General features: G+C 35.3%; 6 protein-coding genes and 1 long non-coding RNA gene across 22 annotated transcripts in view; 2 read left to right on the top strand and 5 right to left on the bottom strand.

Moving 5' to 3' along the window:
• Positions 1 to 825: 825 nt before the first annotated feature.
• On the bottom strand, positions 826 to 5,829 carry LOC137711194 (uncharacterized). Its single transcript, XM_068450402.2, has 7 exons — positions 5,672 to 5,829; positions 5,404 to 5,474; positions 5,042 to 5,163; positions 3,767 to 3,915; positions 2,744 to 2,891; positions 2,509 to 2,668; positions 826 to 1,274 (listed from the first exon to the last, which is right to left on the bottom strand). Exons 2-7 carry the CDS (start codon positions 5,414 to 5,416, stop codon positions 1,183 to 1,185), a joined length of 684 nt encoding a protein of 227 aa, XP_068306503.1. The 5' UTR covers positions 5,417 to 5,474; positions 5,672 to 5,829; the 3' UTR covers positions 826 to 1,182.
• Positions 5,830 to 7,309: 1,480 nt separating this feature from the next.
• On the top strand, positions 7,310 to 13,037 carry SKL2 (shikimate kinase like 2). Its single transcript, XM_068450354.2, has 8 exons — positions 7,310 to 7,602; positions 7,688 to 7,878; positions 8,561 to 8,755; positions 8,964 to 9,025; positions 9,721 to 9,787; positions 9,902 to 10,020; positions 11,663 to 11,839; positions 12,468 to 13,037. Exons 1-8 carry the CDS (start codon positions 7,375 to 7,377, stop codon positions 12,575 to 12,577), a joined length of 1,149 nt encoding a protein of 382 aa, XP_068306455.1. The 5' UTR covers positions 7,310 to 7,374; the 3' UTR covers positions 12,578 to 13,037.
• Positions 13,038 to 13,767: 730 nt separating this feature from the next.
• LOC137711177 (uncharacterized) lies at positions 13,768 to 18,451 on the top strand. Of its 2 annotated transcripts, none has more exons than XM_068450386.2 (6): positions 13,768 to 13,921; positions 14,209 to 14,310; positions 14,617 to 14,726; positions 16,059 to 16,672; positions 17,443 to 17,551; positions 18,019 to 18,451. In XM_068450386.2, exons 2-6 carry the CDS (start codon positions 14,233 to 14,235, stop codon positions 18,059 to 18,061), a joined length of 954 nt encoding a protein of 317 aa, XP_068306487.2. In that variant the 5' UTR covers positions 13,768 to 13,921; positions 14,209 to 14,232; the 3' UTR covers positions 18,062 to 18,451. The 2 variants fall into 2 exon arrangements, with proteins under 2 accessions (XP_068306487.2, XP_088552153.1); XM_088696027.1 differs by having other exon boundaries at positions 13,781 to 13,921; positions 16,056 to 16,672.
• Positions 18,452 to 23,495: 5,044 nt separating this feature from the next.
• Positions 23,496 to 28,871, bottom strand: LOC137710907 (putative transcription factor KAN2). 2 transcript variants are annotated; one of them, XM_068450066.2, is made up of 6 exons: positions 27,812 to 28,871; positions 27,603 to 27,679; positions 26,270 to 26,315; positions 25,989 to 26,163; positions 24,901 to 24,976; positions 23,496 to 24,013 (listed from the first exon to the last, which is right to left on the bottom strand). In XM_068450066.2, the coding sequence occupies exons 1-6, from the start codon at positions 28,491 to 28,493 to the stop codon at positions 23,864 to 23,866; spliced, it is 1,206 nt and encodes a 401-aa protein (XP_068306167.2). In that variant the 5' UTR covers positions 28,494 to 28,871; the 3' UTR covers positions 23,496 to 23,863. The 2 variants fall into 2 exon arrangements, with proteins under 2 accessions (XP_068306167.2, XP_068306166.2); XM_068450065.2 differs by having other exon boundaries at positions 24,901 to 24,973; positions 27,812 to 28,860.
• Positions 28,872 to 43,477: 14,606 nt separating this feature from the next.
• Positions 43,478 to 50,382, bottom strand: LOC137709722 (lysine-specific demethylase JMJ13). The gene is made up of 11 exons (XM_068448702.2): positions 49,897 to 50,382; positions 48,363 to 48,747; positions 47,656 to 47,812; positions 47,357 to 47,576; positions 46,816 to 46,869; positions 46,657 to 46,736; positions 46,260 to 46,537; positions 45,752 to 46,147; positions 45,149 to 45,567; positions 44,710 to 44,985; positions 43,478 to 44,352 (listed from the first exon to the last, which is right to left on the bottom strand). The coding sequence occupies exons 1-11, from the start codon at positions 49,897 to 49,899 to the stop codon at positions 43,903 to 43,905; spliced, it is 2,718 nt and encodes a 905-aa protein (XP_068304803.2). The 5' UTR covers positions 49,900 to 50,382; the 3' UTR covers positions 43,478 to 43,902.
• Positions 50,383 to 64,847: 14,465 nt separating this feature from the next.
• Positions 64,848 to 65,395, bottom strand: LOC148696460 (uncharacterized). The gene is made up of 3 exons (XR_015963713.1): positions 65,260 to 65,395; positions 65,080 to 65,191; positions 64,848 to 64,977 (listed from the first exon to the last, which is right to left on the bottom strand). It is a non-coding gene; the product is annotated as an uncharacterized LOC148696460 (long non-coding RNA).
• A 2,757-nt stretch (positions 65,396 to 68,152) lies between these two features.
• HB-7 (homeobox-7) overlaps positions 68,153 to 70,966 on the bottom strand; it is a 5,931-nt gene continuing 3,117 nt past the window's right edge. For 6 of the 14 annotated variants that reach the window (XM_088696028.1, XM_088696033.1, XM_088696030.1 and 3 more), the window contains exons 7-12: positions 70,775 to 70,876; positions 70,473 to 70,685; positions 70,066 to 70,234; positions 69,655 to 69,923; positions 69,448 to 69,564; positions 68,153 to 69,282 (exon numbers count right to left, since the gene is read on the bottom strand). In XM_088696028.1, coding sequence (XP_088552154.1) covers positions 68,797 to 69,282; positions 69,448 to 69,564; positions 69,655 to 69,923; positions 70,066 to 70,234; positions 70,473 to 70,685; positions 70,775 to 70,876 — 1,356 coding nt within the window. In that variant the 3' untranslated portion in view covers positions 68,153 to 68,796. The remainder of the gene's footprint in view (positions 69,283 to 69,447; positions 69,565 to 69,654; positions 69,924 to 70,065; positions 70,235 to 70,472; positions 70,686 to 70,774; positions 70,877 to 70,966) is intronic. The other 8 variants (XM_068450634.2, XM_088696037.1, XM_088696038.1 and 5 more) reach the window with 2 other exon arrangements.

Here is a 70,966-nt window from a genome sequence, read left to right on the forward strand (position 1 = left end):
GAGAGATTATTCCCCTCTTTGTCATAAGAGGGATTAGTCCTCTCTTTCCACAACGAAGACAGGTGTAGCTTTAGCATAATCACGCAAGGCCAACCGTCTGACAGAGAACAACTCTTAGGGAACAAATACACATTGCCACATGACGTTCTGCGCTAATGAAACAATGAAATTTAAAAAAAAAACGTCTTTATTTTGTTGGCACCTGACACCACCTTGGAAGTGTACTCGTTAGACAAGTTAATGGGTTGGATTCGAATCGAACCTGATCTATTGACAGGTACTCGTGCCGTACAAGTCTTTCTCTATAACAGAGTCACCATAAATGCATGATAGCTTAGTAGATCACGGCGACAAACAACTGTCTCAAGTGGGCAAGATATTATGATGGATCACCATCTGAACTTGAAAGGGCAATGTTTCCCTTGTCGAATAAGCAGCAGCTCATAGTGTAAATGGGCATTATTTGGGTGCTGGGGATGTAGGGTTTCAAAATGGCATCCAACCAGTAACTATAACGACCCATTTGCAAGAGCAGAGCTCAACCGAGCGGAACGTGCATAAAGGAGTCAAATGCTTATATTATTTTCCTTGGTGCAGCTGAGCCATCATGGACTTGAACCAGAGGCCTCGCCCGTGAAGTAAATCATAGCACCTACACTCCAACCAATTGGGAGAATCAATAAATTCCTTTTCGGGAGCGATTCATTCTTCCAGCTGGCCTAAAATTTCTTCACCGATAGCCCTATTTGGAACTCGGACATAGTTTAGGGTTTCATTTGAACCACAAGGTTAGAGGAGGGGTCATTGAATTTGGAATTTTACACGAGAAACAAAAATCCAGCATTTTATATAGAGAAGTGAATGAAACAAATGGGAGAACAGGATGAATAAAGGGCAAATATTTTGCAACTGTAGCCATAAATTTGACAAGCCAATGACTCCCACGAGCTCAAGTATGCGCAGCAAAATGCAGAGCATGTAGCATCCGTAACCGACAAAATTGACCATCGGATGAAGAAAACAAAAACACGATATCTGAAACTCTTATTCGACAAAATACATAACACTCGTACCAATCAATCTCTGTTGAGGGGGCGCCCGCGGAATCTTTCTCCCTACTTCAATGTTGAAAATACGTGTTCCTTTAGTGCCTTTTGATAAAAACTCGCTACATCAAAACACTCACATAAAATCATAATCATCGAGTGGATCATAGCCCTCAACAGCTATATCATCATCCGCCTTATCAACTATTAGCTGCTTTTTCTTGGCACCTGAAAACAAGGAAAGCAATTAACAAACACCGAGAGAAACCATATCATCAACAAATGTTCGTTCACCTCTCTAACATTAAGTTTTTTAATGTTTATCGATGAAGAGATCATGGTTCGCACTAAAATAATTCTAACAGGGAGTAGTGAACAAGTATTGAGGCTCTACTAAGGAACTTAAGCCTAACACAGATGCAACCCTCGACTACAAGTCTTCAAAATGGGTGAAGTGGTCAATTTTTAACACAGACAATTTTTAACATGAGGTTTTCAGATTGCTTTTAACAGCTGTGGAAAATTTTTGTTCCAAACCCGTGGACAATTTTGATTGGGTGATGTGTGGCATGTGTCTGTTGGGCTTCACAAGCGGACAAACCTGCTCTGAATAACATAAAGGAAGTTGGGGTTCCACCCCAAAGCCAATTGGCAATAGGGGGAGTAATCCAACTTATAAGCCCTCGCAAGGTTCCTTAACTCTCTGATGCAGGATACTTTTCAGACTTAAAACGAATACCACTTGGTAAAGATAAAGGCCATAACTATGTTGCTCTACATAAGCGTCGAAAATAGCACTAACAAAATTCCTCTATTTCTTATTTTCTTTTTTCAGTTGAATATATTTTTTGAGAATAGAATGGGAAAAGAAAGGAATTGATTGGTATGAGACTCAAAGATCCAAAGTGGATTGCATTGTCATACCTTCAACTCTGATTACATAAACCATAGCTATTTGGGCACCTACACCTAAACTGGAAAGCAAAGGGCCTGCTTTGACCAGTAACCTCAACAAGTCTTCTGAACCAAACGTGCAAGGCATTTTTTAACATGTTAGTTTCACTTGGTGATGACACCTACACCTGAAACGGAAAGCACAGGGGCTGCATTGACCAATACCCTAAACAAGTTTTCTGAATCAAACTTGCAAGGCATTTTTAACACATTGCTTTCACTTACAGAAAGCACAGGGGTTGCTTTGACCAATACCATAAACAAGTTTTCTGAATCAGACGCGCAAAGGCATTTTTTTAAACACGTTAGTTTCTCAGTTCCACAATACTAAGAGCTTCCGGCTGATGCTTCTCAACACAAACCCAATATAATTCCTTATTCCTTTTCCTTTCTTCACATATAGGACATTAATTTGGTTTTCAAGTGGATGAAAAATCATAAATAAAACTAAAATGAAGCATGAGACATTCTACTCTTAGCAAAGAATGAAATAAGCAAAGACACGCACCTGTTTTCTTTTTGCCAGCATTTGCTTCCTTCTCTGCTTTTATCTTCTCATTTGCAATTGCCGTAATGGAAGATGCAACTTCTTTCGCATCTGCTCCTTTCAACGAAGTCATTGACAGTCTCATTACTGCCTTGAGTAGACCAATATAATGGAAACTTTTCTGCAAATAAATTTTAAAAAATTATGTACCTGAAATTCTCGACGTTTGTTAAACGGGTAGGAAAAATTAACACACCTCAAATGGACGAAGTTTATGCGAAATAAGTTCTGCATATTCCAGGAAGTCATTTTCGGATTTCGGAATGAAATTGTCAATGTTTTTTTCATTGCCTCCACTGGAAAACAACTCTTTAGTGGACTTATAATCTGCTTCTTCCACCAGCCTGTGGAGTAGAGAAAAGCTTTAGTAAGAACCACTAGCGACCAAAAGCTAACGCATTCAACATGTAATTGTTAGTCAAATGTACCGAACCATGTTCTCAAGGAAAATGATTAACTCTGAATCAACTGGGTCTATCATCCAAAGGATAGGCATAGACAAAAATAAAAAATAAAAACCGAATAAAGGCCAGTCCCCACAGTTGCGCCAATAAACAATATAATTAAAAAAACCCTAAAGTTGTGCTGATTGGGCTGAGAAGCATCATTCAGAATACGGTTACAACAGAACACTAACTATTCACATTATAAACCAAAGTTGAATAAACTATCTGTTTGAGAAATTTTTATCAAGCCATGGTTATTTAATTTTACTTCCAAATTTCAGTATGCAAAACTCGAAGTACTGAAGAGATTACATAGCTGCTACTTCCACCAAAGGATCCCAATAAGTACAATTTTGGGAATAATAGTACCTAAAAAAAAAAATAGAACAAGGGTTTCAGTTAACTGACACAATGAACTACATAGCGAAGATGAAAGTTCCCACAAACTAATTGACTAAGGTACTTATCTTATTGTTTGGTTGGTTAAATTGAATTGGGCTCTTGGAGTAAGTCACCAAAGCATTTTAAAAACTATGAAGTTGAGGTTGGCTTTCAAACTGGATGTTTCTATTGATGATTCATTTTGACTTGTAAAATGTTGTGATCCTTATTTAAATTAACATAAAATTTGGTCCGGCTTCTTAATTGAGGGCAGCACCAAATGCCTGACTAAATTCTTTATAACAGTCAGTACTATAAGACGTAGATCACTACTATCCGACGGAAATTAGTCAGTGCAAAATACCAAATGAGGCCTAAATGTTAACTCTCACCTTTGTTGGCGAAGTTTCTCAGCCACAGGATCCAGTGGCTCTTCCTTTTCTACTTCAACGATCTTTCCTTTCTTTTCTGTAGCTTTTGCAGCAGGTTTTGTTGCAGGTTTCTTAGGTGCCTTCTCAGCAACAGGCTTTGCTGCAGGTTCCTGGCCACCATAAAAATAACAGATTATCAAGATTAATCATTATCATAAAATAAATAATAGATTTTTTCAGTAGAACAAGTGTGAAAACAAAACAGCCATCAATATGGTGCATGCGGTTTGTGGACAAAGCCTCCAAGGTTAATGACTGCAAAACTACTTGCTGTGGTTTGTGGACAAATTGAAAATACACACACAGCAACAACCGTGGCAACCAGATGGAAACCGAACAAAACCAATTCTAACGGATCCCGATTTGTTTGGTTCTGTTACAACGGTTGTATTTTGCTTCATCCAACTTGAACAAACTATCCTGCAGAGGTTTCCTTGGCGACCATAGGGGTAGCACTGCAGGCTGAACTTACCAGTTCGGCTTTAGGGCTCCCACCCCAAAGGCGACACACATAAACAAAAACCCCTTTGTATTGTCTTAACCAGTCACAACTTTTTTTTACCATTTGTATATAACTCATTGGAATACTGAGATTTAAACCCGACCATATAACATGATGATCCAGAACCTATTCATCTAAATGACTACCAGTTAGCAAAATATTGTCATAACAAACCATTTGATATGGCCTAAACTAGTAAATCTCACTTTCAACAGTAAAGCCGAAATCAATCCAATCAATGAAATCAATCAAAGTTGTTGCAAAAAGGAGGTCAAACTTGACAACAATGTGGAACCCTTTTTCTCAAACCTAGTCTCTATTTTACTTTTTTAATTAAGGGCAAGGAAGAGAACTAGCGCTCAATGAACTATTTGTGATATGACTACTATTCTACATAGACAAATGCAGTACAAAGTGACAATATATGGTGTGACCAATCAAAGACATCCCATATAATATTAAAAAGTCGTCTCCTTGGTGTCTTTCACCGTTTATATGCATATATTGCCGCCAGATACAAAATTGGATTTTCACATCAAATGAAAAAACAATGTTGTTCGTGGTCATTTTAAAGATAAATATACATGAAACATTCCCCAGCCAATTAGCTAGTACTCAAGCAAGAACAATCATCCATCAACCTATGACAGGGATTCCGAATGATGAGCCAGGAAAAAAATTGCTTTCAGAAACTCAACAAAATAATAAGATGACAACTGCGTTATTGATCTTACCAGAGGAGCAGGTTCATCTAAATCCTCCCATGACTCCGTAATATCATTTTCATCAACATCTTCGTCATCCCATTTATGCATCGGTTTGTCCTTAGCAAGGAGAGCTGGAACTTTCTCTTCTTCTGAAGCAGAGAAAAAAGCCAGCTTTGTAACCAAAATAACTCCACTTATACTAATTATAGCAAATGAATTGTTATTCAAAGCTTTAGGCAAGAGAGCTTAGGTGGTAAATACTAAACATAACAATTATTAAGAGAATATAACAAGACAAATAAAAATTACCCACAAAAAAAAACCCCGCAAACACATCTCACAAATTTTTACAGGAATACTTAAGATGGAATTAAAGCAAGCAGTATTACCCCAGTCCTCCATCTAATTTGGCGATTCTTGTATCAAATTACCGATTTTTCGACGAAACAAAGAATTAATCCTGCATATCAAGACACACCAACATCCATCATCAGACAAAAAAAAAAAAATTGGTAAATTAAAAACAAAAAGTGAGCTGAAACCGTTGTTGGGATTTTGCAGAAACCGTCAATATTTTTTTTTTTGGGTTAGGAAGAGAAAACCCAGAAACAAAATTAGGGTTTCGATAAAATCGATCTAGAAAATTGGGGGACTTACCTTAGCAATGGAAGACGCGCGATTGATCGATCAGGTGGTGAGAAGAGTCTGCGGCTCTTTCTCTGAAACCCTAATTCTCCCAGTATTCTTCCTTCTCGGCTGGCTGTCACTGTGCCCAACTCGACCACAACTTAGCAGAGGCCGTCTTTCCACCTTCCTTTATATTGTTATCTTTTTGGCTTTTTACTCAAAATGGTACTTCGGATTTGTATAACACATAACTTTAATTCATGAAAATTAAAATTAATATAAGTGGTTTGAAACTGTTCATCATCTATTATGTTGATCATTTTATTAAAAAATTCCGTTAAGCTGATAGTATAACATATAACTTTGGTCCATGAGATTTGCAAAACACATCATTTTGGTCCATGAGATTTGCATAACATATAACCTTAGTCTCTAAAATTTAACGGAGTTTGAATAATCAAAATAATGAATGATGAACAATTTCTTAATCATTTTTATTTATTTTAAATTTCAATGACTAAAATTATTTATTATGAAAATCCCAAAAATCAACTTGACTAAAAACAACCTTTTATTTTTATTTTTATGGTAACTTGGGTTATTTTCCCCAAAGATCAACTTGGCTAAAAACACCTTTTTTTTTTCTTTTTTTTTATGCGTTGATGGCTCACGTGTTAACTTGGGTCATAATCACTTTTATTGATTTAAAATTTCAATGACCAAAATTATTTGTTATGAAAATTTCAAAAATCATCTTGACTAAAAACATCTTTCTTGGATGATTTTTTTTTTTTTTTTTTTTTTTTTACGTTGATGGCTCACGTGTTCGTAACTTGGGTTATTTTCCGTTTGGGTTTTAGGGTGGGCTCTGAGGAGAAATGAGGCGTTGAAAACCCCAAAAGGTAATTTGCCGGTTTTGCCATTTGAACTTGTATGGAGTTAATAATATTTTTTTTTCTTTTTTTTTTTTATGAATCTTAATTTTAACCGATTATTTCTTAACTTTTATAAGTAGTTAATTTTTCTCTAAATTTTAATTTTAACCGATTACTCCATATTAATTTTATGAATAGCCAATTTTTTTTCCAGAGTTAAATTTTAAATTTTTCATTTTTTTTGCCTCATACATTTGTCATGTCTAGTTATCAAAATGAATGAAAATTTGGATAAATTTTTGTAAAATCTAGCATGGAAATTGGCTACTTATAAAGTTCAGAGAAGTATTTAGCTAAAATTAAACTCTAAGGTGAAAATTGGTTAATTATAAATATTCAGGATAATCAGCTACATTGACCAAAACCTCAAAAGGGTATAGTGCCAATTTAGTCTGTGAACTATTACCTTAGTAAAAATTAGGTCCCTACATTATTTTTTCGGTAAAATAAGTTCCTAAATTCATTAAAAATATAATTTCATCCCTACTATTATATTCAAAGCTATTTTATCCAATTTTTTGTCAATTTAAGTCACTTGACACACTTTATAATATAACACCGTCATTTTCTCGCACCCTTAACATTTCATATAAGTTACGATCTAAGGTCTAATTTTGCGCTCTAAAGTAATCCTGGCCGTAAGATGCGAGACGACAAAGATGCAGCACTTCTGCCGAAACGACAGGCCGTTCAGCAGTAGCAGTAGCAGTAGCACGGTGAATCACAGAACAACGGCATCCGAGGCCTTCTTATCCAAGGCTGCAAGGCCCTCCGTTTTCCTTTAACCAAAAAACCCAAATGGTGGCCTCTGCAATTTCCGCCATGAATTCCACCATGGCTTTCAGTTTCTCCCAAAACCCGTTCAACAACTTCCGGAACCTCTGCAAACCACAATGGAGGAGGCCTATCTCACTCACACCCACCCACCTTTCCTTCCCAACTCCGACCAAAACTCGGCGCCCTTTACAGACTTCCACTCTCGTCTCCTCCTCCTCCTCCGTCCCCGCCGCCGTCGAGGACTACGAGGTGCTCTCTCCCTTCCTGTGCTTCTCTTCTCTGTCACTGCCTGTGTGGGTTGGATTTTGTTTTGCCTAATTCGAATTTAATGCAGTTTGTTGATGCTTCTTCTGAGGTGGAGCTGAGATTACAACTCGGGGGCCGAAATTTCGAAAGCTCGAGAGATATATTTGTGGATGCAGACGGCACCTCATTGACAATAAAAGTACAGCATTCTGGGTCTCTTATCACACTTGTGGAAACTAATCGTCTCTTTGATAAAATAAAGCCTTCTGAAACAATATGGTTTGTGAAACTAAAAGCAATGTTAAATTTTTAGGCTTGTTTTTAGCTATGACACATGTACTCTTCACCAAATCTCGCTGCTTTACCCCTTAAACTGTATATGTTGTTTCACTTTACCCCTGTAGACTCTTATACTGTCACACTTAGTCACCTGCACTCTTCTGTATGTCTCACTTTAACCTTTTCCATCAAATAAGTTAAAAGACTCGTTAATTTTGTTGACATGGTATAGGCAATCTAGTCCTTTCAACTAAGTTGGTTGTTTGGCATATAACATGTCCTATTGGTGGAACCCATGGATAAACAGATGTGGGTTAAACTCCAATTAGGTTGTGATTTCTCCATATTAATTGCAAAGCTTTAACCCACCAACATAATTGAAAAGCCTAAATTGTCCATGCCACATCAACAAAACAAACAGTTATTTTATCTCATTTGACAGAAGAGGGTAAAGTGATATATTTAGGACGAGTGCTGGGGTTTAAGTGAGACAGTGTAGAGTGTAAGGGGTAAAGTGAGACACAGAGAAAGAGTGCAAGTAGTAAAGTGAGATAGTATGGAGTGTAGGAGATAAAGTGAGGTTTGGTGAAGAGTACAATTGTCATAGCTAAAAATAAGCCAAATTTATATACACTGTAGTCTTTCGGGTCATGTTTAGATGGGTTGTTCTTGTTACGGGCAGGTATATCGATGATGATCAGCTAGTCGTAAACTTGAAAAAGCACGATCCTGAATTGAAATGGCCTGATATTATGGAGTCCTGGGAGTCTCTGACAGCGGGATCCATGCAACTTTTGAAAGGAGCATCAATTTACATTGTTGGGGATTCAACTGAAATCAACCAAAAGGTGGCTCAAGAACTTGCAGTTGGTCTCGGGTATTTCCTTACTACCATTTTGTAGTTGCTTGTTCATTACGATTAACTAGCTGCTAGTAATGAAAGATAGCTATTTATAAAGGGCACTGAGATTCAGTTGCATGGTTTGACAGCTCTGCCTATGTCTCAAATGCTTTTAAATTTTCAGTGTTTTAATTTTCCGAGTCTTCCTACATTCAGTCGTTATCTTTGGTTGATATGGTTGTAGATATACACCACTCAGTACGAAGGAGTTTATGGAATCATTTGCGAAGCAGACCATTGAATCATGTGAGTACTTCACTCGAACCTTGTAATTGTCCATTGAGTTTGAGCCTCAACTTGCTATGCCTTCTTCCCTTGATCTATAATGTCAGGATGTGCACATTATTGAAACTTGAACTCATTATGATCAATGTCACTATCAACATACTCATCTTTCTTTTTGGAGTGTGCACTAAGTGAATCGATGAAGTTTTAGATTATAGAATTAACTTAGATGGAAATGTGAAACAACGCTATATTGAATGATGACGGAGTGGGCTGACCAAGCATTAACATAGCACAAAATATTTGAAAACTTATACTATTATGATTTAAAATTTTTGTGGTGGGGCCATGCAGCTCTGATGGTTGAGGGCCTTCAACCACCTTACTCCCCCTCACCCCCAAAAAAAGTGCCGACCAAATTTGTTTCCTTATTCCCAAAAGTAAATGATTAATCCTTTTTCTGCTTTATGATTGTTTTCCTTTCCATACTTAAAAATTGACTGTGTGTGTAAGTTAAAATAAAATAATGGATTATGACTGAATCACTTTTAGTGTTTGTTTGCGATATTCTCTAAGTTTTTCATACGTGTTTTTCACATTTGATCGTACTTCTTTCATTTATTTGTGAATCGCTGATTTCCTTACCTAAAAAATCTTCTTAAAAGCCGATCTAGTTGCTATTAGTTACCCTATATTCATAATTTTATCAATTCCAGGGTTGCTTGCTGAAGGATCTGACTCTGTAGCAGAAGCAGAAAGTGCTGTATTACAAAGTTTAAGTAGGTACTATATGTCAATGATTTTTTATTTTGTGTTTTCTTTTGGGGATATGATGGGGGCAGGAGGGTGTTGAAAAGATTGAGTATCTTTTAATGGGCGTTGTTGGTGGTCTTACAGTCATGTTCGGGCAGTAGTTGCAACATTAGGAGGGCAGCACGGAGCAGCAGGAAGGGCTGATAAATGGCGTCATCTTTATGCGGGTTTCACTGTCTGGGTGTCCCAAACTGAAGCTACAGGTAACTTGTCTTTGATCCTTTCTTTCATTACTTTTCTTTGGACTAGATACTCATCTACGATCAGTGTCTATCATGCTTCATACAATTGGTTATAGGTTGTTCTCTAGTATCATTAGGAACCTCTGTAGGCTGATTAGAATTGTTAATAAAGTTGATAGATATTGTTTATTTACCATTGTTCCCAATAGATTCTTACAACCGGAAAATAAAATAAAAAGTATGTGCTGCTGGAACTGAAAACCAAAGCACAAGTGATTGTAACTGATAAAACAAAATTCACAGTTCAACAGAATGTGGATCAACAACTATTTCATATGTAAGCCTTCCCATTGACATGCGAGACTACATAAAATTGGGAGGTTATCGTTGCTTGAATTTGAAGTCAGGATCTGCTATATTATGGTAATAAGTTTTGCAGTTTGCCATTTTTGAAAGAAGTTCAAGTCATGGTTGAGCACAATTGAAGCACCTTTTTGTTGCAGAATTCACTGCAAGTCTTTGGATCTTTATATTTTTATCATTTTGATTTAGATTTAGAAATCTTTCTATCTCGTTGCAAGTTATTTATGTTTACTTGATAATTGTAGTAGCTTGGATCTATGTCATAGGGTTTTTAATCAAGATTGCAGATTGATTGTTAGTCAGGATGTGTGAGCCTAAACTATAGAATTGAATAAGTATTACATTCTAATGTTTAAAATTTAAATTTTTTGGTTGGGTAAAAAATGGTCCTGGGGCAACTCATTACTTCGTCCCTCATGTATTCATAAAGTATAAACCAATGACGTGATTGGGGTGGGGGTGGGGTTGGGGTTTGTTTGTTTTTGTAGGGTTGGGGGTGTGGGGGTCATGGCTGGGGAACAAAGATATGGGGTGAGGTGGGGGTCGGTGGTGACTGGAGGGGATTGGGAGAGGCTGGGTCCATTCAGATAGTTGTAGAAACAGCCACTACTGATCTGATACTGATGTATGAGAAACCTTGGCCTGGGTGTATCAGGATGAGGTTACATATTCATACATGTAGCCACTTCACTATAAATAAGCATTCATTCTCTCCCATGGATAGCTCTAGCCGTTGGTACCATGAAACAATCTTTAACAAGGAATGATAAGATGCTGCAATGAATTTAGGTGCCTATGGATCACACGGGCATTCTGAATGTTGTGAGTGTATAATATGCATCTTTTTTTTTTTTTTTTTTTTTTTTTTTCGTACAAGAAGACCATAGTGTATGTTAGCTCTTCTTATGTCAAATCCTCTTATGCTACCATGTCCATAACCAATCCATCCAGTTATATAGTTTCTGCAAGCTAGTGTTTCTGATTTACTTTGCATTTCTCTAGGACTATTTGATACATTTCCAACTGTTCATAGAGCTGGGTATTCAAGATAGTCATTATTGTGTTTAATTTCTTTTTAACATCCTGTAGCAACGTAATATATGAGAAGTAATTGATTCTGTTTTAGAGTTCTACATATGACATTTGGAGGATGAGCCCTGCCCCCACCATGTAGGTCTGCGTGTTCTAGATTGTAAACTAGTGATGTATTATCATTGGTCATATCTGCATCGTTAGTCCATATCTTCTGAAATCATTATTTTGTGATTATACTTAATTTGCATGTTTCTTCTCTATGCAGATGAAGATTCAGCAAAGGAAGAGGCTAGGAGTCATATTAAAGATGGCAGACTAGCTTACTCAAACGCCGATGTTGTTGTCAAACTACAAGGTTGGGATGCAGTTCATGCTAAAAGTGTGGCTCAGGGATGCTTGAGTGCCCTTAAACAATTAATTCTATCGGACAAGAAACTTCCAAGTAAGTGTGTAATAATGTTTATACTTGTGACTTTAATCTTGTTGTAGATGGCATAGCGAGTGATCCTTCCTCTTCTATTGTTCTGCTTCTTTTCAGATGGTTGGTATATGGTAAAAGTCGATTAAATCGTAAGACTTGGAAAGTAAACACTCCAACTTGAAGCAGTTTACGCAATTGCTGCTAACAAATGCTAAGACTAGTGTTAATTGAACGAAACCAAAAAACCATTGTCATGCTTCATTTCCTCAACGAGAAAACAAACCACAGTTAAATCTATCCCTCTTGTACAACATCTTGAACGGAGATGCTAATGTAACAGAATAACAGTAGCTTGGCACCTCGACCCCTTATGGTAAATAAATTCCGAGACATGGAAAGTACATACTTCAACTTGAACCACCAATTTCTGTTCTAACAAAACCTATTGTTTTGAAGAGCGTGTAACATTGTAGTCTGTAGTAGCGCTGCATCATTTATGTTGACGACCATATAAAAGATTGTGAAAACTCGAAAAGTTGGCTACTTTGAGAGTTGGTATTGCTTACTTTTGCGTTTGAAACAATGCTAAAGAATGTAGAGGTATAATGCCTGTTACTTACAAGCCCTTTGTTCGTGGTTGCTTTTGAAGGTAAGAAGAGCCTCTACATAAGGTTGGGATGCCGAGGTGACTGGCCAAACATCAAGCCTCCTGGATGGGATCCGTCAGCTGGAGATGATGTTTCTCTCAATGGATTGTAACAATAATTGCTGCACTGCATGTAAGATTGGAAGGCAATTCGGCTCCAACCTAGTCCAACACCATGCCAAATAGTCGGCTTGCAAGCAGAGGAACCTCCATCCAGGTCACTTCTGAGATGTCAAACTCGAACCTTTGTAATCAAAGTAAATGATGGTTTTGACAAAATCGTCACTGGAGTTGGCCAAGGTTCGCAGATATCCAATGTCGGTTCTGCTATTTTAAGCACGCAACATGCTAAATTCCCTCTTTCAAAACTGTTGCATGTTCTTAATATTAGTCCATCAGTTTGTTCAAGATAACAATTTGGTGAACATAAGTGGAAGCAGCGGTGAATTTGCCGAAGGCCTCTACTAGAACCCTACTGGTATGACGTGTCCTTGTCGTATCACAACGTCGTTATCAATAGAATGAATTACATGTATTTCAATTTATATAATCAAGTTATCATTCAACTATTAATCTCGTATCCTATTATGATAAGACTCTTCATAATATTCACTACTGAAAGGCGCCTAAATGGAAGGAGTTGTAACAGGTATAATCAATGCAAATGTGACAAACAAGTACATCAAGGGACACTGTCTATCATTTTGCCTTCACCAACTTCTGTGCAAGATTACTAATTCCTTTCAATCTAGAAAATTCACTATGTAAACGCATGTTAAAAATATAAATTTTAAGTTCATCTTCAAGAAGTGTGAGATCTTTAGATTAAAAGTCTCCTTATTCCATGTGCCTTACCTAGTATATAGTACAAGGGTCAAATAAAATTTTAAAAGGGAGATTTTAAACCAATTGAGGTCAGCAGTAGCCAATGCCCCCACTTCAGCTTCATTACTAGTCCCACGCAACATATTTAACAGTTTATTTTTACTAAAAGACAAAAACATAGATTAAATTTTGAGTTTTAAAAACATTAAGTGACGATTTTATAATTCTAAAAAATAAACTGAAATTGAAATTAAATTTTAGAGGCGTAGTTAAAAATATGAAATTTTAACGAAAAGCTTATAATACTGTTTATTTTAACGAAAAACTACATTTTAACATTAAAAAATCAATTTTAGTACTATTTACTTTACTACTTATTTTATCGTTACTGTTAAAATTCAAAATTTTCAAATCCGGCCATTAATTTTCCTTTAAAAATAAGCGTTTTTTCATCCTCGGCTCCAAAACTTTGGCTACTCACATCACAGCAACAGGAAGTCGGGAAGCAGCTATAAGCCTGCGCTTGTATTTCATGTTTGGAAAACGGAAGACGAACTTGTAATTTACAGCATACGTCCCTCCTCTGCGCTTCTCTTTCACTGACGCCCACTCTCTAGGAGCTTCAGAACCAGGTATATGTCCCTCCTCTGCACTTCTCACTTCTTTGATTTCTAAGGGCCACAATACTTTTTTGTTTCTTTGATTTTTACCTCTTAATTTTCTTAATATTTTGTTTTCCCCCAATCATTTGATTGTCTAATGGGTATCTGCTACTAGCTGGTATTGTAATAATGTTCTGAAATTAAGCGATGAACCCTAAAAACCTAAACCCTAAACCCTAAACCTCAAACGATATCAATAACAATTGCGGATTAGGATTGAGTTGTACTTTGCAATCTGACATGACCTCATGTTTTAGTTGCTAGCTTTCGAATTTTGAGCAATGGGGAAGCAGGATGGTAACTTGTGGGACGATTCCGCTCTTATCCATGCTTTTGACGATGCCATGTCCAGCTACAAGGTTTCACCTCTCTCTCTCTCTCTCTCTCTCTTTTACACGCGCTCGCAATGTCATTTCTGTATTTACTTAAATTTGGCTAAATGTGTAAGGCTTCGGTATTTTGAGCAGATCACTTTAGCTTCAACTGCAGATTGTTTTCATTTTTTTGACTTTTGCTTTCTTCATTATTATTTGACACCGCTCAATTTGATACTGATATGTTGTTAAAGACCTCAAAATGGAGAATCATGGTCTAGCTTTTGGTTTTCTTCTCTTCTTCTTTTTTTGTGTCCTGACATTATATATCACCTTTTATGTAATTTCCAGAAAATTCATAGCAAGAAAACCAATGAGGGTTCAACCAAGGAAGAAAAGGTTGAGATCAGCACAGGAGAACCAGTCATTACTAAGGTTGATGAACATGACGAGGCTAAGAGGTGAGTTTATGACCTGGCAAAGCCTCTCTTTGATGAATTTTATAGTTTTGATTGTTATTGAAAGAAGAAGAATAATGGCTTTATAAAGTGGTGTACTTATTCTTAGACTAATGAACTCTTACCTGTTTTTTCGTATTTGATAAGCTGAGTATTTCTCCTGTATCTTTCATCTGCTCCCTTTATCTTCCCTTATAGTTTGTTTATCAAAAACAATAAGAATAAGTATTGTAGTTTTACTGATTATAGTTTTGAACCTTTTCTTTTAGATTTTGACTTTTCTTTTTTCTTTTTTTCCTGTCGAGAGGATTGAGTTGTTGAATTCAGATAATAACTATGAAAGATTGTGCATGGAAGTTGGTATCATAATCAAATGATAGTGCTGTTGGAACTTCGAATCTGGCAGTTCTGTTGAATTCAGAGATATTGGGGTTTACGGGTTGTAGTCTGATTTGGTTTGTGCTACTTTTCTATTTGCCCTACGAATCCAAATTTGATCAACTTTGGGCCTAAATATACATTTTATTAAACGACTACTATGAAATAACAGCAACTTTACAGTAAAGTGGACAATTAACCCACCATGAGTAGAAGAGAAAACAACATTTATTCAACAAACTACACCTAACTTAAGAAACTAGAATTAAACATGCTTACAACTTATGAGTATGGAATAATGAATAAAAAAGTAAAATCTACGTAACCAACATTGCAGTACTCCTAGACTAAAGTTTGCAGCACCTCTGTTCACCTCTATCTTCCTTGTTCAAGTCCATCCCAAGGCCTAATTTCACCATTTCTTCAAAAATATTTGCAGTGTTTAAATTTTCAAGAATGCCATAGCAGTCACTTCTCTTTTTATGCATACAAATTTATGTTATATTTTCTGATTTCCGGTCAAGGAAAGTTATTGGCAATCTTTATAATGTGTTTCATTTTGATGTTTTGGTTTTTGTATACATGTAAACTTAACTCAAAAGAGCTGTTTATATTCTTGCATTTGTTTTGGGGGTTATCTCACATGTAATTTAATCAATATGGTGCATAAAAAAAAGAGGTCAAAATTAACAGAAGATGTTAGAAGTCAACTAATTATCACTCCTAGAATATCATGCAAAGAACTAACTAAGCATGAAAAACTATAGTTAATTCATAAGACGAAGGTCATTAGCAATGTATGGCTCAACTTACCTGATAATAATTTCTAGCATGGTACGAAAACCATAAATTTGTATCTGATAGTAGTTAACTAAGCAGGTGATGCAGTAACTGTTCAATTTATTTTCTTTGAATATATACAAATAAGTTTTCTACCATCTCTTGTGCTTTAAGAAGACAAGGGGATGCAGATGGCCATAGCAGTGATACATCAAAGACTACTGCAGAACTTGGAGAGACCACTAATCATTCAGAAGTGAAAGAAAATGATCGTGTAGATTTGCATGTACCAGAGCCCTATTTACAAGCTGCACAGGATGTGCAAAATGACTATTCATGTTCACAAGTTACAGAAGATTATAACCAGTTACTCAATCAGTATTATGAGGTTGAGGAGAAAAGACAGAAGCTTCTAGTTCAGCTTCAACAATTCGGTGGTTGGAACTACCAATATTCTGGTGAAGGTTCTGGTTCCGTCGTACAAGGCTATACTGATTTTGGCTCTCAGCAGAATGCTGTCCCTACATGCCATCTTTCTAATCCAGCTGTTGTCTGTTCATGTTGTCCATACCTGTCTCAGTGCTTGATGACTCCATGCACTTCAGTTCCTTCTAGTTTACAGGGGGGATCATGTGCCGGTAAAACTTGTACTGATGCTTGTTTACAAACAAGCTTTGGGAGATCATTTTCTCTTGAAGATGATAGAATGGTCAAGACAGCAATGGGGACTGCAGAAAGAGCATTATCATCAATGAAAACGAGAATTTCTGGTGATTCTGACATAAGTGAAGGTAAGCATGGCTTCGTAATAGATATATCTTCTGGAACATGGGTCATCTAAAGAAGTCGCCATGAAAGAAATAGTCTAATAGAATTTTCATTCGTTAATACAAGTGACGTAATAATTTTTTATTTACTTGGTTGCCTTGATTATAATCAACTATTTTGAAGGCCAGAGGCCCAACATTAAAACCTAATATTAGTTTCTAGTCTTAGTGTAGATATTTATCTGTTCTTTATGGGTTACAATGCTGTTTTTCTTGTCTTTCTTAAATTAAAGAATGGAAATTTTTTATTTTTGAACCATTTGAAGAATGTGAGAAACCAACATGTGTTTTTTCTGTTTGTTCTTCTTCTTCTTTCGTCTGTTTTGTCTGTTCTCTCTGTGTGCTTCTGTGAATCAATTTTATGTTGTTGACATTGATGTTACATTTTAAACACACGCAGAGACACACAAAACGTGAATATGCTTCTACAATATGGATATACCATATTTGAGTTCTGTACGTTATCGAAGTTTTATTGTTGAATGATTTTGCTAGGACAGTTGATTATGCATTAAACGGGTTCAGTTTTACTAATTGGCCGTGGCTTTAGAATTTGATTTTAATCTTACCATTGTCGACTCGTACAAAAGATCTATGAGTTCACAATCACTACACAATGAACCTTTGTTAAACTGAAGTATGTTATTTCATGTCCCGATGGCTGTATATTCATGTCCTTTTTTGACAAGTGGAAGGTTATCATATCTGATTTTACTTCTTTACATATGGTACAGATAAAAGGGATGAGAATAGGGAAGGGGAAGTGGCCGAAAGTACTAGCTCAGAGACAGATCTTACCGCTGTATTAAATGCATGGTATTCTGCAGGTTTCTATACTGGCAAGTATGTTATCACTTCCCTGCTTAAAATGATTTAAGTTCAAATTAGTTTTGCATCTTCATATGATGGATGGTTCTTCACTTTCCGCATTGTAATACTTTGTTGCCAACGTCTTATTATGTATGATTTGGTTACCAAACATATTGCTTTACGTGATTTCTATAGCATCTTTGACGTGATATTTTGGACTTTATCACGTTTCTATTTCTATCATGCATGAATTTCAGTGGGAACTGAGAACGGAACTTGGAAATATTGAATTTTATCTGGACTAGTGTTTACTACCGTTTTTGCATCTAACAGAGAGTTATGTTCACTGGACATATGCATATTGCCAGGAATGTTATGTTGCTCTTGAACTGCAATACCACTGTCAATCTTTCCTGCTTATAAATCACCTATGTATGCATTTGATTGTTGAGTGTCTTACGAAAGCCCTGCTAAGTAACTGAGTTTTCTGATGAATGTAGGTATCTCATGGAGCAATCAGTTGCAAAGAAGCGCCATGGTTAACATCCTCGCACAACATCGAGAACAAGTAAACTAGTTCTTGTTTTCTACAGGACCTGGAGTTAAATTCGACGTATGTTCTACTATAATCATAAACAAAAATAGTTTGCGTAGAAGTGTATTCTACGTACAACATGGATCTTTAATCGTTAATTGTATCATCGTTTTGACGAAAAACCGTATTAACGGGACATTTGGAAATTGAGGCTTGTCTTCCATTCCGTTCCCTAACCGCTGCGGTGCTCTGCTTCAATCATAAAGAGTGTCAAGCAATTCCAAAATGTACATGGTAGTGTCGTAGTGAAAGCACTAATGTTTACCCTCGGATGAGGAAATTAAAGAGTGTCAATCAATTCCAAAATCATCAAATTTTATTTTTTATACGTTTGTGAATATTATTGTTTGACTAACTTAAAAGTACAATGAAATTTATTGTGTACCCAGAGTCATTAATTCATAATGAAGGGGTTGTTTAAAAATACGCAAGTGGTGCTGGTGGTGGCGGCTTCGGGGTGGTGGGCCGGTGGTGGCGACAACACGGGTGTGAGTGGCAATGAGGGCATGAAAATGTTGTGGTGGTAAAGATGGTGGTGGAATTGTTGCGGCGATGGTGATCAAGTTCATGGGAAGATTTTGAGGAACTTTAATGAAAAGCTTTCGGTACTGTTCATTTTTACACTAAAAAATTAATCATGGTATTATTCACTTTACCTTTTATTTTGTCCTTATCATTAAAACTCAAAATTTTCAAATCTTTTTCATCAATTTTCCTAACATTTTGGTGATGGTATTGCGGTTGGTAGTGGGAGTGGTAGCTGTAGCAGTAACCGTGATGGTAACAGTGATGGTGGTGACTAGAAAGGTTTAAAAATGTGTACCCAAAGTATGTGTATGAATTCAAACAAATTTATGCATGTCAACTTATAAATTCGAACTTTCGTCCAAATTTCAAGTATAGTTTTCTCGTCCAACAGAGAGTCAGTGAAATTTATAAAAGAAAAGGTTTAGTAAAATAATAGTTTTTTTCTTCTAAGTAGTAGCCAATACTAGATTATTCGATCGACCTAGACAATGTTCTTTTCTTGTTTTTTTATTTTGGTAAAAATGTTCTTTTCTTGTTTGATACAAGTGATTACGGAAGACAAATGAAAAGTGGATTTGATATTCAAATGCAAGAGCCGAATAGTATTCTTAACAAACTGAGCTACAGTATCAACAATATCTAAAACTTGTAAATCAGATTAAAGTTTTTGGTGATTCTTTTTATGCAATGAGTTGGTTTACCTAGCAATTCAACCAACTTATCCAAAATCTTTCACATTTTGGTATTAAATAGTTTTGGTTGAGGGTTGAGGGAAGAGAGATTTGTTCCTTCTGATCAGTGATTAGAATTTAGAGAGAGAGAGAGAGAGAGAGAGAGGAGTCCCCGCCTTGATAGCCGGGCAGACAACGACGGGACTGCCATGAATGCGCAGGACTAGAAGAAGGTAAGGTCGCCATCAGCTCTCTCTCATTCTCTCTCTCTCTCTCCTCCCTGCCCGATCTGCCCGATCTGCCCGTAACATGTGAGAGGACGAAGCTGCAGCATTCTGCCAAAACGACAGGCCGTTCAGCAGGAGCAACAGGAGAGTGAGAGGGTCAATCATAAAACAATAGATTGCTAAATGATTTTTTTGCCTCGACATCCGCGCCCCTCTGCACTCTGATTGGCTCGTAATCATGCACGGATAACCCGTGACACGTCACGTCCTTGGGGGCACGTGTGAAGGATTTCCAAAAGCATTTGTGGTCGTTTATAATTTTGTGCTTTTTGTTGTCCGTCTAAATAAATAGAAAAAGGTGGAAGAAAAATAAAATAATATTCTGCCGACCAGAAAAAAGAATGATACCTTCTTATTGGCTCCCGCGGGAATTTCGGCCTACACTTGTGTTGCAAACTTGCAAGGGTTTTGGGGTCCTCTCTCTCTTTTGATAGTTTCTTCTCATTTTCCTTTTTCTTGATTATTTTGTTTTTGTCTCAATTTGATTTGTAATATCCATACATGTGACAATCTACTTCTACCATCAGTTCTTATCCTAAACCCTATACACTCGCTCACAAAAAATGAATTTCAGTTGAGGGATCTAGAACGCACATGTAGGGCCATCACCATATTGAAATTTAACGATCAAACGGTTTATCTTTTTAGGTATTTCTTTAAAGAGTTTTTTCTACAAAAAAAATACCCAAATCAGAAACCTTATGACAGTTAGTTAAAAAGTGGTTATTCAAGTGTTTCTTTAAAGCACTGTATCAGTCTATATTCTTTACCAAAATTTGATGTTTTAATGATTTTGAATTTGTCTAATTTATCATAAGATGATCTATGAATAATGAACTAAAATTTTGATAGTTTAGATCGTAGAAAATAGTTGAGTGAGTCTCACAAGTTGTCCCTGAAGGATCCTTCAATAGTAGAGAACTATATATATATATAGAAATTTCTTACTAAAATATTGACTTTGTGTATGAGTTTATGAAAATCCACTAAAATGATCATATATAAGAGCATCTTCTTAGAATTTTTAGAAGAACTTCCGTTTTATTGTAGAAAAAAACGATATGATATATGGCCGCCCTAGAGACTATGTACTTTTTGTGTAGGACCCTCGTATTTTAGAACAAGAATCATTGACACAAAAACATTAATTCTTTAAAAGAAATTTAAAAAAAAAAATCATTGCTCAATAGACAATAATTCAACCACAACTTCCTTATCTATTTTCTTGTGCCTTGCTCTCAAAAGGTACGCCTTAAGTGAAAATGAAACGTGTACTGCAGATTATATAAGTTGCATAGACTTGACATATACTAACCCAAGTCCTAAAAGGACATATCGATGTTCCTAAAATGGATGAGATATATTGAAGGGAGATCACAGCGTAATGCTCCAACAAAGACCAACGATCATCATTTTCGAGTGGAGCGCTTTGTTTATGTCATTGATAAGCAACTTACGGAATTAGATAATCGCTACGATGAGTTAAATACTAAGTTGATTATTTGTTTGTCATGTTTGAGTCTAGATGATTCGTTTGTAGTGTTTGACAAATAGAAGCTACTTCGTCTTGCTCAAGTTATTTTTCAAAAAAAAAAAATTCTCAAATATTGCATGGGATTATTAGTCTTGCAAAGACAATGGTGGAGAAAGAAAGGGTTCATCTATCAATTTATCGTGTGTATTTGCTTATTGTATTGACTTTAATATTTACCGGTTGCAACTGATTTAATAGAGAAAACATTTTTTGCCATGAATATTATTAAGGGCCCGTGCCTCAACACAATATAAGAGATCAATGGCTCACTGACAGGTTAATTATTTAGCTTGAGATCAACCTTGTGTCTTTTTTTGTTCATTGTTTTGCACATCAACTTTGACAAGATCTTATTGTCATATCAAAGATAATATGCAGAAATTTCACTTTTTCCTCTTTGACTAATAATGTAGTTAATATTGTTGGAGTATCACGTAAGCGTAAGTCATGATACATTTGGAAAATGATTTACTATCAATTGAATGAGGCTTAAATCATGAAACTAGTCTCAAATGTGCTAGTGATACACGTTAATACTCACATTATGGCAGAATGCTTGGTTTGATTTCCACGTTCTTATCTATTGTGAATGTATTGAAATGGTCACAGATGATCGCCACAACGATACTGTAAGTGAAGCACGTTATTGTTACAAATACAAACTTTTTGATTTTGTGTTTTACATATTTTTTGAGAGATTGGGCTTAGGAGTCGCAATTGGCACAAAGATTACAAAAGAAATATCAAGAGAGAGGCAATGAATTTAGTCAAAGCATAAGCAACAACTATGCTATATGAGGAATAGAAGGTTTGATATTTTGGTTGATCAAGCATCTTCTTTTTATTTCAAACATCATATATATTGAGGTTCTTAAATGGATGAGACATACATAAATGGAGGGAGGTCACGAAGTAATGCTACAACAAAGACATACCATCATCATTATCGTGTGGAGGGCTTTGTTTATGTCATCAATGAGCAAGTTGGGAAATTAGATGATCGATTAATGAGTTAAATACTTAATTGCTTATTTGTTTGGCATGTTTTTGTTAGTAGCTTTTGACAAACAAAAACTTTGTCTTTCTCAAAATTTTCCTCAAATTTTTCGCATAAATCAAGCACTTGTAGATCAACTTGGGACATATATTCGGTCAGTGATTTTTTTTCAATTGCATGAAATTATTAGTGTTGCGAAGACGATGGTGGAGAAAAGGGTGCATTTATCATTTAATCATGTGTATTTACTTATTACATTGACTTTGCTTTTACCGGTTGCCCGATTTCAACTGCAAAGTGGAAAAGTCAGTTTTCCGCATGATTATATATATACACACACACAAGCGATACTACTACTTAATTTACACTTGGAAAGGGATTTGAATCTGAGACAAATTGGGTTGAAGAGGAATGCCCTAACTGCCATGTCAGTCTAATTGTACAACAAAATGTGAGATCAGTGATTGAGTGATAGCTTTATTGCTTAGATTGAAAAAGATGTTTTTGCTTGTATTGACTATAATGCTACATTTTCAGAATATGAAAACTCGTCGTGGACAATTATAGTTCTAATTAATATTATAGGGGACATCCCGAATTGGTGAGACCTTATCAACCAATGCTACCACAATAACAAGACTACACTTTTAGCACCCGTTGCAGATCTTCCTCAGTTGAAATACGAAACAAGGAGCAGATAATCTGAAATAACTGGAACCCTCATGAGAATAAATCTTGGCCTAGAGCAACCAAAGAAGGTTGAAGAATTTGGCATCATCTCATACTCACAGGAACACATGATGAGGTTAATGAGTAAAGAAAGTTGCAAGTCCATTGATTGAGACTTGCCTTTAGGTCCAGTTGAAGCTAATAAAGAACACAATTCTACAACATGTAGTAGATGTTTATCTTTGCTTCACAAATTTTAGCATGAAGTTTTTGACCGAAAAGAAAATTTTTGTATAACTTTGTATTCTCATTATTTGTTTCCCTTTGTCCGTAAAGTGTAAAGCATGTGATAGTACTGCTTTATTTCTTTCGTTCTTTTTTGGTAAATGATAGTGCTGCTCAATTCGAACCCAACGCTTTGGTAAAATTTAAAAAACAAGAATATATTTCATACATTATTATAAAATGCTCATTTGCGACCAAAAGGTCACGAGTTCGAGTCGTGAAAATAACGTCTTAGCAAAGCAAGAGCATGGTTGTGTGCACTAAACATTCTTTTCCTGACCCTTGCAACACGGAAAGATTTATTGGCTTGGGGTTACTCTTTTAAATGTAAAATGCTCCATTGCAATTACCAAGGATCACCTGATACTTTTGGTTAAAGCACTCTCTTTCTCTCTGATCAGTGCATAAACATACAAAAACCAATTAGTTTTCCATTGATTATATTTACTTACGAATAATATAATTGAATAGGATCTCAGAGATTGATAGGAAGGACATGCTTTTTTTCCACCCTTTCTCCTTTTGTTGCTTTCTTTTCTGTCTTTCTTGTCTCCTTGTCTTTCTTTAACTCTCCTTTTACTTTTCCTTTTCTTTTGTTTCTTTTCCTCTGATTTCTGAGAGCGGTACCCGATTCTTATCTCTCCCACGGCAGCCCCCATTCATCCACACACCAGAGGCTTAATATTTATATATATTGAATTTAACAACATAGAAATTGAATTTAAAAACATAGAAATTGAATTAGGTTTAATTTAATTTAATTATATCCCTATTCAATTTCAATGTGACCTGCCCAAAGTGAACTCCAAATTGGGTTTCGTGGGGGTTACGCTTGTCCCTCCAGCTGAAATGGTTGTTGAGGAGCTGCTTATATCTGATATTTTCTCATAACTTAATCCTTTTGGATCTATCATGTTCGTGTCCTCCCTCTGCAACAAAATATTTATGCAAAATTATAAATAAATATACAAAAAAAGAATAAAAAGCCAAACAAAAGATATGTGTGAACTGGGAAGGCGGGAATCAAAGGACATTTGACTGCTCCCACTTGGAATAATTGAACACTAATTTATCAAAGGAAAGAGAAACTTTGAAAGAGTACAGTAGAAAGTAGAAAGCCTGCACAAACTGAGCAACTCCCAAAACATTATTCTCTCTATAGCTATATAGCTCTTTACATTTTCATCAATTATCATATATATATTTGTTGGAAACTTCATGTGATAGCTTTTGACCATGTATTTTTCTATAGATATAATTCATCTCGTGACAATAGCTAGTCTCCAATTTCATGCATGGTCAACCTATGGGGCTTGTGCGTCAAATGGGTTAGGTTTTCGGTCTAGGGCTAGGAGTTTATAAATATTGCGATGAATGAGAGGGCTTTCTGTAAATTTATATTAAATAAATGGGAGAAAAAGGCTTCACCTTTTACTTATTTATATATTTCCCTTTTTTCACTAGTGGAAGATTTACATGGAAAATATATATACTGAGAATAATGAACAAGGTTTTGCATATCACAAAGGACATGTGAAATATGACAGAATTAACCCTTCAATTTTTAAGGGAACCAGCTTTTGAAAAGCGTATATATTATCCCTTTTATCCTCTAAATGTGTAATGTGCACGATTTGGTGGAAACAAGATGGAAACACAATTACCTTTAATTTTGTTCATTGATTCCATGACATGACATTTATATACATATATATAAGTGATATATACATGAAAAGCGTAAAACATTGCAAGGTAAATCTTAATGTGCATAGTTTGGAAATAATGTACATAAATTCAAAAAGTATTGAATTGGTACCTCCTGATCATCGAGAGATGGTATAATATTTGCAGGTGCAGAATCCTTTGGGTTTGCATGCACCCAAGCTTCTCTGCTGCAAACCAACAGATTGAGAGAATATTATCTTTCAGTGGAAGCCATGCATGCAGATGAAAAAGCAAACTGAGAAAAAAGAAAGCAATCTTTTACTTGTGTCTTATTTATATACATCTTTCTCTCTCTCCGCTCGCACTTTAATCTTTACATTTGTGCTGATTGAAATAAAGTTGAACTCCCACGTGACATCCATTCACTATTCAAATGAATGAATGTAGCTAACAATTCACGGACTACAAGAAACTTTCAAAGGGCTTACAGCTTTGGCACAAAGATTTCTGCTAGGGTTTAACTTTGGCCCTAAGTTTTCTAAAGTTTAGGCCCCTTTTGATCATATATGCATGTATATGTACGTCTCTCTCTCTATATATATACATACGTATACATAGCTCTATATTCAAGCCCCACAAAATCCAAAGGAAAGAGATATCTCCATCGATTTTTGATAGTCAAATGAGAGTCCCAAATCTTGGAGAAATTTGGAACATTAGCTAGAGGTTTCTTTGGGTCAAGATCACTCGAGTGTGGGTGCGTTTCTTTTTACTTTCTTTTCACCATGTACCCACAGCCCACTTGATGAAAGAGGTTATAATTACCCTATCATGATCTTAGATATGGAGTTTCTGTCAATTTTCTAGGATGTCTCTGTGGTGCACTGAGACTGACAAAAATGAAATCATCATCATTACTTATTCTTTTTGTGATTTCTTGCATGCAAGTATGAGCGCCATGCACGCATATTTAATTGATCTTTAAACCGTTACACAAGGCAACCTAGACAACAACAAACATATATATACATTGAAATATTTGCTGCAATGTTTTTTTCTTATACCTTAATTCTTCTTTCACTGACTCAAACCAAAGGCTAGAAATGAATTCATCATCAACAACCAAATAGTAAAGTAAATAAAAATAGAGAAGAGCGACATGCAAGTCCCTTTTGTTGGTCTCTGTGCAAAAAATCAATACTAATATGCAATTTAATTAGCGTTTAATTAGTGTGTTACCTTGAAGAATTGCTCCAGAGGCCGTAGTACTCCTTATTATCTTGAGCAGTAGTCGATCTTGATCCGTGCTGAGCTGATGGTAGCTGCTCACAAGACCTTCTTGGGTTCTGAAGTTCATACATTATGTCTTCAGTGGTGTCCCCAGATGAAGCATTTTCATATACATCACTTTGTCCTGTGCCACAGAATGATAAAATTAATTAATATTAAGAACCCCTTAAAATAAAACAAATATACCACAATATTATTTTCTAGAAAAAGTAGAGACGTTAACTATTAACCTGAAGAGGCCGCTGCTTTATCGGTGGTTTTCACCGTCCTGTACATCTGCAATATTTGGAATAAATATTAATAAAAAAATAATCATTTATGTTTAGCATAGGTAATACATCATTACACTTATAATTTGGGACGTAATTTGACCAAATGAAAAAAACAGTACAAATACATACAGAAATAATTATATGGATGATGTTGCAAGATTCCATTGTTCATGTATGAATGTATGCATAATGCATATGAATATGTCTGTTAAAGAACTATGGTTAGAGATGCAGGACAAGGTGTGGTTAGAATGGAACCCATGGATCTGAGCTGATGAAGATATCATTGAGAAATGATGATGTTTGTGTACTTGTTTATTTGTTTCTTTTTCTTTATATATATTTGTTTAATAAATATATTATATATATAAATAAAAGAAACTATTATTAGCAATTTTAAAAATCACATTTTACATTATTTATAAGTATATTTTTTTTTAATTATAAAAAATTTGAAGCACAAAATAAATTTTTTAAAATACTAATAATAATTTTCTAAATAAATACAAAAGATAGATTGATGGATGGAGTGTTTTGAGCTTGTCAGGATCGGCTTGGCTATACTATACGAGCTACGACGACTTATTTTTGAATTCCTTGGGCTTTGTCATACTCAATTTCTGAAATCGATGCATGCATCTCACATCTCAGTTGTCAGTAGCATACTCTCTCTCTTTCCTTTTTTTTTCATCTCTCTTTCTCCCTCTACAGAGGAGAGAGAGGCCAGAGAGAAGAGAGAGAGAGAGAGAGCATTGATTATTTATCTCACTAACTTGGGATGGATGGTTCATTCTTCCAAGCAAAAAGCTGTTCATTATGAGCTTACAGAAGAAGAAGAAGCAGAGCCATCAGATCTAATCTATCTATATAAAATCTGTCGCAAATAGAAAGAAAAACAGTCTCTTCGGCACTGCACAGAAACAACGCCATTGGAGTTTGTCACACACACATATATAATAATTAACACATAGCTAGCACCTTCCTAATGTATAATATTAACTAACTAATGAAGTTTGTAAAAATCTTAAACTCAGAGAGAGAGAGAGAGAGAGAGAGAGAGAGAACTGCAATCTTCAAGTTAATTAAACGTAGTACAAAATTTCAAGAACTAAATTAATTAAAGATGGAAGCTAGAACAAAAGCCAAACATGCATGGCTAGCTAGCTATATACACAAATGCAGTCAAAGGTGTTCCTAAGCTCTCTATTGCACAAAATTACCAATACAAGTAGAAGTAGAAGAAGAAGAAGAAGAAGACGCATAAAAAAAAGAATTAAAGATAGGTTGTTACCTGTAAATGAGATTTAACATGTGCCAATGTGAGATCTTTGACATCCATAAGCTCAAGAACTGACTTTGGTGTAGCCCCTAATCATAATTAAATAAAAACCAACTTCATCAATAAATTAGCAGAACATTATTAATTTAACACAAAAACAAAAGAAGCAAGAAAATGAAAAGAATTAGAAGTGAGTGAGAGAGTGAGTGCTCAGTACTGACTTTCATGGCCACCCAAAAGCTCAACGGCGTGAACAAAGCGGGCGTGAAGAGTAGTAGTCCAACGCATCCGAGGGGCTCTTATGCTCCGTTTGGCCGGAAAGCGAGAGAAAATCCGGGATCTTAGAAGACCGCCATGATGACCTTGATGATGATGATGAGCAGCTGCCTGAAATAGTGGGGTTGAACTAGTAATTGTAGAGGTGGAGGTTGCGGTATTATTGTCGAAATTAACTGGCTTTTGTGAAGAAGAAAATGGGAAGAAATTATTAGGGGGAGGAGGAGGAGGGTTTTGGTACAGTGGAATTCCTCTAATGGGTCTCAAAAACCCAAGCAGCTCATCCGATTGCTGTAATTCTTGTTGCACATCTGCCTGGGGAACTTGGGGAAAGTAGTGGCTTTGCTGAAACTGAAAGGGATGGAAAAGATTGCCATTAACACCATTACAGCTAGTACCGGCTGTAATATTATTGTAGTGTTGAGGACGATGATTGGTATTCGAAAGCTCGTCAGAGGTGGAGTTTCGGGAGTCCAAGGCTCTCCTCCAAAACCCCAAATCCACCCCCTCCTGATGACGTTTATGACTGCTTCTCCTCCAACTAGTTGATGAGGAGGAGGACGAGGGTTTGCTGTTTGGAGGGCTAATTTGTAGAGATAAGTCCGGTTGTGCAGGGAACAGCTCCATCAACCCACCTCCCTCTCTTAATCTCCTTCTCCTAAACCCTATACAGATATATCTAGCTACTTTACAATTCCCTCCTGTATATTTATGAGCACTTTCTTCTTCCTTGTGCTGAGAAATAACTCTGTGTGTTTGTATATATGTATTGTGTGAGCTAGGTAGATAGCTTCCTTGGTGATCTGATTAGGGTTAGAGATTTTCAGGTGTTGGAGAGATTTCTGGGTATTTTGTGTAGATGGGGTTTGATCAATTTGTGTGTGGGGGTAGTTGCAGAGAGCTTTCAGATTGAGATGAGAGAGGGAGAGAGAGAGAGAGAGAGAGAGAGAGAAATGACAAGGTATGAAGTGAATGGTTTGTGTGAAGTATATGTGAGAAAATGACACTTGAGGGGGGCTCTATAGAAAGAGAAATTAAGAGAGAGAAACAAGGGAAGGTGTTTGTTTCTTTTGTGGACGTGGGGGTAGGGTACCACTACTAGCTAGGGTAAGAAAGCAATATAAAGATGAACAGTAAATAAAGTATGACACATTTTTTCTTTCTAATCACTTGATTCCTTCTTTATTTTTGAAGAAAAAAAAAGGGTAATTAAGTAGTAATATTTGTTCAATTAAATTTTACACGGATTTGTGGTATTTTGTATAACTATATATAAAAGTACTGTGATGCCTTTTCTTTAGAGGAGAAAGGAAAAAGAAAGCCAAAAAAGAAAATTTGAGTGTAAATGAACTTTAACGTGTGCATATGCCCCTCTTCAAGACTTCAACAACACATGTTTGTAAAACTTTTTCTACCCCCCACACGTAAACAGAGTCTTTGAACAGAAACCTTTGGTTTGTTTGTGCTCCTTTTTATAAACCCTAAGACCAACAAACCCCTTGGTTTGTTTATGATTGAACACTAATTTCCACGGTCTAGGGTTTAGAATAATTGTCTCTAATTTTCTCCACCTTGAGTCTTTGTTTGTTTTTTCAATCACCAAAGAGTCATGATCATCACCATCATGATGATGAACTTTAATTAATTTCCACAAACGACATCATTCTTCTTTTTGTTTAACTATAAAGATTAAACCCAACATTGGATAATATTTAGCTAATTTTTTTTTTAGAAATTAATGTCTTTTATACCTTCTAATAATTTTTCTTTCATGGTCGGTACCAGTCATAAAACTCTAGAGTTCGATCTTCATATAAGGATTTAATGTATCTTTGCAGAGTTAAATCTTGCATAAAACTCATACAAACTGAGTGTAAATACCATTGTAGCTGGACTTTTCAATTAATTTCTATGGTATGTTTTAGTACCACTGAGTAGCCCGAAAAATTTGATACAAAGTAGTCTAAAAAATTAACAATTAGATGTAAGGATCTAATGGATTCTGACTTCGCTTATAATAGATTGACATGTGTGCAATAATTTGTTTTGTTTTGTTTTTTATGAATTATTTTTGTATACACATGTTGACTTTGATTGACACAAATGTAGGAATATGTCTTTTAGTCTTCTTTTAAATGTCTTTCAGTTTTTCTTTTAAATGATGTGTATAATTGAAAGTGCTTTTAAAATAACTAAAATTTCTTTTAAATCACCAAAAGCACTTCTGATAATGTTTGACAGAAATGTTCAAAGTTCTGTTTGATTAAAAAAAAACTCGAAGGGTTTTTCAAAAAAAAAAAAAAAAATCAGCTATGTACTTCTTTTAATTAAGAAACGTTTTTAGCACTTATGAACAACTAACATTCTTATTAAAAATTTCGACGTGTCATATAAAAATGCTTTTAAATAAGTTCTTTCCAGAGAATAATTTTCACATGGACCCCAAAATGTGGAGAGAAATTAATTGAAGGTACCATGCTTGTGGCGGTTAGTTGTAAGGATGGTCCTTCCAAATGTGAGAGGGTAGTGGGAAAGTCAAATTTACCAATCTACGGGCTAGTTAGGGGTTGATGTGTTTTTTCTTAAAAAAAGTGCTTCTATTGTACTTTAGAAATAATCAACAGTAAAATGAAGCAATTGAGTGTTTGATAAAATGTATTTTTAAAAATGTTGTGAGTATGAAAAGCAATGTAAAAACGTTTGATAAATTTTCAATGTAAAATGATATAATTGTATATAGTGACAAAAATAGACATAGTAGTGGGGGTGGTGGCAACGAGCGGTGGAAATGGTGATGATGGCAGCGACAATAGTGGGGGTGTGGTAATGGTTCCAATAGTATGGTGTGGTAGTTGGAGTGTACATGTAGCATGGTGGTAGCGGTAGGGTGGTGGTTGCAGCGTTGTTGGATGTGGTAGGCGATAATGGTGTAATGCTAGTGGTTGTAGTTGTAGGTAGTAGCGACGACAATGGTGGCCATGACAATGGCAATAACAGTAGCGGCGGCAGTGGGGCTAGTGATGGTGATGGTGATGGCAGCAACAATAGTAAGGGTATGGTGGTTGGGGTGGTAGTGGTGGTGAGTGTGATGGTGGCAATGTCGGTGATAGTTATGGCGACAGTAATGACAACATGGTGGTGGTAATGGCAGTTGTGGTGCTAGTGGTGGCAATTTGGTTTTAGTGGTGGTAGTGATGGTGGTAGTGATGGTAGTGGTGGTGGTGACGAACATGACAGTGGTGTTAATGGCAACGATGGTGGTGGTAATGGTAGTGATAATGTAAGATTAATAATGATAAGTTGTGATGGTCACTTTATTTTCCAAGGGTAAAATGTACGTAGAAGGATAAATAAAGCTATTTTCAAAATTAATGAAGGTATTTCATAAATTAAAAATATTCATTTAAAGACTCAACTCTGCTTTTTATAATTTTATAATAAGGAGCTTTTAAAAGTAACATGCATGTTGTATTTAAAAGTTGATGTCGGAAGACCATTGCTTTAAAAATAAGTATAATATTTTATTTTTACCAAACACTTTTTATTGTTTAACTTTAAGTAAAGTAATTTTTTTTTGTGAAAAAAGCAAAACCAAACCAGACCTACATCTACATAATGTAAGAACATTGGCATGTAATAGGGGTAATCATGTCTTTTCAGGTACTAAAAACTGCCTTGCACTCTGGTCACCAACCACGTGTAGCAAACAGAAAATGTTAGGCTGGGTTGAAGAACAATGGTCAATTTTTTTACAAGAACATATACCACACCTTGCGATTTGTCCTGTGACACCATACAACAGGGCATGTCTGGCGTACAAAGTTTAATTACCACAATGTGCCAACGGTTATCTTTTCTACCAATTACAATTAGAGACAAAATCTAGGGGATATGAATTGAAACTTGACTTCCAAAGATATATTTCACTAGAAATTGAATGAAATCTTGATTAAAAGAATGTTGCACAAATTAGGGATCTTGTGGTAAATTGCTGAATGGATGGGCTACCAATGTATATTAAATAGGACAATGTGCTTCTAAAGTACAAATGTCTGGCGATTTGAAAAGAAAATTCCGACGGCTGCCAAAAAAAAAAAAAAAAAAAATTTCGGTGACAATTTTTCTAGCACCAATGACGATGGTCCGTGACAATTCCTAGCGACATTGGCCTATGGGGCCAGAAATTCAAATGGTGAGCAGCAATTTCCAGCATTGCCACTTGAAGATCCATCTCTAGAAATTTTTTTATTTTTTGTCAAAACCAACTCTAGAATCTTTGAGCAGAGTAATTCTTTATCAAGTTATATTTTGTAGGAACCGCTTAAATATGAGATGCATCATGGTGATTTAAGATATTCACATGTGATTTGACATCATTCAAAACACATAAATCTTGTAAGAAACGTTGCAATTAAGGTTCGAGAATTTATTATGACTATATCACGTATACTTCGATATCAAATTACTCACTACACCATTCGTCGTTGGTGTATTAGTTTGAATACTCCTAGAGGCTCAACATTAGTGGAGTTCAAGAACATTGTCCTATTCTTGAAGAAGGTGAATACAAACTCAAGGATAATCCTACAAAGCGGTATTGCAAGGCTAAAATTTCTTGTAAGTATAATTCATTCGCCTATTGTTTTTGTTTGGTTATCGATTTACAACAAACCATATATGTAAATGAGATTATATCATTCTTATTTATTTATTTACACTACGTAATTAATTATTGGAATTAGTTAATCTCAATTACATGTCCGGAAACCTAATTTATTTCTTTTAGGATTGTAAATATTTGTTGGGACGGACATTTTTATCCTTTCAACTATTAAATAGTATGACTTTTCAGCTAGTAACTCAACTAAAAATATAGTATTTTTTTCATATAATACTAGGATCTAACTATATTCTTCTGCACTTGTAATTAATAGATCTTAGAAACTCGGTTCTCCCGCCTCTTCTTAGTTTAATATTTTCTGTTTTCCATTCTTTTTCTTGTTCTCCTCTTTTACTCTAATTCTTACTTTTCTAGATGAGAAAGTAGGAAATGTTCTATCAAATGAACCGTATTTGGTCGCAAGTGGTAGATTGCTTTGGTGGATAGGTCTTCCTTTTTAACCCACCGCATTTCAAGTCTAAACGCTCTTCCCTCCCCTTAGTTTAGTATTTAGAGTAGAAATATCTTTTGTTATAAAATCTATACAAATAAACGAATTGTATTTTATGTGGTAAAAGATTTTTAACTTTTTTTTTTTGTTGAAAAAATGTGGTTAAAAGTTTTCTTTTAAGGCCAAAATTACACAAACATATTGTAAGAAATTTAGTTAGTCTATTGAGAGGAACTATATTCTTAGACAAAAGGACTGGTTGTTGCACAAAAAGTTGAAAACTTGTTAGCAAAGACATAGTTCCATTGTGAGAAGCAAAGGTATAATTTTTTTCTTCCTTTTCTTTTTCCCCTTTTGATGAAAAAAGTAGAATCAATTATCTTGGGCATATTGAAAGATGATGCAAAGGCTTTTAATACCTTTAACCACTGCCAATAAACATCGGTATTCGGTATGTGTTACCTTTGTTTCTGGTTCAGTCACCCATCTGTGCCTCCCCGTAGACAAATTTGGGACCCTACCCTTTTCACTAAAATCCTTTTTTTTACTTCTTTTCTTTCTTATCTTTTCAGTGGGCAAGTACCTCCTCTTTCACCAAGAGACTGTCAAAACTCTCAAACCAACCAACAACTTGGGACCTTGACGAGCCATGACCCATAAAACCCAATAAGAACTAGAAGGGACTCGGGGTCCATGGCCTTGGTATCAATTAATAAGGTCATCTCTAACCGAAATGACTAAACATAGCACATTCAGAATTATAGTCCTGCAAAATATTTTATTTTAAATGAACAATATCAGGCCATAGTCATATAACATCTCTAACCGAATGGGCTAAACATTGTCCTCTCAATAATTTATTAGTTTTAAGTTTATAATTTAACTTTATTGGTTAATTCAATTGAATCACCTTTAGATGTTTAATTTCAAATATAGTCGTTGAATTTGAAAAAAATTATTGCAACTGATGAGCTGAGCCCCAAAAAATGGGCTTAGAGGGAGGCTACATTTGGCCAACGTGATGTCCCCTTGGCCAAATAATGGTCTGGTGCGCTCTATAAAATTATAGCCCAGCCTTGGGTAATTGAAGATGAGTATTTTGACAAATCAAGTCATTTTTTGGCTTTTGAACCTTTAGCCCTCTCCATTGGAGATGGCCTAATATCTTTAGAAATGCACTAAACAGAGAGCTCCTAGGAAAAACTGTTGCTCTCTTTTTGAACATTTTATAAGAAATATGCAGGTCAGACTGTAGTTGCAAGAGCAACTCCTTTAGGTTTTGCTTCAGTTATGCGAGCAGAAGCTGTATGTCTTATTCAGGTGGAGGAGATTCATAGTTCCTCATCAACATTATCAATGGCAAGACGCGACTTTCTTGGAGAATTAAGTCAATTATTAAAGACATCATTCATTTTAGGACAGATTTTCACAAATATGTCTTTCATGAAGCCAACATAACAGTTGAACTTGTTAATTGGTATTAATTATTATAATTATAATCGATGTTCACACTTTCCTCGTTCCATTATACAAGATATATGTACTAGTATTACATGTCTGTAAACATTTCGATCCCTCGCTGTAATTTTAGCTTGTTCCAAAAAGAAAAAATGTATGGCCATCTTTCGATCATTATCTCTACTTTCCAAGTCAAACAAAGAGACTCCAAACTTGAGCCTTCCAAAATTTGTAATCGAGTGGTAGCATATGCAGTGGCATTAGATAGAAGAACAATTTGTTTTTTTCTAGGGTTCCTGAGAGACAGTATTGGAAGTAATGTTCTAAACATTTAAATAATTAATCACACTATAACTTGTTTAATTGGTATTAATTATTAACTAATTTCTTATAAAAAATTACGAATAATTTTGCGGCGACCAACACGGAACGGCATAGAAGACTGACAATTTGTTCTCTGCTGGTAATCGATGAAGTTGATGATATTTTCATTAAGTAAAATGATTATTAGTTTAATAAATTAAGATTATCGATTTTGGATCGATCAATGTCAACCATTTCTCGGAAATTGAAAATAGGGTTTTGTACAAACATGTTTTTGAGGAATTTTTTAGGTATATTTGTATTTGTAGAAGCATCTTTTCTATCAATACCGAGAGTTTTAGTACTAGTCTTTGTTTCATGTTTCCTAGACTTTTGGCCATTTCAAAGAGGTCAAGGAGGAATCTTACATTAATACCTTCTCATTAAACCTAATGGTTTTTAATCTTTAATTAATTCATTATTATTTTAGTAAGCTAGGTCTGCTGATTTCATCATAGTGCTTTGTTTCCTCAATATTATTATATTCTCCAGAAAAATGTAATAATATTTTTATTACCTTTTATTGAGGAGCTCAGTCGGACAACCTCGATCGAGCACACTTACGTCAAGCTTTGCATGCATTGTTTTTTATTTTTAATTAATTAATTTCTTATATTTTTTAACTCTCTTGTTTTGTTTTTTCTTCTCCATTTGTTCATTACTGAGAGATCAACCCCACATAGATTCTACTATAGAACTCGACACAGTGCACAATATACACCAAGGAGATTGTCCCCAAAATAGTAATATCTTATATTTAATCAAGAAATTGAATTTCATTCAGAGGACAAATTACATAAAGGGAGGGATCTTCTTTCTCAAAATTTCAGAAGCGCATGTCCATCGAGAGAGAAATTGTCTTGATAATAATATTACAAGCTTAAGACACTCCCTTTAAGATACTGGGATATTTCCTTACCTATTGCTGCTAGATAAGCTTTCTTATATGATTGTATCAGGAACAAATATTCAAGGATAGCCTCGTTAATACTTTGCCATAAAAACTCTCGAAGGATAAAAATTTAGTCAAGAAAAAATGGTGTACACACCTACAAGTCCAACTGGAGCTTAAACAAATTAAAGGAAAGGAACACCAAGCTACAAATCAGCCCTAAGGATAGAGGTAAGCCCCAATTCGCTCTTGCTCAATCCAAGTAGAAAATATTAGTTTAAAAGTTATTTAGTGATGAATTAAACTTTAATATTGTAAAGGAGTTTGATGGAACTGATCTCTTTTTCTTGTATGCAAGGAATATTGCACATAAAAATAACATCTGCTTTCAAATGCTACCACCAAAAAAAAATAAAAGGATGATCAAAATCTTAAGGTCTGTAAAGATTTTGACGAGGAATTTCCCACAGGAGTTCTCTTTTGGTCTGTAGACTATGAACATAGCTCTAATAAAATAAAACTCTTCAAAAATTTGTATGTTAAGAAAAAGGGACAAAGAGCATCCTGGATCCACAAAATTTTGACTTGAGGAGAGTTGCGATCACGTGATAAAAATAATTATATATGCACAGAGTGTGAATTGATTGTGATGTTTGCGACTTTTCATTCAATGATTGACTTAATCATGGACAAATTTGGCTCACTCAATATATGGTTTTCTTTGGAATCTTAACATTTCTCAATCTGAGTTAAAATTTGGAGTGTTTGCTAACCACCTTTAATTACATAATTATTGAGAATAAATCTCATATTGATAGAAAATGTCCTTAGATAAGCTTATAAGAAGTTGGATACTCTCCATATTACCAATTAATTTTACAATGAAATCCAAACTTCTTCATAGTATTAGAGCGTTTTACCATTCTAAGAGTACGCCACAATGGAAAACCTAAGTCAATATCAATTTTAGCGCCTTGAAAGTTGTTCTATTTGGTTGAAATTAACCCTCATTATTGTAATGTTAAAAGCAGTAGAAATAGAATTCAACAAATGAGTTTAGAGTTTAGACAAAATAACAACACCTTATTTGTGATTGGAGAGATCCTCTCTTGCAATCAATACACAATCTCAATGGTGTGACTTGTTTAATCATTATTAACCAGGTGTTCAAAAAGTAAATTCTTTGTCTAGTAATAACTCGTTGTGTGACGTATTTGGTTGCATGAAAGTATCTCTCCTAGAAGTGATATAGATAGGGATTTCTTGCACATGTGTTTGTTTGAATTTTGAGAGGGATATTTTGGTACATTTGTTTGTTTATACCATGGTTTTTGAGCAAAAATGACCCTTCACTTACATTTTACGGTATTTCTCTCGGTTACACTTTTACATTTCCTCTGGGCTACCAAGCCTACGAAAAATTGTAATCCCCATATATAGCTTGAAATGAAAACAAGCAATAGGCCGACACTCAATTCGAGTGAATCACACAAAATTTACGTCTATGATTGTGGTTTTACGGCTTTCTCTTATTGAACTATTTTTTTACCACAACAATATTACGAAGGTACATAAATCAAATAGTTTCAAAAAAGTAACAAGAACAAGATTATATATATATATATATTAGGTTTTAATTATAAGTAATGTTAAAGCATATACATAATTAAAAATTGTTATTGACACTTCAAAATAGTTATATTACATATTCATTAATTCTTTATTATTTACGAGAAATAAGTTCAAATGAAAGTATTTGTTTCCAAGAAGTGTCCTATTACGAACGTCTGGTCCTGATGTGTTTCATGTGCGCAACGCAAGTTGTTAATGTACCCCTATCATACGTAGTTCCTTATATAAACTGTTGAAGTACGTAGTCTGAGTTCTTTAACTCTTATATCAGATTACCCGAAGGCTTTTAGGTAGAACTCGATTGGGACATAAAGTTTGTTTGCACCAATCATGCGAAAGTCATCTTACACCATCAGATGATGATTCACCTTCAGCCTCAAATTAAGTGCTTGTCTGCTATGTTCCATCCCAAGCTCCGTTTGTCCTTGTCAATCTCATGTTCGGACATAAACTTTAGGCTATGTGCAGTGAGGGAATTCTAAATTCCAAAGGATTGATTTCAAGTTGATAAAGATTGAATCACAGATCAAATGTTGATATGAGAGAGTAGAAATGCACTTCATGATCATTACAAAAGTATGTAGAAGGGATTTGCAAATAACTATTTGAAAGGAGTCATTATCGAATTCATCCTACATACCTTTGTAAATAATTAATTCCCCTGTTCTAATGTTTTGTAGCGTATTTCTTCATCACTTGGCCTAAATTTCTTGAAACTTAAAAGTATCTCGCCCAAACATACCCTTTATAAATACCCTTTTTCTTTCTCAAATCTTTTTCAAGTTTCAAGTGAGAAATATTTTCATGTCATGACACCTTCTCATCATATTATTTTACAATGTGTGTTCTAATCAGAATTTTCTTTTTGTTAAATTTTGTGATATCTAGACTAATATTCTACTACCATATCATGTTAAATGTTAGAACATTATACCCAACTTTATATCTTTTCAACTAGTAAGCATCAGCATATGTTTTCCATTTTTTCTTAAAGACGACAAGCGATTTGTTGACAAATATACCAAAAATATATATATTTATATTAAACTTTTTTCAGCAGATTGGCATCAGATATCGTATTCATTTTAGTATAGGAAGGAATCTGTTCATGAATAATTAGGTATTTACTGCATAATATGATTGAATATTTTAGCTGCAAGCATCTAGCTCCAGGATTATGTCTCTATCTCATCTCTTTCCACTAATACAGGTTGGATTTGGCAACGAGTTAATTACCAAATTAATATGTTTTCAAGGACAAAAACAAATTTAGTAAGATTCGATCTCTTCTGAAATTTGAAAGACTAAGTGGATTTGGTCAAGCCTAAGAGATGATTCTCTTTGCAAGCTATCATCAAAAGATGTTTCTCAGCATTATGCCGACAAAGTTGCAACATTATTAAAATCAAAAGTGTACAAATATAGTGGAGACTATGATAATAATCTTTCCATGCAAGCATGCACACACACATATGTATGTATGTATGTATGTATGTATGTATGTATGTATGTATAGAGCCTTTATCTATTGGGATCCCCATTTTCTGGTAAAAATGAGGATTAGTTGTGGGGCCTACACCACATCAAACTTCAACAATCCAAACCGTTCATTTTTTAAATCTTCATCATTCATGGGTCATCTTTACAAAATGTAAATTCAATCTGAAATCATCTACTCATTTGATTGTCATGATGAAATTTCAAAGTTTCTTAGAACATAGTGTTGTTCAATATCTTTGAACTCAATTAGATGTCTCAAATATTTTCGATTTGGCTAATATTTTGCAAGGATAATAATCTATAAAGTGCAACTAGAAAAATAGACAGTTTGGATCGTTGAAGTTCGATGTTGTGTGGACCTCACAACTAGTCCCCATTTTACGAAAAAATGGAGATCCCTTCAGATAAAAGGCATGTATATGTATATATACATATCTATATATCTATATATGTATGTATATGTGTGTGTGTGTGTGTGTGTGTGTGTGTGTGTGTGTGTGTAGGAAGCCTTTAAGGGAAGGGATCCCCATTTTTCAAAAAAAAAAATGGGGACATCCTCTTAACTATTAGATTTGGTTTTAATGAAATCATATGGTTGAGATTCTGTGGCTTGTGATTTAATCTCAACCACAAAATTTCATTAAAGTCAAATCTAATGGTCCACAGAATTTCATTAAAATCAAATATAATGGTCAAAAGGCTGTCCCTATTTTTTTTTTTAAATAAAGATCCCTTCCCTTAAAGGGCCTATAAATATATATATGCGCGTGTGTGACCATAAATAATACCTTGAAAAAGGAGGGTGCCAATTGGTTTGTCTAATTTGAAACAGATATTCTTTGGAAAATGAAAACATCAACAAGGAATATGATCAGTCCCTATAGGTAACTAGCCAGCCTCTTTAATATTGGTATAACATCCCGTTTCTATAGTCGATGTGATGCAAACTAAGAAAAAGAGGAAACATTTTGAATCTTTCCCGACGACTTAGAGCAAAGGCGAAATTAGAGAAGTTGCCCTACAAATCTAGATAGATTGGTGAATGAAAGACATATTTAAGATTTTGACAAGAACCCATTAACCCTTTTTTTATTATTTTAATTAAGTGTTCTACATGTTTACATTTTCTTGTTTCACTTTCCACCATTCCACTAAACTTTTGAGGGCTCCAATCAAACTTGAATTGGGTGCCTTCATCAAGAGAAATTATGGGGTCTGACATCTGGATCACGTATCTGTGCGACCGCAACACAATAAATTCACATACTTCACTCATCTTACATTAAGGTCTACCACTACCGCCATATAAACCCTACCCCCTTTCATATCATCTCCACGGTCCTTTACTTCCGAGTTTCAGATGGAAGAATTTGTCAAAGTGGTCGAGGTACGTACAGAAGAATTGGAGGTTTCCCACCTAATTGGAGAGCACTCATCAAATAATGTATTTGGTTTCAACTCAATCAATATCACTTCATACTACACTATACTAGTATTTTTCTCTATTTATAAATGAGAGGTTTTAAATTCAACTTCCGTACATTACTAACTTGTAAGATCGAAATAGCTTTCATAAGATGAAGATTAAGTCCATAAATCAAAACTACCAATAATCATTCATGCTATAACATGAACAAAGAATGAACTAGAACCAAAGCTTTAGAGATCGATGAAGATGAAGACACATGATCGAACCAAATTGACAACAATTACTCTCCTCTCTGTCAAAAAGCTCAATTAATAATAGGCTCTTTTTTTAACAATAAGCATATCTTATTGAATGACACAATCGGCCTAAAGCACTTATGACTTAATTATGCTCATGTTCTAACAAAGTTCGATACCCAATCATTGATGACCCATTTGGTGAATTAGCAGAAATCATCCACCCTATCATTATATTAAAATAAAATAAAATAAAGACTCAAACAACATTAAGGCGTTGCTATTAAGACACAATTTATTGACTAACTTTCGGACAGCTTCTTTAATTTAGTGTGTTCGACATACATAACTAAGGTCCATCTCTATGAGAGCATCTTCAATTGAGATGCAAATTTAAGATATATAATCACATTTACATCTTAGTTACATTTGTTTTTTATTTTTAGGAGATGTAAAATGTGAATTCTACTTTAATGGGGAAGATGTTAATTTAGAATCTTATTTACTTTGCTCTTTTTTAATTGACGAGGCCCACCTCCTAAATATTTAAACAGGAGAAATGATTTTCACATACCATTTTTAGCTTCTTACATGCCCGTGTTTAATCCAAGTCGTTGATTTCATTTGATTTATTCAATCTAATGATCTTAAACAAATAAGGGTTTGTGAACAGCTAAAAAAGGTGTGTAAAAATAGGTCTCCTTAAAAAAATGGTATAAAATTAAAATTTTCAGCCAAAATACTTATTTTACATTCCTTAAAATTTGTCCACTAAAGAGTTTTCCAGCCAACAAAAAATATAGAATGTCCATATCAAAAGCATTTTGCATCTCACACTGAAGATGCTTTTACAAGGGTGGATGGGAGTCACAAATAGCATTATTCTTAACTAGCTTTCATGCACGCGATCACACGCGTGCAAAAGACATTTTTTGAATCACGGCATGCTACGCACGATTTACATGTTTTAAATGTATTTATATGCGTAAATTGACAAAAGGAAAATCAAATATTTGAAGTAAATGAATAATTTTAGATCATACTAGAAGAAACCCTTCATAAACAAATTAAAGCAGCTGAATTCACATAATAAAATCAATCTCTATAGAATTTACATTAAGAATAGAGAAAATAATATTTGATAAACAATTGATTGAATTACATTATTATTAGTTCATTATGAGGTTGAGCCCACCACCTCCCCCTTAGTGTAAATAATATCGTTTGTTAAAAAAAAACAATCATTTGACAATTAATTTAATCACATTATTATCCGCGTGTGAAAGTTCCTTTTTATAACCGGCATTACACGCCTCTTAAGATGTTGCGAATGTGTTTAAAAATAGAAAAAATAATATTTCATAAACAACTAATTGAATCACATTATTACTAGGTCATTATGAGGCTAAGCCCACCCCCTCCCCCTTAGTGTAGATAATATCGTTTGTTAAAAAATAATAATAATAATAATAATAATCATTGACAACTTATTTAATCACATTATTATCCACGTGCGAAAATCATTTTTTATAACCGACATTACACGCCTCTTAAGATGTTTTGAACGTGTTTAAAAATAGAGAATTGAATCACATTATTGCTAATCTATTATGAGCCACTAATTAAAATAATAAAAAAAAATAAAAAAAACTGTAACAAAAAATTAAATATTAAAATGACGAAAATGCCCCTGCTTATTTGATGTATTATTTTGGGATGCCTTTGAAATTTTTTGTCTTGAGGGCATTTTTGTCCAAATATTTTTGTTGAAACTTGATGACACCAAAATCACTATTCACTTTTCTATTGGCTTTATATATAATAGATTAAATTCTTACAAGCCTTCATATCGAAATGGAACAAATGTTCATACCAGCCTGTGTATTTTCCGTTTTTGTTACAAAGGCGCCCAAAGCCCAAGCAAAAACCCTAAACAAAGACAAATATCATCCCAAGAGGCTTAAACAAATCGCCCGAGTCCTAACAAACTTGAATTTATCGTCCAGAAGTAAATCTTAATTTGTATAATTATTAACCATTTGTCTCTTTAGCTAAACAAAATTATTGGTGTCTTTTTTCGAAAGAATAAATGGTGTATTTTATATAATAATATTGTATCAAACTTGTTATATAATGGGCCATCATTAATAATTAGGTATCAACTTTGCTGTCAAAATGAACCGATATGTGATCTCTCATTTATAAGTGAAGAAAAATATCATTAGACCGTTGTGCAAATTGTTTGTTAGAAAACGTCTAAGTTAAATAGTAAGTGAAGGAACAAGATCTAGGTCCTTGTCGATATAAGTTTTTATTTTTTAAGATTTATTTCCTAATATACTTGTATTCTAGGTCATCGTTTGTATTTATTTTCCAGTATTTTTTATTTATTTCTTTACGAAGAAGAATAAAATACGTGTGATTATTTATCATAATACATAAGTGGAAAGTCTCGAGTTCAACTCACATGGGAGCTAATTATAAGCGAATACAAATAGAAATTCTCTCTAATTAATTAGAAAAACACGTCACATAGTTAATAAGAAGCCCCACAGGTTAGAGACAATCTGGGGTCCGGCCCATCACCCCAAAAAATCCCACCCTTATAAATGTCCATCCTCAAGGGACATGGTACTTGGAGCCCAACACTTACAAATGTCCATCCTCTCACATACAAAGATGTACGAAAACGAGGTACACAATGACACTGAATTTCACTAGAATAAATCTAAAACACTTACTAACTTGAGCATCGGAATGTCGTCTTTTACAAGTACACACCCCCCTCTTTCCTCATTGGTGGTAATCAAGAAACATATGTGAGAAACAAATCAACGGATGTGGTACAAGTAACATACCCATGACAAACTATCAATTTGTTCGATTCACATAAATGACTTAACGAGCTCCAAATCAAATGATATTTTTCTACATATGAACCCATTATACGGTCCCATATCAATCGGCAGAAGATTAGACAAGAAGCGAAATAATATGACAAGGCATTTTCTCTGCATTTTATTCACGTAGTCAAAGGTTACAAGGACCCATTGCTACAAAATAAAAGAATAAGGAACCTATAAAAAAGGAAGCAGCGAACCAACTAAACAAGTTGAAGAATAAACCAACTAGTTTCTGAATTAACAATGGTAAGGTAAGAAAATACAAATAAATTTACATGGAAATTCACCACTAACCCAATCTCTACTAGTTTGCAGGAAGGTTCTCCTGCCAAAGATGGTAAAAAATACCCCGGCCCGAGAACCTCAAGAATCACCAACAATGCAGATTGCCCCAATTTCAGGGCCTGCACAAAGAATATAAATCTTTATCCTAGGTTAATTTTCCGTCTTCCATCTTCTTTAGCTTTACCCGTGTTGTTAGAACCCCGTTAGAGAAATTCAAGTTAGCGAGGTCAGGTTCTATGATGCCGCTGCTGCCGCTGCTGCTCTCTACAGGGTCGGCCAACCAGATCGTTGGCACTTCCTAGTGTGCTCTCCGACCCTAGGAACGACGGGCCTTTGACTTTAATACGCTTTGCTCCAACCTCCATTGGGGGTGGTTGCCTCCGGCTCCTTCCCAATTCATCCTGGTATCTATCCTTTCTGTGGTGTTCTCGCTGTTTTCTAGCTGAATCTTCGGTGGCCACCTTCTTAAACTTGATGGAGATGGGAACATTACCTCCTCTAGGAGCGCTACTTCCTGTGGACAACCTGCCCTCCAAAGCAGCACTATCTGGAAATCCTCTGTAATTAGTAGTTGAAACAAACTTAGTATTTGATTCACCAGGGCTGTAATAATCTAACGGCGCCGATGATCTCCCGCATCTTCTTTCAGGTTGCATTTTCTTCAATCGTTTAAACCCCTGTTTTTTTGCAAATACAGCTCAGACGTCAGCAAAATATATACAAACAGAATAAAACAAATTAAACAAATCCTCATCAGAAACCATGCATAGGTCGATTTCCCCTCTGTTGGGTCAATTACAGGTATTTGATGAATAACATTGTAAGTTCTCCATTTGATAAGTCCAGCATTTTATTTTAAGCATTGCACTGATAATTAATGGAAAATCAAAAGAAATTTAAAAATATATGCTATTGATAAAATCTTCGATTTCTAAATTAAGTGACGGACTAATGATCTACCCATCTATGAAAACCAATCATTATAACTAATCACAAGCACCGGAAACTGAAGTACAGGGCTACGTGAGGAATACCTTGTTTTCAGAATGATTTGATGCCGAGACATCATTTACACTCCTTTTGTCCACCACCTTCAATGATGAACGACGCTTAACCCTAAAGATCTCTGAATCAGAATCATCACTGCCTTGATCCACAACACGTCTAACCTCCGATCCATTAGAATTCCCTGGGCGTGCACTAGAACATTCATCATATGATGGAGAGGACAGAGAAGAATCGTAAACACTGCGAACCAATTCTTCAGAATGCCTTTTAGAATTTAGAGTTTCTTTAGCATTTTCCTGTACCTGCCAGGAAACATATGAATGCAACAATCCACTTTAGTTAATCCGAAAATTGCACTTCAGTTCATTGAATGTTTAAAAAGAAAAATCGTCCTACACCTACTGCAGATGAGCTCTAGATAAAGCATTAAAATACAAAAGGCATAAAAAAGGAGCTATATCTCACATTATTGGGTGCAGATGAGCTCTCATGAGGCTCTAGAAGAGAACAAAGAGTTGATGCAGCACATGAAAGGGAACCGTCTGACACTGCAGGACTTGAATATTTTGCATCAGATCTCAACATGGGCTGGCCATGAGAACCCGTTTGGGCCATTTCTGCCTCATGTGACTGATACTGAGTTGTGCCAGCGAGTTCAGTGTCCAACTCAAATTTTATCTCACAATAACGAGAGTATCCTTTCTCTTCAGCGCTCTGAGACAAATTTAATGGATATGAATACAAGTCATCGCCTAGCCCTTCTATCGCCAACAACACACCATCGTCCTTTTCAAATTTTCTGGCTGCAGCTTCCAATTCTGCTATTTCCTCCCTTAAAAAGAGAGTAGGATTGGTCCCACATGAGAAGTCAAGAGACCTTACATCTGTGCATTGGGAAACAAGATCGTAATAAGCAACTACTAGAGATTTTAAGTCAATAGATCTGTTTTGCTATCTGTTTATATTTTAAACTAGGTGCGGGACAATCAAGGACAATCACTATCATAACAAGTCTGAGGTGAGTAGTTCAAAATTTCATATAAAATATTCACATAATAGGAGACATACCATGGCGAAGGCAGACGGGATGCATGTAACAATTGCAATTAATGAAAGCTATGTAGCAATCACGCTTGCATAGGCTGCATAGAATGGTCCCATAGGAGTTTGGCAAAACACTGGTGCATGCCCCTGACTTCATTAAAGACCAACGAGCACGATGCTGAAAGCGCATCAATCTCACAAAAGACATCTTAATGCTATCATGGGACACCAAATCAGCAGATGAATAATATGAATCTTCAAGTTCTAAACTAGTGTGTAGAAGCATCGCTTCTTTACACAGAAGTTCTTCATGAGGAAGCAGAGGCATCCTGTTAAGCAGTGCATAACGCCGGCTAGCAATAGCACCTAAAGGGAACCAATCACCAATTGCAAAGTTGACCGCCTCGCCACAGTTGAAACCTATATTTACATTAAAAAAGGGCATTAAAATTAATAGTCAAAGAAGCAAGCAAAATAAGATGGACAAAGAGGGCAAATAAAATGAAGGGAGAAAGTGAAGTAGAAACCCTACCATGACTGAATCCAGCATGGTATGCTCTAGGGAAAGTAATAACAAACTCTCCTGGCTTTTGCACAGCCTTGTATACAGGGACATCATGTTCCAACAAAATATTTGGAGGAAACAATGTTGTTTTCCCCAACAAGACATCAAATGCCCCATCTTCTCCATCAGTTGATATGATATCATGCGTGTACACATGTTCCTTAACAACCTTTTCAAATTGCAGAGCAGCTTCACCTGGTATGCCATACCAGGTTTTGGATGCGCCACAATGATGATAATTAATACTGCCATGTGAAATAAATAAAAAATAAGAACACAATTGATAACAATTCTTAGAAATAAGAAATGGAAGACACTGTTGCCTTCACTGGGAATAAATAGTGACATGTATAGTGACTAATACCTGTACAAATAATGATCCTCCACATGCCAAGCAAACATACTAAATAGCATTCCAATGTATAGCATGGGATCCGTTACACCCTGTTATAAAGCCACATAAGTGACAGAGGGATACAGCCTATAAATAATGCAAAAGGGTGAACTGAACTAGTTTCCTTACCGGAATTGCAGTTTCTAGAAGACGCAAAATGGACTTGGGCAACCTTGAAAGATTCTGAAATTAGAGAAAGAGGGTATCAGTTGATGTGCATACCACCACATATAGTGAACCAAATTAGAATATTACTCTTAAGAATTTATGCAAACTAAGGGTTACATATCAAAGGTCATATAAAGGTTTAACAGGAAAACAGAGGTCAGAAAAAGAGAATTACATGAGAAAAGCACAAGTCATGTAATTCAAGATAACCTATCTATTTGAACAAGGTGAAACCCTCTTTCTCATAAAATACCATCCCTAATGGCCACTTTGCAACAGTACTCTTAGTATCCGCTCTTTTAAATTTTCCGCTACATCCTTATTCTTTCTTGGTTTTGCACTGTTAGGGTTGGTTTTGGCCTTATTAGATGTACAACACTAACATGTTCTTTTGTGTGTCCTGTAAGGTGCCAGTTTTAGAACTGAACAATGAATGCCTACATAAATATATCAATCACCTACTAAATAGTTAAACAGACAGAAAGATTGGCAGAATCAACACCTTTAAATTCCATTTGCTATTTCCAAGAGGATCACTGTGAGAAGATGAAAAGGCACTACCCTCTACATCACAAGCATACTCAACAGTTTCTGTCTTTCCACAAGAAATTTCTTGCCAAAATTCTTTTTCCAAGAACGAGGCAGGAAGAGAACCGGTACTACAATATCTACGAGCAAAAACCTTGTTCGCCATTTTCTCGAAATCACGGAATGTATAATTTCTGTAAAATTAAACTCACTCAAAAAACCGAAGATATAATCAAGTAATACTTTATATTTATAATTAGTAGAATCTCTCACCTTCCGCTCATGAAAAAGGTGACCTTGTCATCATTGTCCCACTCTGCAAGACGTAGAGGTTGTACTCTAGTTGTGAACTTGAATCCTGCTTTCTCTCTCATCAATACAACCCCAGCTGGAGTAGAAGCACTCAAAGGAGAGACAATCTTGCATATACCTGAATATACCGTTGCAGGTTAGAATGGGAAAAGTTGGTCATTATGCCACCCCAAATTTATTGGATGGCTATGAGGGGACTCCATTATTGTACTCATGTGGAAAAAAGGTTGATCCAAGGTATTTCTCCAGAAAATACTATCTTACAAGAAACAGGGAAGAGAATCATAACATTATTCAATATCATATATCAATGACAAAGATAACTATATATACTCAATGTGTATGTGCGTGCTTCAAGAGCATTTATGATATCACATATCTTTTTAATATCAATGTATGTCAAGAAAGGAGGTTCTAATTCAAATGAAGTAAAAAAAAACAGAGCAATTAAATTGGAAAATAAAATATTTGTATAAACGGAAAAACAATGGTTATTGTGGAAACTTCAACATAAAAAGAAAAATTTGAAAGGGGGCAAAGAAACCAAAACTCCAAACTGAACCTACAACCAAGTGATAATGTTTTTAGATGTATTGCCAAGATGGAGACATAATAGCTCTCCTAACCCAACCAACAACAAACTCGACAAAATTTCTTAATCTCCTTACCATATTTTGAAGCTTCTGGAGCTATCTTCTGTAAATAAACCAAAGGATCCTCAAACTCCTCCATTGCTGGATAGTATACAGGACACTCGGGAATTTTCTCAATCCACTCTAGATCACTTGTTTCAAACTTATCCACCCTACGCTTCGAAAAAACGTCTTTTCCATGTATAGCACCACCGGACAGAGAAACTGAGTCGGCACCTCCCTGTAATCTAACACCAAACGATACAGAAGGTTTTAAAGCATCACCTCCACTTCGAGCCATTGTATTAGTATGATTTACAGGCTCGGTAGCAGTTTCCGGTCTCATTCGCTGAAGCCTTCTACGCTTCAGAATTTCTAATCCATTTTTGGCCTCTTTGGACAAACAAACCCTTCCTTCCACCTGTAAACCAAAGAGCCAGGTCATGTACTTGAATAATAAAATAAAAAGGGAAATGCAAAATGAAACTCAGTTCACGCATGCATCATTTGTACGAAATTTGTCAAACAGACTCGATATCTGAGTAGATCGAATACTACCAAATCAGCAAGAATGAAACATAAGTGCATCCCAAACGCCATGGTTACCTCTCATACACGTACTTCATTTAACACTACTCTTTCCTATAAGTCAATAACTAAAATATGTTGAACAAACTCAGAGCCATAGCCAAATGAAAGTTCAACACACATCGGCAAGATGACGTGGCTATATCTGTAATGTTTCTTTTGAAACACAATGAAACAAGAAGCAAGGACATTCTACTGCGTTAGCAAGAGTTGCACGATATTGAACAACCCCAAACAAACATGATACGAATCATCAAACCAACTAATACCGATATCACGGCCAAAGAAAAACAAAACTTAAAATCCCTATATGCCACTGAACACCAGCATCAATTCATTCCACCAATTAAAAATTACAGGCAAAAATGGTACAGAACTGGGGAAAATGAACGAGTTATGCACGCATACACGAGTATATACGTGATCATCTTGCATTCAAATAAAACAATACAACATACCACTTTATGTAATATGATATCGACAGCGATTTATAAGAGATTCATGTACAAAAATTTCAAATGAAAAAAAAAAAAATTAACCAACAAACAGAAAAATAAAACTCCTAAATTTCTACAAACCCGCCAAAAATCAAATTCATCAGTTATTCAGTCGTAATATGCAGTCAAATTAATGAACATCATCATCCAAACCCCTCGAAAAGTAAACAAAAAATCTAAAATAATTATATAAATACATATATATATATATATATATATATATATATAAATACTCTCGAAATAGCAACTTTTACATAACGCAGAATTACCAGCAAAACTAAAATTTATAAAATTCTAAATAAAAACAATGGAAATTTACTCAAAAAACTGAACACCTAAATACATTCCAGCCATTCATTCGATCACGAATTCTATAAATGCAGAACATAAATTTAAAAACGACTTTTTCAGAAGCAGAAACGGTTCCAGAAAAAAGAGAGCAATGTACGAGATCTGAAACCATAAATTAAACAAGCAAAACGCACCATCTCATTCCGTCGTCGCTTTTTGTACACCTCCGTCTTTGTTCACAGCAACACACAAAGGATAAAACAACACAACCGCAGAAACCGAATCCGAATCAAAGAACCGAAACCCTAGATCACGATCCCAGCCACGGCAGACCAAAAGCAAGCCTACAACGAGAACCAGGCCATCCACATTCCCGCCAAACGTCCAAAACGGCACCGTCTGTTGCCGGAATCAGAGATCCGAAGCCTTCGAACCACCGAGTCAACGAAATTAATACAAAAAAGGATGAAGGACGTCAAGGAAAGAGAACGAGACAGCGGTTTTCCGACGGAGGAAGGATGCTATTCGCCGGAGACAAAGCGGTTTTGCGGCGGGGAATGAAGTTTCCCGGCCAAGGGAGGGAGAGAGGAATAGTGAAAGAGAAGAGAGGAGAGATAATGGGATGGACAAAAGAAACCGAAAAAGGGCCTCGGGAAGGATAATTTATAGTTTTATAGCCGTAATAATACTAACGCTTTAATTGCCTTAGATATTGAATTTAATTTTACGGAGTCTCTCCCGTTCCCACTAGGAAATTCAATTGGTTTAGGAAAATAGAAAAAAAAGGAAGAAATTTTTTTTTTTTTAAATATCTTAATCAGAGTTCAAGTATGTTTAGGATTTTTCTTCCTTTTTCTAAATTAGACTAATGTTTTTAAAAGTTGGACTCTTTATAAAAGTTTAACGTAAACTTTTGTGTCAATATTATAAAATATTATGAAAAAAAATACTAGATGGTTGAAAATCTATGAAGAATTTCACTTTTGAGATAATTTCATTAGCTTTCATCTCTAACTTGTTACAGTAATAGTTTTGCTGGTAACTCCGTTAAATTTTATAACGATTTTACACAAAAAGATTATTGTCTCGCATTATGACAAATTTATAAATTGATTACTTATAGATTTTTAATTCATGAATCAAAATTCTAATTTGATCAAAATTTGAAAAACCTTGCTCTAATTTTCTCAAAAAATAAAAAACGATATTATTATGGTACCAGAGTTTTACTATTAGAATAATTGAATTTTAATAATAAGAAAAAGCGAGAGAATAATTGAAAAAAAATTTGCGGCAGGTATTTTATTGTTGAGCAATGGAAAACGAAAGTGGCGGTCGTTAGGTTGTTCAACCAAACGCTTGCCGGCCAAAACGCGTTTTCACATCTCCGTTCGCGTTTCGCTGTGTATGTGCCTATGTGGAAGCTTCCGCTTTCCCTTTATGACGATATTACCCCCTATAGGAAGTTGGGTGGCGTATAAAGAGGCAAGTGTGAATGCTTTAGACCGCAAAGGGTGTTTTGGTCAATTAAGAAGACGGTGTTATCAAGGAGTTTCTGGTTGCCGTTCGGTCAGATCCCCCAGAAGGTTAAAGGAAAAGACGGAATTATCACGTGCGTAAAAGCCGAGTCCAATAAAGTACAGTAAGCGCAATCGTGGCCGTTTATCTGGTCACTTCAACTTGACTTGGACGGCTCAGAATAACAGAAGCACTGACTTCTGAATTTCCAAGTGCAAGTACGCGATCGGTGAAGCTTCCTAGTTGCACAGAATCATTTAAAAGACGTTTTAGTCCTCGGTTGGTTGCCGGCTTCGCACGAAATCCGAGGGCAGTTTCGTAGTCGCCTTTCGTACGCCTCCGTCTTTGTTCACACCTACACACAAAGGATAAAACACCACAACCGCAGGCCATCCACATTCCCGCCAAACGCCCTAAACGGCACCGTATGCTGCCGGAATCAGAGATCCGAAGCCTTCGAACCACCGAGTCAACGAGATTAATACAAAAAGGGTGAAGGAAGTGAAGGAGAGAGGAGGAGGCAGCGGTTTTCCGGCGGATTAAGGATGCTATTCGCCGGAGACAAAGCGGTTTTCCGGCGGCGAAGGAAGTTTCTCGGCCGAGGGAGGGAGCGAGGAATAGTGAAAGAGAATAGTTGTGGGCGGTGCCAGAGCGGGTATAGCTGGCAGTTACAGCAGGTTTCACGCGCCCAGATGACCGGCCCCAGGTTTTCTTAAAGAATATATATATTTTAAGAATTATATCCTTTTCATATTTTTTTTTTTAGAGATTTTAGAGATCTTAACATCACGATTGTTCATCGTAAATAGTGTGATTAGTTTTTATTAAATATTATTTATGGTTAATTTTAAATAATAAAATTTAAAATAATTTTTAACTGCATGACATACGATAAACAATTAAGATGTAAAGATCATTAGAATCCAAATCTATATTTTAAAAAATAATAAAAGCAAAAACAACGGGGGCATCCGGTTTCCCGATCGCTCCCAGGTCTGGCGTAGTTTTCTCTCTCCTAACGCTATTGGTTGGTGCGCCTTGAGCTTTTGTTACGCGGAGGTTGGCGCTAATGATTATTCTCCACAGTCAGCGAACAAGAAAATTAATTTAATGTATTTATTTGCTTAATTATTTAATTTATTGAAGGTTGGTGTTAATGGCGGCTCGGCTGTTACACCAAGTCAAGGGAAAGGCTTGGAAACGTTTCAAAGTAGGTCTTCGGCTGAAGCTTGACTTGACAGAAGCCCACTTAAGTGACAAAAATGCCCTTTAAAAAAAAGAATATTTCGAGTAACTGCCACAGTCAATGACCCTGTCCAATCACGGGTTTTATTCAACCGTTTACCAGCTTGCGTGTGCGTCAAGAAGAGGCTGGTGTACTCGGCTTCAATTTTCTGTTTGGTGAGGGATTTTTTCGATTTTTAATGCAAATGTTAATGGTGAAGGGTATGGGAGATCCAAAATGCTTTGAAGTAAGTATTTACTGACTTGTTTGGAAATATTTTTAAAATGATTAAAATTGATTTTTATAAAAGTTTTTTTGGGTTTGAAAAGCACTTGAAGTGGTTCTCGCAAGAAGCAGCTAACTTTTGTGTTTCTTGCAAGAAACACTTCAAGTGTTTTTGCAAGATTTAGTTGCATTTTTACTAAGAATTGATTTCAAAAATACTCTCATTAAAAGCGTTTTCAATTCTTTTAAAAACACTTTCTAAACAAGCCCTATATGTTTTTTTTTTTTGTCGAAAAATTCTTTAATAGAATAATGTAAATAAAAACATACATTTACACTCTTTTATACATTTGTTAGTGATAGGATCCATTGATGAAAGAGAGAAAATTAAATAAGATTTCTAATTTACATTCCATTGAGTAAAACATTCATTTATTTCTGTCGTGTACGTAAAATGGGATGTAAATATAGTTATAGTGCATAATGAAATTTTGGAGTGCTAAGCATAATAACATTGACAATGAATCTCATATTGATTGAAGAATAGACCTTGCATAAGCTTATAAGTATGTTGGATTATTCCCTACATTGTCAATTACAATTGATTTTATAATAAAACCTCAATTTTTTCATGGTATCAAAATATAAATTACATATCTAGAAGATAATTGATGGTGCACGTATTTATAAAGAATAAACAACTCTCCATAAAATGTATTAATTTTACGATAAAACTTCGATTTGTTTCATGCCTTCATTGGTGAGGATCTTTGTGTTATCCCTTGTTGAAACATGAAATATTAGTGTCAAAATTTTATGTTTTTGACACAACATTTTATAATATTAGTGTCAAAATTGTGCCAGAAACATGAAATGACGGAAAGTTCATAAAAAGTCTTACTTTTAAAAAAATCTTCTTAGCATTTCTCATCAAAATAAAAAATAAAAATAAAAATAAAAATAAAACAAGCCGCGTTGGACTTAACCATTTCTCGCTCATTTTCATTCGATATCACCCAAAAAAAAATTTACTCACTCTAATTAAAATTATTTCCACGTACAAAGGTTACAATGATTACCATCCCTGAGCTCAAGTTTTTTTTTTTTTTTTTTTTGAACAAACGATATTATCTACACTAAAAAGAGGAAGTGGACTTAGCTTCATAATGGGCTAGTAATAATATGATTCAAATTCACCTCTGGCAAGACTCGAACCTAAGAACTCTCACTTACAAGTAAAGAGGAATACCACTAACGTGATTTAAATTCGCCTTTGACGAGAACCATCACCACCAGAACTAGTCGTCCCTGAACCATATCTACCACTAGAGCTCCTCCTATTTCGGCAACAACCACCACCACCAACATGAAGATCTTAAGGCGATTATCGGGTTCCAAGCATTTTCGACCAAATCAGGGCGAATGTAGAGGACTCGGACGATTTGAAGTTTGTTGTCGTTGTCGGGGTGGGTGATGGTGGTTGTTGGGTCGAAAAAAAGGGAGAACGGGGTGTTTCTAGGTTGGAGATGTTGGGGGTTTTAGTTTTGTTTTGATTGTTATTTTATTTATTTTAATTCTTTTCACAAATATTTGACACGTAAAATTGATTCTGGCAAGTTAATCGGATGCATGACAAGTTATAAGAGGGAGGTGAGCATCTACTAAAGTTAATAGTGATGGGCAAAAATGTTGCGTATTATTAAGGACATTTTTGTAATTCAAAAAACTCATGAAATGTGACTCCTTATTTTTGTCTTTGTAATAGAAAAAATATTCTTAATAATAAAAAAAAATGTTGTTTAACTAATTTTCAATTAGAAAAAGTTTTGTAAGAGACCTTCTATTAGTTTTCCTATGCTTTTAACGATTTATGCCAAAAAAACCATGTTCTTAATCTCCCACTTATACGTTCTCGTCACATTCTAAGTGGCTGATTCCTTACGGAATCTTATTTCAATCGCTAATCCACTTTGATTAATTAAGCAAAAAGTCACTTAAACTATTCAATCATGCATCCTCTTCACAAATAACCATCTCACCTACCTACTACCGCCCATCAGACGTTAAAATATTATATGTTATCCGATTGGAATCTGATGGATAGTAGGTAACCCGTAAACAATATTATTATCCACAAATTATAATTAATTAAACACCCTTTACATGATTTAACTAATCCCATACCATTGCAGAGTACCAAGGTGGTCCAACCATCCACTAATAGAAATTAATCCTTAATTAAGAAATTAATCCTTAATTAATAAATTAATTAGGGGAAATTGTTTAACAAATTAAAGCTGGTGAGCCATGTTGGCACCGTGAGGTTAGTGAAGTCTTAATCAGCAATACGCACCGTGCGTGCATGTCTTTGGGGTTAGGAGTAGGAGTAGGACAATGTTGCTTTGAAATTGGTTGTGTCTATGAATTGTCACGTGTCGTCGTGGTATTCCGTGATGAGAGATCCTACGACTTTAACTTTTTTTTCTCTACCTAATTCAACTATTCATCGAGGAAATAGTTGTCGGCATTTCAAAAATTTAGAGGAAATAGTAAAAGAACTATTCATGAACTTTCTGTCATTTCATAGTTTAATATTAATTTTATGATAATATTGTAAAATATTGTGTAAAAAATATAAGGTAACATGTTTATGAAAAGTTTCATTTTTGAGAGAATCCTCTTAATATTTCTCAAAATATAATTATGCATTCCGAATTTTTTTTTTAATTAGAAAGAAAAATACTCTTATAAGATGTACACGATTACTTTTTTGAAGTGTTTGTAACATTTCCTTAAATCCATTGGTATCAAATTAATTTGTTATATGCTTGATTCGAACTTAAGACTTTTCGCTTGTAAGTGAACAATTACAAGTGAAGAAAATGCCCCAAGATTGTTCAACCTCACTATTTAAAAAAACTTCTATTGTATGAGTATACCATCATTATATTGTTGCCTACCAATGATAAAATGACATGTGTACACTCTAAACTACAGTAATGGAAAGAGGAAAACTTTATTTGCAATGGATTGAAGAAGAAAAAATCTACAAGGACAATCCACCACCAAAACACACTGAACTCGATTGCTTAAAAGAAGATTTGTATATGTGTGTGTGTGGAACTATTATGGGCACTTGAAAATTTTAATTGTGCCATTCGTATAAGAGTATTTTTCTTTCTAAATATAGGAAGTTTGAAGTGCACAATTAAATTTTTGAAGTGCTAATAACAAAATTATATTTCATGGATATGATACATATCCAGTGCAATGTATGGAATATATGACAAAGGTGGAGTGTTAGAGTATTTCTATTGATCAATCATGTCATATAGGCCCCGAGTTGGACATAAATGAAATAAATCAAAAAATAGATTTTTGTTCAAGAATGAAATCTTATTGGAACTGTCCATATCCAATTCATCATTCGGAACCATATCACATCCCGGACCTGATGAAATATGATGAATTGAGACGACCCCTCTTTATATACATACAGTCCTCTTTTGTTGAGGGATCTCTCAAGCAGGCTTATTTGAGAGACGCCATGTGGGACTCAATCTACAATGTATTTTGACGATCCTACCGTTGACCAATTAATTAGAAGGTAGTAATTTTAGCGGTTATTAAAAACTATGTTCGTCTAATTTGTCCATTACAACAAGTTGTCTTAGTTATCTCTAATTTTGTTGATTTTTTCCGAGTATGATCTATGAATTAAGAGATTAATATTCAACTGCCAAATCATCGAAATTCATTGTAGATTGAGCCCTACAAGGTGTGTATATATATGTGAAGAGAAACTTACCATGTGATAGGTTCATTACAACACGATAGCCTTTTGACGGACATTAATTTGTATGGAACAAGTTCATTACAACATGATATCTCAGTGCAATGATCTAATATCATGTGAAGAGAAACTTACCTGTAGCATTATTTTATTGCACTAAAGCCCTAAAGTGACCGTGACCAAGTTCTTTGTAAGTTCTTATTCATTGGGTGTATTTTTACTCACCGCTCTCAAGTGGTGATAATGTTCATCATCCTATTCATTACCATTGGATGCGTTTAAATTATGAAATTCATGTCTATCCATCACTCAAATCTAGAAATCTAAACTTATTCAACAATGATAATAAAATGGTAAACCATCACTATCGCTTAAAGGTGAGAAGCAAAAATATTTCCATAATCCAGTTGATGTCGAAGTTCATGTGCATAAATGATAAATGTGGAGCCTTGGTGATTGGCTTGAATTGGTAATGATGGATAAAGTTGTTGCCGACGCCATCATTTGGTCAAAAGACTGAAAGAGCATTGGAGCGAATAATGCAAATATGCAGTAAGTAGTACTAAAAACTAAACTATGTAGTCTCTCCTCATATCCCATACAATAACAAGAGCCAATAACAAAATCCTTTGCTGAAAATGACAAACAGATCCCATTAAATAAAAGAGTTGGAGGAAATTATATACATATGTTGCAATAGTTATACATATTATGGGACCACTCCATATTAGAATCTTTACGAGAAAGGATTCCTATTTTTGAAATTAAAGGATTCCTATTTTTGAAATTGGTTGTGGGGCTCACATCTTATTGAATTTTAACAATTCGACTGTCTGTTTTTTAAGTCCCACCTGATACATCATCCTTGCAAAATATTAGCCAAATTGGAAATATTTGATGCATCTAATTGAGTTCAAAGAAAATTGACGAACACAATGTTCTAAGAAACATTGAAATTTCATGACAATTAAATGAGCAAATAGTTTCAAATTGAATTGAATTTTTAAAAGGATGATATATTGAATCGACACTTATAAAATAGACGGTTCGAGTCGTTTAAGCTCAATATAAAGTGGATACCACGACTAATCTCTATTTTTTGAAAAAAAAAATAGAAATCTCTTCCGTTAATTGGCTTTATATATATATATATATATACACACACACACATACTGTATATTATATAATGAAAAATATAAAAATATTCATACACATGTATTGTATATTATATAATGAAAAATGAAAAATATAAAAATATTCAATAGCCATTCAGTACTATGGTCTGCTGATATTCATCTTCACTTGGAAGTGAGAAATCTTAGGTACGAATCTCGTAGATGGCGAATTCAATACCAAATTAAATTGTACATTATGTGGCTTAGCCAAACTCACATTTCTCCTAGTGTAAAAATATCAATGTACTAAAAAAATTAAATAAATAAAAAAATCAATAGAGAGCATTGTTCATTGTTATTGACCAAGTCCATGTGCTATAGCCTATAGCTTAATCATTTCTGTCTTAGCAAGAAGCTGGGTCATCTTATAAGGGAGACCCTGGACCTTGAGAAAATAGGAGGAACACATCTGTTCTTTGACCTAATTTAGAAAGAAAAAAATTAATAAACCACTAGAGAAATGATTTTAATACACCGTTTTTCTCCACATGCATATTTAAAGGTTATTTTTTACCTTCATATTGAAAAAACTAATGAAAATCAAGCGGACGTAAAAATTATTGCTCTAACATATGTTTAGTTTAACTTTTCATCTCTAATAATACTCTCTCTTTTGAACAAACTTTGAATATTTTATTATTAATTCAAACTCAACCCACTTATTTCTAAAACAACCTTCTCTTTCTTCCTTTTTTCCTTGCTCAAGGGTCCAACCTTGAGTTTATTTTTATTTTATTTTTAATATTTAGCTGATGAACAATTACTCTGTAAATTTAAAAAGTGACTATTCATTTTGGATATGCTCTAAGCCGCTACTCGTGTTAGGCTTATTCCACCCATTTGTGGGCCTAGGCAACACAAATCTCATGATCCTCAATTGCATTTTCATGCATGAAGATATTCTAGCTCACCTTGCTTAAGTGGTTGTGATGTTTATTATCTCTTTAATTATCGTTAAAAGAGTAAAAATGTAAGGATGATGATAAAATGAGGTTAATGATTTATAATGATTTATACGCACAATTTTTTTCTCTGTTTATTTTTGTTCATTAACTCTTCTTTACTCTATTCAGCCTAAATTTATCAAAATTAAACCAAGCGGGTATGAACATAAAAAATAAAAAATAAATCTGTAAGGCAAGTTTTAGTGTTTTCAATGAATTGTATATAGAGAAAAAACAACGAGGAATTACTGTTTATTTCTTACCACTTTTGAAGTCCAACACTTTATAAGAACTTTATGAATCCAAATCCTTTCCGGATCTTAAAAATATTTGTAACCGTTTAATCAAATTTCAACGGTCTGGATCATTTGATCTTTATACTCAGATTTTAAGATCCGAAGAGGATATGGGGTCCAAACTTTATCACTTCTTTAAATTATAGAGCCATTTTTATATTCTTGACCCATCTTTTTTCCAAGCCACATACAAAAAGCTAGTTCATCTTATTCATTAATATCCACGTGACAAAAATCAAATGAGAATGGTCAAGCAAACATATATTTCCTTTTCACTATCATATGGAATATTGGACTAGTCAAAATGTCGACTTATGCATAAAGACGTGTAGATTAATTAAGAAAAAAAAATTTAATTGGATAAATGTTCCTTTTGATAACAGGGTATTTGGGTGAAATATGTTAGAGATTAGACTAAGTTTGTAAACTAAATTTGTAAATTAAATGATGTATCATTAATACAAAATGAGCACGTTAATGTAATAATTCAATCATTAACTTCCATGTTATTTAGTTTACGAAATTTGGTCTACACATATAATTGAACAGCAATCAACAACTTCGAACGATAAATGGATTAATAACACTAAAATGATTAAATCAACATTTTGCATGACAGAGAGTTTGCATATATTTTAATTTGGGACTCAATTGCTAATAGATTTCTTTACAAGCATTTAAATTTTAACTTCTTAACTACAAAGACTAAACTTCCAATTACCTTATCAACTCGACGACTATTTATCCAATTTGACTTTAAGAAACCTAATAAAGGGAATCTTAGACTTGGTAAGACAACAAATTAGCCGACACATAGAACCTTTGTTTTCGATCAAACTCAAAACTCGTCTTCTACTTTGACCAGTTGACTCATTCCTTCACATTGACACAGCGACAGCCAGCACCATGTCAAAAAGGGATTCTCTCCGGGAATTCCATCAGTCTACGAAAACGGAAAACTTACGGCTTGGGATGAGAGCCCATTGGATCTTCATACTTTTACGACTTTTGTTCTTTTGTTTCGCCATATTTGACCATTTTTTATTTATTTATTTTTATTCAGGGTAATACCAAAAGAAACCTTACCATGGCTTTAAGGCTTCGTCTTGTTTTATGGCTAGTAGGCCATACTCTTTTTGATTTTGAGTATCTGTATTTAACGATCCATTTTTATTTGTATTTTGTGAAATTTTGACGCCTAAACAGTTAGTTGTTCAAAACATTACATTTTTTTGTTCCTAATTAACTGACGTTATCATCAATTTTCTTTGATTGTGTTTGGTCGTCCTTGTGTTGGTCGTGGCGTCACCCATATAGCTTAATGAAAAATCGCTTCAGGTAACCTTTGCAGCACGAAATATTTTCAACAAAAGAACTTCTAGTCATTTTAAAAGCACTTCAGGCAACTTTTGCAGCACAAAACTACTTAGACTAGTGATCAACTCATGATGTTGGTCTTCTTTTATTCAGATCATCTTAACAAACCAAATGCGTTAATTCTTAAACTCCTAGTTCTCCAAAACTACGCTATGATCAAAACTAGCTGGCTTCAAGGATACTGTTTGTACCTTATATTTTAAACGGCCAATTGGCCCAGCTAATTTGAAGGACTTTAAGCCTAAAAAGGGCCATCACAGAGTGACTTCGGTACATTTAGGATCAAAAGCCGTTGGGCCTACGTTTAATTACCAGGCGTAAAGTTTAAGGAAGCCTTATATTTAGAGAGTTAGCATCCGGGGACATGCTTTAATTAACGCACGTTTCGAAACCTATTTTGTAAAGCTTATTGTAATGTATTTCAACCATTCGAACCGTCTATATTTTATACATCACTTATAGATCATCCTTGATTACACAAATCCAAAACTATACCATTAAAACATTCATTTCTAGTGAAGAAAATAATCGATTACGGTTCTACATACAAACACTAAATTTATCCAACAGTCATATGGTTAAGGATTTAGGTGGGCTTTTTGGTAGACATAATCTTTGAGGTAATACATAAAAAATAAACATTGGATCATTGAAATACATTACGGAGTGGGCTCCAGAAAAATGTGTATTGCCGGATCTTAGCCCACATATATATTCAACAACGATATTGGAGTGCCAGTTGAGGTTAAATCACACGAATCCGAATCCTCGCCGGATCCTTTTTGTGAGGATCTTGGGATCCATGAATCGAGTCCGTTCATCGTACATCGTGCGGTCAAAAATCATTTTAAATATTTTTATTTAAAATTAAACAAAAATAATACCTGACAAAAAACTGACTGCACGATGTACGATGAATGGACATGATTCACGGATTCCTAAGATCCTCACTAAAAGGATCCAGAGAGGATCCTGTTGGAAATCATATATCATTAATAATTTGGTAATGAAAAGGATAAGATAAGGTTAAATCGTGGAGAGTCATAATTCTAGTCCAAGAAAGATTCTAGTGGATTAAGCATGGAGTCATAATCTGGTCGAAGAAGAATTGTAGAGGATAAAAACATAACTAGTTAGAAGGTTAATTTGCAGAAAGTTTGACAGGATGACGTTGCCTACATGCATCGTTGAGATGTTACATGCATAAAGAAGTCCTACTGGCCAAGTTCTTTTACATAAAGGTCTCCTTTGGCAACTCGGACTGTATTGACTATTTTTGTCGAATAGAATAAATAGCCACCGAATAGTACTGACTAAATTAGTCGGACGTTCGATGCAGTATCAGACTAATAACCGTATTATTTATTCTGTGCTTGGTATTGTGCCAGATAGGAAGAATCAAACTTAAAATAAAATTAAACTTACAATAAAATTTAAAAAAAAAACTGAAATCATCTATTTTTCCCCAAACATTGATTCAGCACCAATGCTGGATATCATGCAAAAGAAAAGCTCTACTACCAACTCCACAGCTAGGCTTTGTTTAAGCCGAAACTCAAAAGGCAGTGAGGGAAAGAAAAAAAAAATTGACATCCTAGGCTTTGTTTGTAGGGGTCGGAGATGCAGTGGCGGAGAAGAGGGAGATAGATCCGGTAGCCATGAGAAGATGTAGGGAGAAAAAAGTCTTGTTCTGGGCGGTTAAATGGAACCTCCTGGTGGTGGTGGTTCATGGTGGACGGCTGAGGAATTGGGTTTTGGGATTTGTGGGAAGGAGGGGGAAGAACAGAGGGAAGGGAAACAAAGAAGAATATGTTCATCTCAATCGACGCCGATGATGGTCACTGCCAACCAATCACCATGAGCACCATCAGGATCGCAGCCACTCAAAGGAAAGGGAACCAGACTAATAATCCACTCATTTTGGAATGGTTTATTAAGAAGGTGTATACCTGACTATCCTATCTGATTGCTTAAATTAATCTGGCGACTATTTAGTACGAGAGGACACTAAGCAGTCAAGTCCGTACTATTGGTCCTATCCGATCCCTTATACGGTGTGCCAAACACGACCAAAGTGTTTAGTACACTTGTTTTAATAAGTGGGGGCTCAAATTGATAAGAAGAGAGACCTTATATGAACTTATAAGTAAGTTGCGCTATTCCTCATACTGTCAATTCATTTTACGGTAGAACCTCAACTTTTTTCTTTTAGACGTGTTATTAATTATAAGGGCTTTCTACTATGTCGTTGTAATTTATGATATGATTTGTGTCCATGCATTGATGAGCTTTCCCCCATCAAACTACCCCATGAAATGTGTTCTCCTTGGTCATATATACATTAGAGTGATACAGAAATAACACTTGATAGTTGACATATGTTGGTAGGGGTTGTGGCGCGATTGTTTTCAGTTCAGTGCCAAGGAAAGCTTGAGAGAGGGAGGATGTCTACATTTGTGCCACTGTTGGAGGTTGCAAATAAATGGTGTTTGTACAATGTTGCGCTAAATTTCACTTCTTAACCAACCAATTTAGGACCGAATAGTACGTTGGTTGATTAGGTTCTTTTTTATGCCTCGAAGACCGACGACTTTGGGCGTTATGTGTGTTATGTTTACCTAAAATGAAAATAAATAGAATGACGTGAAAACAAAACTCGTTTAATCGCTTCATAACTGAAACAAAATTTCAATTTTGGAAAAGAAACATTTGGGTACTCAATATGTGTGATAAGGTGTCACAGAGACTTGGACTGAATCCTACCGCTAGTAGGCCTGGTTTGTGCGCCTTTTGCAAAACAAAAATGGGAGCCTATGGTGTATGATCACCATACATCTAATCATTTGTCACATTTCCTTTCATTTAACCTTAGTTAATTGTTTTCAAAATTCAAAAAATAACATTTAATATAAAAGTTAACTAGAGTTACGTAAAATGACTGACAGATGATTAGCTGTATGACGAGCATACACCATATTTATAGTGGTAAGCATAAATGTTCCCAATAAAAATTAGGGAACTTTCATGAAAATGGCTTGACCTAAGTTCTTTTTAACAAAAAATCATGCTATAACTTTATTTAATGAAAAATACTTAAATTTTAATAAAAAAATCCTTAGACTTTAATAAAATGGGACAAAAAACTTAAATTTTAATGAAAAAGATATAATTTTAATATTAAAAAAATTTCAAAAAAATACTGACCTGATGGACCCATGCATCCTCACACATACTGTTTATGAAACTTAACGGTACTACACTATTTATGAAACTTACTACATTGTTTATGAAACTTAACGGTACTACACTGTTTATAAAACTTAATGGTACTACACTGTTTATGAAACTTACTACATTGTTTATGAAACTTAACGGTACTACACTGTTTATGAAACTTAAAGGTATTACACTGTTTTTGAAGCTTAACGATACTACACTGTTTATGATACTTAACGGTACTACACTGTTTATGAAATTTAATGGTACGACACTATTTGTGAAACTTAACGCGAGCTGGGCACACATGTTTTTATTTTATGTTTTTTTTTCTTTTTATCTTTATCATTAAATAAAGTTATTAGATGATTTTTTTGTTAAAATGTAAAATTTTAAAGTCATTTTCATTAATTTTCGTTAAATTACTTAACCCCTTAATAGGCTCAATTTTATTTATGGCCCAAACACATATTAACTCAAAATCAGTTAGTAATAATAGATAAGGGTCATCTGAACTAATCCTAACAGGGCCAACACGTAACCAAAATAAGTTTAAGATTTTTGGACTAATATATAAGCTATGGGGCTTATTTAGAATTGATTCGAAAATAACTAAACGTGCTTGACGTTACAAAAAATGCTTCTAATTATGTTTGATAAAAAAAAAAATTATGTGTTCAAAAAGTATTCCACGTGCTTTTTAAGATAATACTTGTATTTTTATTATAAAGAAAAAACTATAGTACTTTTAATGAAAGCACTTTTGAGCAAGAGTGGTTTTAAAAGAGAAAAAAAAGCTTTTCTAAAACCATCTTGAACCCTTGGCTTAAAACTTAAAATTTTTAGCCCATAAATTTTTGGTTTTAATTCAGAAACAATTTTTCTGCTCCAATCATTTTGACCTAAAATTTTAATCTCAGATTATTAATGAATGAATTTAGGCTTTTTTTTTTTTTGTTAAAATTAACTTTTAAAAAAATTATGTAGACTATCATAAATTAATTTTATGAACATTTTAACCTAAAAATATTTAAATTCTGATAAATATTGAAAAATCATTAAATCGATGTATGAAACTTATTACAAACGACAATTCATAAACCACATAAATTTAATACAATCGATAATTCATAAACTACATAAACTTAATAATGATATCCACCATCTTAACTCGGTGGTGGACTTGGGATATAGCCTTGAGATGAATTATCATCTTAAAATATACTCCTTGTGGCATGTCTTCACCAAATTTCCTTTTGCTTATCACGTAATCACTTCTTCCTCTCTAGAGTGTATTTGTTGAGGTCCTCCATCATGAACATTCGAACCTTTCTTGCTCCCTATCCCCTTCGTGTGTAATGGCCAAACGCATTCGGGTCGCTTCTTCCTCCCGAGAGCTATGGCTTTCGGTCAATCTTGCAAACCGGTAGCAATTTGTGCACTAATTGGATCTTGGGACTTCCCTTTTCTCTTTTTGCTTCCTTTTGCTTATCTTTTCCCGAGGGCCTTGCAAAAGAAGAAGTTGGGGTCAATTCATTGACATCATTTGTCTGTGTGGCTTCACTATGAAATAATCTTCCCCATTGTTGGTCCGCATCGGTTCCCTACCTCGGATAATCCTTGAGGACGTTCCAAGCAAGTTGCAACTTAAAAGCTTCATTTTTTGGTGTAGTTCTTGTCATGTAAATTGCCATTGCTTTGTCACCCTATGCAAGAAATACTAAAAAACAATTAGTTGCAAAATAATATTATGTACATGACAAATAAAATATCAACAAAGAAACTCACAACTTCTTCAGCGCTCCTTCCACTAGCCATGTCAACCACGGCTCTCTCCAAACTTCCCTTCCATAAAGTGCACGCTTTGTTGATAACCTTCCACCGATCGTAAACACCATCACCTTTCCTTCGGTCGGCGTTGGAGTTTTCATTGAACTTATCAACGATTTTACCCCACAAAACCTTTTTATTTTGTTTCGTGCCAACGACACCATCTTCACTAATTATAGAAACCCATGCCAAGCATAAAACAACATCTTCCTCAAAGGTCCAATCACAACCTCTAATGACACACCCCGATCCAAAAATTAGGGTGTGCTGGTCGTCACGTGAGGTGACATAGCCAAGTGCGCAATGCGGAAGTAATAGAGTGAAAATACGAGAAAAATAAAGTCGACGAGATAATTTACAATAAAAAGATTAGTGAGTACTAGTGACAAACATAGAAGGAAAAATGCAAAGTAGAAGTTCAAGTATCCTAGGTGCAGTCCAGAATAAACAAACACTACACAAGCGTTAACTAGAAAGTCCTACATGGAGGATGCTCTGTTAGAAATGCCTCGATGCCTCCTTCGTCAACCACGTCTTCGCTACCTAAAACCTGGAGGGGCGCAAAATAGAAAACATGAGTGGGCAAAAACAAAGTTTTTCAAAATCATTTCATTCTCAAAAGTTATAACCCCTCTCTGTAAAACCTGTATACTTTCCACAAAATACTATACATACTCGTATATCAAATCATGCTAAAACGATAAAGCTCAAATATGCCATGCCAGAATATGCCGCGTCAGAATATCCAAACAAATAGCATAAACATCAAGCATGTGAGATAAAACAAATCATAATATGCTAGTAATATCAGTACGTCAGCCGGAGTCACCTAAAGTGACCTGTACGGTTGAAACCATAGCTCCTCAACCATTATCCTGCACACGAGTTGGAACCACCTATAGTGGTCTGTACGATAGGCTAGTATATATAAATATGCTTAGTGCTACGATCACGTGAAGGCTGTACGATGTATGGCAAGTCACCTACGAGTCGGAACCACCTAAAGTGGTCTGTATGACAGGCTGGCACCTGTTTTGGATCCAAGGTGAGCGTACGGTGTGAGAGGTGAACGATCATGTGAAGGCTAGGCCCTACTCTGGTGGAGCACAATCACCGAGGTGCAGGAATACAAGCTATAACTCAATCTCCTCAACACCACATCTATCACTAACAACATACTCACCTGACTTACCTGAGCGTCCACAGCACCAAAGCATAACCAACACAATCACAATAATAATATCGACGATATTCGACATGGCATTTCAATTATAAAACCATTAAAATGTAATTTCTGGAAAGAATACCAATCTATATATATACTGAAAACAAAAGCCCACTCACTGATACGTAGAAGGGTCGTAAGCCTCGAGCCTCGCGTGGTTGCGCTCGTCCTCCGGATAGTCCTCACCAATATGCAAAACAACTATAAAAACATCAAATTAACGCACATAACCAACCTTAGGTAATAACTTCTCATACATTGCTTAAATGGGTGTTTGAATATACCAACGTGCTCTACTTAACCTCATGAACATCCCCATATTTTTAAAATAATTTTCCGACCTCTTACGCGCTTCCATGCACCGGCCAAGGCACGGCCAGACGCGCTGGCCACTTACGGGCACTTGCCTGGCATGCGTATAGAACCCTAACGCCGTTAGGGAATATTCCGTTAAAACCCTAACAGAATTTAACGGCCGTTACCTGACGCCGTTAGAATATTCCGTTAACTCTGACGGAATATTTGCCTCCTTCTCCGGTGAGCCTCGCCGGTCGCCGTCGTCTGCAACTCGAATTTTCGCCTGTTTCTGGAAAAAACTTCAAACCTTAATATCTTCTTCATTTCTCAACCAAATTCCATGAAATTTGTATCAAAATGAAGCTTACAACGAGTAGAACAAAACCTTACCACTTTTGGAACTTAAATCCAACGGAATCTTGCCAGAGAAACCTCGATAATCCGGCCAAACCTGCAACTTGATAAACTTGAGCTTCCCGACATCCAAAACACTTCAAAATTACTCCCCAAGCTTCGTAAAGATGTCCTAAATCTTCCTAGAACCTTAAAAACTTCTAAAAACCTCACGATCACGTGTGCATGAACAATGCACCAAATCGGGGTTCCATGGTTCTCGGGTTTTCGAAGGTTTCACGTCGATTTAAGGGTATGGATAAGCTCTTGAGCTCACAAAGAACACAAAAGTAATCTCCTCGACGTCGATCTGTGAAAGATGAAGGTAGTTTGAAGAGTGACCGTACCACTTGTACGAACAACGAATGAAATCCGAGAGAAGGAGAGAGAGAGAGAGTCACGGGAAAGAATGAGATGGGTGTGTGTGAGTGTGTGGTCCAAATGGTAGCCCACCAACCAAAAACAAAACAAACCAAACACCCTACAACACTAATTAATGTCCAGGGGCAAAATCGTCATTTCACACCTACGGGTCAAATGATTCAGGATAGGTTATCACATCTAATATGCTCTTTTGCCATCCTGAAAAATTTGGAAATGGGAAGAAATGGTAGAAAGAAAAATTGGAAGAATTGTAGGAGAAAAGTGAGTTTTGTGTGGATGTTTGAACAAATACATAGATATTTATAGAGTTTTTAGGTGAATTTTGAGTTAAATATATATATTTTTAAATTATTTTAGCCTGCAAAATGCGTGAGGCGTGTTGCGCGAGTTGGTGGGCTGAGAGTGGGCCTTTTTCTAGTGCATCTACGTGCACAGCTGGGCTCCATCATTGCTTTTGGGCTAAATCTTGGTTGGTATTCAATCTAAATGAGCTGTATGTGTTTATAAAGATATAAATTCTAAGAAATAAGGAAAATGGTGAAAAATTACAAATTTAAAAAATTCAGAGGCATTAAATTCTTATCATAAACACAAAAGCCAACAGACAAGTCAGTCCAGAAATAGAAGACGCAAAATAATGAAGACTGAAAAGGCAATGCACAGGGAGAAGTCAATACCCGAACCACCACCCTTGCTGACTGGTGAGGCCCCATTCTCTTTAATTTGCCTACTTTTAGAACCTCACCAGAAACCAAGGGTACTTGTACATGGTGCGCTCTTGACTCCCCGCTCTCAATCACCACATCCACAACCTAACAACTACCACCCACCACTCCACCACTCCATCACTCCACTACTTCTTACACCATGCATCTCCCTCTTATTTACCAAAAGACCACTACCACACACCTCTAATGCCCTTGGACTAACAAATATAAGCTAGGAGGAAGTTGTTATTCATGCTCTAAAAAAGTCATGCTGCATTCCTTCTTGTAATTCAAATTCAGTGAATCACTAATTAAGGTATAAAAGGAATGCGGGATGACTTTTTTTTAGTGTGAATAACAAATTCCGATTGCAAACCCTAAATTTAGTATGCATGCATGATTACAAAACACGACCAAACTACTAGATGATTTGTCTCTGGTTGGGGAAGAAGGAAGAGAGATTTAAGTGCAGCTATATGTAAATGGCTGTTACTGCGGGGTAGTGGGATGGTCAGATCCGCCAGAAATAACGCCAACACTGACATTATCAGTAGTAACGGTGGTGCAAATGTTGCTGCTACCGAGGGCGGAAATGATCTGCTGCACCGAGTTGCAGAGATGGTTGTTCATCGCGGTGACACTGGCGAGGTTGAGTTTCGCAGATGGGCTTGTGCTGGCAAGAACTTGGAACCCCACAGTCAGCAAACAACCCGAGTTCATGATGCGGTTTTCCTGATTCTGATCTGGCGATGAGGTTCCATGATCAGCTGCAGTGGCAGCACTAGATTCGATAGGCTGCACTGGGACAATGACAAAGCCTAGAGGAAGGAGGGGAATGCAGGATGGGTCTTCTCCGCTCATTGCCAACTGGATGCCATCAACATCCATGGTTGCATACACCACCAGGCTGCCTGACTCATCAGTGCAGCTCTCTTGTAGCATTATCTCTATGTTCTGCGATGAGTTGCTCGATACCTGTATATATAAACGTATGACGTAATATATGATGGTCAGTTATGTATTAGTACGAATTGAAAATGAAAAGGAGATTTGAACTACAGGAATAATTTATAAGGAAGATGTAAAGTAGCAATACGCTACATTAGTAGAAGTAAATTCAAAGGGAGTGCGTAAGCTTACATTTATACGAAGAAGAGAAATGCAGTTTCCAGGATGAGAGCCATTGGCAATGTGAGCCACTTCATGTAGGGAATTCCCATTGGTAAGAACATCGAGCTGCTGGCATAATGCAGGAGGCTAAAAGAGATCAGCAAAACATTTTGTGTCAAGAGAATAACCATAGCTGGTTTTTACTTCTTGTTTTAGCTAGCAAAACAACGTAAGTACCTGAGCTCTGCGGCGTTCATCCCGTAGGAGTTCAAAGACACGGTAGTGCGAATAAGGGAGCCAAGTGGTGGAAACAGCAGTGAGAATGACCCCAATGGGTTGACCAGGTTCTGTGACTTTCCTTGTGGTTATTCTAACAGTGTCATCTGGGGAATCAGATATAGCCGTCCACGACTGCCCATTGGAGGTGCTCATGCTTACACAAAATGTTCTTATCATTCTCTGAGCCAAGTTCATCATGTTCTTGCGTGCTTCGGGTGAAGGTATCACTACATGTACAGAAGCCAATTAATATATTATACTTTTCCTTGATTATAAATGCTGGCAACTAGTTTGTAACGGGTAACTGTTTATCTCTGAAAAATAATTATCACTTGATTATATGATAAGGAGAAAGATCAGTAATTTAACCTCCGAGGTCTGATATATTTCTGGCCATGAGACTTGCAACCCTTTCGCATTGCCTTTGTAAGACTGCAAGCCATCGTTGCGCCCCAAATGCCATCCCACTGTAGACATAGTGACTGAATATTTGGTGTACAGGCTTCTCCTCTATCTCTGCATGTTCTATCCATGTAACCTGTGCAGAAGCCAGAAAATAGTAAGTCTGATACATCTAATACTTCCCACGTACATTTTTACTTTCGCTAGTAATTAAGGCCATATAAATGTACGTTGGAAGCGAACTTGAATCGGTTGAATTAACATGTTATAGGAAATGATTGCAAAAGGAGTACAATATTTTGATGGGTATAACTAGGGAACTGGAAAACTAAAAGCATGCGCGTAGAGGTTGAGTGAAAGAAGCGGGAACACACCCTTGAGTATCCGTTGGGCATATCTTGGATAAGACAGCCGGATGGCCATCTCTTGTACCTGGGAAAAGATGATTGAAGGTTGTCATGGAAGCTATCTATGGGAAAATCAACAATTGCCCAGCTTCCCTCCTCTTCATTTTGTTGACAATAACGTAGAAAATGAGTTTCTCGGGTTGGCACCAGAGGAGAAACAACTTGCAATTCCGCATACATCTGCAAATCCAATTAAGTACAACCAATTAATGTGTCTTGATGAACATACGGACTTATGATTTGAGAATTTCAAGCTTTGAGATACCTACCAGCTGAAGGGAACCGTTTGCTTGACCTGAAGGGTCTGCTGAAATAACTTGAACAGTTTTAGCTCTTGAAACTATAGAAGGAAATAATTCCATCCACTTATTCTGCAAAAGGATAATTGAAATAAGACAAAACGGAATTTATCAGATTATAGTACTAGATATATAGTATATTTGATCACCCAGAAATAATTG

The sequence above is a fragment of the Pyrus communis genome, chromosome 6 (genome assembly GCF_041283825.1).
Source record: "Pyrus communis isolate YQ-2024b chromosome 6, ASM4128382v1, whole genome shotgun sequence".
In the NCBI taxonomy this organism is placed as follows: Eukaryota; Viridiplantae; Streptophyta; class Magnoliopsida; order Rosales; family Rosaceae; genus Pyrus; species Pyrus communis.

Excerpts from the sequence above, each read along its gene's own strand:
- LOC137710907 (XM_068450066.2), bottom strand. The coding sequence starts at position 28,493 with ATGGAGCTGTTCCCTGCACAACCGGACTTATCTCTACAAATTAGCCCT. Across the intron at positions 24,977-25,988 it reads CTCTGGAGCAATTCTTCAAG|CAGAGAAGCTTGGGTGCATG; the intron begins GTAACACACTAA and ends GTTGGTTTGCAG. Across the intron at positions 24,014-24,900 it reads CATCTCTCGATGATCAGGAG|AGGGAGGACACGAACATGAT; the intron begins GTACCAATTCAA and ends ATTTTGTTGCAG.
- LOC137709722 (XM_068448702.2), bottom strand. Across the intron at positions 47,577-47,655 it reads ACCTTTTTCATGAGCGGAAG|AAATTATACATTCCGTGATT; the intron begins GTGAGAGATTCT and ends TTAATTTTACAG. Across the intron at positions 46,737-46,815 it reads TTCTAGAAACTGCAATTCCG|GGTGTAACGGATCCCATGCT; the intron begins GTAAGGAAACTA and ends GCTTTATAACAG.
- LOC137711177 (XM_088696027.1), top strand. The coding sequence starts at position 14,233 with ATGGGGAAGCAGGATGGTAACTTGTGGGACGATTCCGCTCTTATCCAT. Across the intron at positions 14,311-14,616 it reads ATGCCATGTCCAGCTACAAG|AAAATTCATAGCAAGAAAAC; the intron begins GTTTCACCTCTC and ends TGTAATTTCCAG. Across the intron at positions 16,673-17,442 it reads TGATTCTGACATAAGTGAAG|ATAAAAGGGATGAGAATAGG; the intron begins GTAAGCATGGCT and ends CATATGGTACAG.
- LOC137711194 (XM_068450402.2), bottom strand. Across the intron at positions 2,892-3,766 it reads GAGAAACTTCGCCAACAAAG|GCTGGTGGAAGAAGCAGATT; the intron begins GTGAGAGTTAAC and ends TCTACTCCACAG. Across the intron at positions 1,275-2,508 it reads TGCTGGCAAAAAGAAAACAG|GTGCCAAGAAAAAGCAGCTA; the intron begins GTGCGTGTCTTT and ends CCTTGTTTTCAG.
- SKL2 (XM_068450354.2), top strand. The coding sequence starts at position 7,375 with ATGGTGGCCTCTGCAATTTCCGCCATGAATTCCACCATGGCTTTCAGT. Across the intron at positions 9,026-9,720 it reads GAAGCAGACCATTGAATCAT|GGTTGCTTGCTGAAGGATCT; the intron begins GTGAGTACTTCA and ends TATCAATTCCAG. Across the intron at positions 10,021-11,662 it reads GTCCCAAACTGAAGCTACAG|ATGAAGATTCAGCAAAGGAA; the intron begins GTAACTTGTCTT and ends TTCTCTATGCAG.